Genomic DNA, 72089 nt, shown 5'->3' on the forward strand with positions numbered 1-72089 from the left:
CTGGCTACGCCACTGGTACCAATGAGCAAATACTAGCTTCAATATTCAGCTTTGTTCGCTCCCGAAATGCGGCATCTTATTAGCTTTTGGCCGGCTCTCAGGTCTTTCCCTGCGTACTATGTTTTGCCGACGCTAAATGTCGCATGCTCACTATACACAGGCCTTCAGTCTTCAAAAAAAAATATGTCGAAGTCAAACCGTCGAGCACTAGACAAACGAGTATGGTGTGTTCGGATGAGACACCGACTCATTCGCACCAGTCAGCAGACGTGCTGCACAGCCAAGATGGAAGCATTACCGTTGCCTCCCCAATAGGTAGACAAGAGACGTCACGGGGGCTGATGGATAGAGCCAGCGCATCAGCTTTGCTTCCAGAAGCTTCGACGCCTTTTCTGAAGAGAAAGCGAGACAACGACACTAGGGAAGTAAGAAGTTGTTTATACAAACAAGGACACTGCCGATACTGCCACATCGAAATGAATTGACGACAAACGAAGGTACTAACGAACAGAAACAAAACCAAATTTCGAGCAGCATGAAGTGAAAAAGAATACTGACGCGTCCACAAGCATCGCGAGCATCGTGGGCTGAAGAGCTGACGCCCAGCGGCTGCTGTTGCTGGCGCGGCAGTATGAACAAGCGTGTACAGTTAAGCCGTGATACGGTCCCATTGCGCTAGGCCGGCAGCGATGACACGTTCATCTTGCAGAGGTTCAGGAGGCAACGAAGACGTCGAAATGCAGGTTGGTCGCTAGCCTAGCGCGATGAGTGCGGCCGGGATGGTGGATCCCAGCTCGGCCAGCTTCTCGGCGAACAGGGTTCGAACGCTCTCTTCGACAGCGCGTCGGACCTCCTCCTCAAAGACGGTGGTGAGCAGCACGGAGAGCGCGTTGGCCACGCCGCCCAGCGTGCCCAGGCCCTCCACTGTCACGCGCACGCCCTCCAGCTTCTGCACCGAGAACCGCTGCAGCTCAGGCTTGCCGCCGGGCTTCCTGCGAACGAGGCAGGCAACGCACGGTTTAGGTCCACTCGCGGCTGTTGTAAGGAACGCGCTTTAGAGACATCCGCTAAAAATGTGATTTTTATTTCTCAACTGATATGGCAAAAGAAGCATAATTATGGAGTAATCAACAAATGAATGATCTCACCACCATACGCTGAGTCACCTTCACTGGACAGCTAGCAATTTACTGGCAATTAAAGGGCCACTGTCCACCCTCCAGTCGAAAATATTTTTTCCCCGGTGTCTGTGAGGCTTCGCCTCCAGAACGCAAGGGCGCAAAATGTTTTTGAAAACAGTAAATAACGCAGTTACAGTAATCAATCGATTCTGTAGTGTTTCTCTCCTCGCGTTTCCTCGCAAAGGTTTTTCACTCTCCTGCCCGGTCGTCTAGCCTCCGCAAGCCACATTCCCCTTCTTCCTTCGCGGTTGGCGGGGTAGTCCGATACGTCAGCCTTGCGGCTCGACGGGCCAGCGTAGAGAACAGGGAAGCTGGTTTCCCGCAGGGGAGGATGAGAAGCTTTGATCTGCATTTTTGCTGCTTTGTGGCGCGTGTATCGCTGTAGCATTTTGCACAGACTATCTCCATATCCTGGACAGTGGCTCTTTAAAGTACCTGCAGATCTGAGTATCTACAACCATTTCGTTTTCTTCTTTTTCAGGTTTTATAACATATTCGAGTATCCGATATCTGAATAGGTAGATTTAGCTATCTCAAATTAAGTGTTGCCGTCTTCCCTGTCAATATCTTGCATGCTCGAGGGGACATAATGGTGACATGTTGGGGTGGCACTTTTTGTATTACGTTTTATTGCCTGTTCTCGTATGTATGTTTCGTTATTCCCACACTGGAATGTCATTTAGTGGATCAAACGTAAGGGGCATTACAATGAGAAATCGGATAAAATAAAACTGTAGTTTGAAGTTGCTATTAGCCATGTCAGTTTCAGCGAAATAAAATAATGCATTTCCGGTTGTCCTTGAACAGTGAACTCTGGATCAAAGGGTTCCATGGAAACTGCTTGTCTGTTGACCACACTCAACCAAACCAACCAGCAAATGTCACTCCGCGGCGTACGAGCCAGGCGGCCCCCGTGCCACCGGCGCCTCTCCTCCCTGCTTCGGAACTCAATCCCAGGCGTGAGAGGCACTCACTGAAATCTGAACTGCTATCGTGGCTATGACAGCTGGCTAAAAATTACTAGTTTCAACTGGACGGTTAACTGCAGTAGGTAGAAAGCTAACAACCAGAATTCACCTATTTTTGTTGACATGGTCCACTTGATTGTTTGCTAGTGTCTGCAACTTTTGTACTACGTCGCAAAAATTACCTCTATATCCTAAAGAAAGGTATTTTTAAATATTACGGAAACGGGTGGGGGGATGCATCCTGACTGCCGTAGCAGAAACGCCATCACTGCGGGATCAGGCATCATTTGCACAGTAAAGTAAAATGGAAGCGTGCAGCGAAACTCGTGCTTCCCTCCTAGAGAGATATACTTTATTCATCCGCGAAAAGAAAATAGTTACCTACTTGCTGAAGCATTTCTCGCTATGTAAACAAAACGCTAACCAAAACACGAATTTTTAAGCGCTCACTCAACACAGGAAAACATTAAAATACTAATTTTGCTTTACTGTGATGCCTCGTTAGAAGACTAATGCAGCACCCCGCGAGGCGCGGGTTCTTGGTACCAGTCGCTGTTTTTATTTAAAGTTGTAGCCTATACCACTGTCAGATGGAAGCCCTACCAAGACTACGAACAACGGTCCACGGACGGTCATATGGACCAGCTCTGCTGCGTACCTGCAGTCATGCAGTTGAGACGTGATTGAGTTTCTAGGGGCAGAGGACGAGCGACGCGAATAACGACGCCACTTGTTCTGTCTTGTTGCACATTAGTGCTTTCTCAACAACGGAAACAGCGTACTTTGACTGCGTAAGCGATGTTCCGGGCTGCATACTTACTGTGACGTAGCAATCTTTCTGCTGGCTGATTAATTCCGAGGTTAGTGTGTGCAAGAATGCATAGAAGATAAAGTTAAGTTTTGTACCAGATTAAACTGGACCTCTGTGCTAGGTGGAGCACCGGTTCTACACGCTTCAACGTTTTGTACGGTAGCGCTCGCAATAAAATTTTCGTCAGGCGCGATATCGAACATAAATTGCAATAATCAAGTGCAGCTCTCCGCAGCGTTTACCGGCGCTGCGGATAGCGGCGGGATCATTTCATTAAGATATACGTGTAGTAGCTGACGGCAATAGCCTCCTGACCCTCAGCAATGTGATCACATCACTATAGTATTGTTTCATTGCTCCATTCTAGTCAGCGAACAAAAACATCAGAATTGCGTCTCTCATAGTATGAATCGCTTTGAGACGTTAAACCGCACACACACAAAAAAAGCAAGTATCAATTTGTAATTTTACCCGTGATTACGTTCATTTTCAGGAAACAAGGAAATATTTTTTTAAGCATCACAGAGGAACAGTGGGAGGCATAGTTAATCCGCCCTAACCGACCTCGATCATGCAGGGCGCAAAACCCGTGAGAACTGGATGAAGACATAACAAACGAAGAGCTCACTGGACGGCCTCGACGATGATTTGCATGTTGTTGACGACGCACACTATGGTGACGTCACGGCTGAATGCCATGAGCTTCACCTCGCCCCGGTAGGTGGCTGTCACGGGGCCGGCTCCCAGGTCCACGCGCATCTGCACCCCGTCGGAGCCAACGGTGACGTGGCAGTCGCCCGTCCTGCGTTATGAGAGGGGGAGTTCGGGCTTCTTCAGCATGCAGTATGCAGTCAATATCAGATGAATTTCCTTATAATCATGAGCAACCTGCAAATGTACCTCACGTCACATGCATTTTGGTCACACACAACTGTCGTCTGAAGAGTGTACCATGACCTTCGTAGGAAGGCTGCATTCCATGCCGTCCGCCCTTCGGCGATTTCCACTGGTCATGCCGGAGCAAGTTTTCTTGCCCCGGGAAGGCGATTTATAATTCCGTTGGTCGACCTATAGGTAGGTTAAGCGTATTCCGCGGGTCGATTGGAGCAGCTCCTTTTCCTGCGGGGCAGTCTAGCTCGATCGTCCAATCAGAGTGACTAGACTCGGATCCCACCGGAAGTCGATGATGTCACTTCTGGAGGTTGCGGGTGAGGAATGTCAGTAGAGGACTATGAGCATCACCGTTTCTTTATCGTAAGTTAGCAGCGCAAGCACGTAACGAGAACACAAGACAATAGGACGACTTCGTTGTGTCGTCCGCTAGCCTCGAGTTCTCGTTACAGTGTTTCCGCTTTGACTTTGGATAAGCAGCAAGCCCAATATGCTCTTGTGACCGTTTCCTCGCGCACGCGTATCCAAGTCCAAGCGCGTCTATCGAACAACGTTTATAGCGTTAGCAGTGTCGAATGCAAGTTGCACAATGCCGCACCTTGGCTATTTATCAATCATAACACATTTCGTCCTATGATATGTGTCCTTCCTAAATCGGTACAGCATTACTTTCGCTGTGCGTTCTGCATGTTCTGCTGGTCGACTAAGGCTGATTTGATCTGTAGCGGTTAAGGTCGCTCTGTTTCGATTCAGGCGTCCAGCTGCAATCCGGCCAGCGACAGAAAACATGCGTTTTGGGTCAAGGTTTGGATTTTGCTGAGAGAGAGAGAGAGAAGGGGCTGGTAATGAAACTTAGGCGCTGTTGGCTTAGACGTCCGACCAGTGAAGGAGATATAAGGGTGGGAAGGAGTAAACGTTTAAGAAAAGGTGAGAGCGACAAAGGAGGGGAATGAGGAGGTATAACCTTTGTCAAAAGTGCCCAGGGGGTCTGCTTGTGAGCCGTGTAGTGGCGCTGATTTAGCATTAGTAGAGGCTCGTCCTACTGCAAATGTAGAACGTACAAAAAATCTTAATATTATTAAGTGATTCGCAACACTGGAAATGCATTACAAGCCGCACGAAGTGGCTCAAAAGCAGATATTCTGGACTCTACACTTTTGACAAGGACTGTACATAGCAGCATTGCCGTGTTCACACCCTTCTGCCCCATTTATTATAATGAGGGAGATGGGCAGTGAGACTGAAGGAGTAGTGGTGAGCACATTGTTTTTTTATTTCGCAAACTTGCCATAAGACATATCATAAGAAATTGTGTAAATCATTGTCTTGCAGAAACTGAAGAAGGCTCCTGCTTTTATTGTCGTCTTCACTGTCCTTGTGTGTTGCGCTTCTGTTCCCTCGACCATCGAGGGGACGGCGGAGTAGGGAGAGATTTGGGCGTTTCTCATAGCCTGAGTTGTTTTGAGACGCCAAGCCTCATTAACCATACCAAGCCAAGCCATCATTGCGATGGGAAGATGAAGCTCGCGAGGTAAACTCTTGTGCCCTTTCGACTGCTGGCCCGCCCGGCGTTAAGGACAATCTGACTTCCGTTGAGGTCGGGAATGACAGGGCCTTGTTATAGCAACAAAGAAGGGTTTTTACTGAAAAGGACACAGCAAGCTTTGATTGGATCTTTCTTTTGGACATGGCGGGGGTCTCAATGACGGTGACGGGGATGCATGCATTGCTGAACTTATAATGCTTTATGTTAATTGAGAAAACATCACAAACTTCAGAAAAAGAAAGTGTGCGGTCTCACGGGCTCGTCATAATAATGCGAATGAATGCTCGTTAGGCGTAAATGTTGGTTTCGCTAGTCACAAGCTTCGGCAGCGAGTAATGAGGTCTGTACTCCAAACATTATGACGACGATTCCCTGTTGTTTGTGGCTGACCCCCGATTTCTTGGTGTCGTAGGGGCTATGTATTAGGTTTGGCCGACGCCCTCCTAGTCGCAAAAAGAAGACTACCGAACATTCTCAAAATATGAGAAAATATACTGCAGTTCTGTCATCGTGACAACGTTTTCTGTAAGTACCTCTGCACTACTTTTCTGTTCCAGTACACAGAATTTTTATGATCCTAAATAAATTTCTGTTTTAGAACAGGTTCACTGTGAACTGAAATGGGCAGAAATTGTTGTGACAGAGAAAAATATCTGCAGATTCTTCTTGCACGGCATGAAACATTAAAAACATAAACCAAACTGTTATTTATACGCATTCATGGAAAGTAGTCGTCATTCTATAGTGATAGATTAAAGTCATGCTTGATTACTTTCTTTGTTAGGAATCAACAAATCGAATATGTGCGCGCAAAGGTAGTGTCGCCTCTAGTGCGTACCTGTGCATGGAGGACAAACCAGTGAGGCGACCGTTATAAAGTCCCGCCTCGGCGTCAACGTTGACGATGAATTTGGTCTGAAAGTGACGCGTAGTGTTGGGCACCGAGAGCGGATCTATGGCACTTGACGCGGTGATAGCCTTGAGAACCTGGTCAAAAAGGTAGTTGACCACGGCGCCGTACAGGCCAGGCGACGGGGTAGCCTCAGTCACACCTCCCACCGACGGGTAGAGGGCTGCGAGCACCGCCCTCCTTTATAAATACTATCGCGCACAGTGAACTCTATTATGCATATTAAATTCAACATCCACACTAAGTATAATCTGCTCTTCTATACGCAAGGTGGTGCTGTCAGTGTACTGGATATAGTTAGCCTTACAGTGACCTGTTGGTAATTGGTCAACCTCACATTTATTCAAGTGGATATCTTTGCCACTGTTCCAACCATCGCAGTGTTCTCTAAAAACTTCAGGCGCGCTTTTTATTCTGATCGCGAATCACTTCGGGAGCCCCGAGGCTATACAATGAGAGAAACATCATTCAATGAAACTTTCATCCTCCTCGGGTTACCCTGAACAATCTCACGCTCGTCAAAAAAAAAAAAAAATTTAGTTTGCTTACATGCAGAAATGCGAAACAACTGCGCGTTCCGTGTCTTGTTACGTTGCGCGTTCTGTCTTCCGTTGCTTAGTTGACATTTCTATTCGTAAAATTCTGAAAAAGTCAAATTCTGCAGGCAAACTACCAATTATGAATGTTCTCCACCTGAACTTAGAAGTTGTCACTAAGTTGGCCATACCCGTTAGGTTAGACACCATTTTCAATCACCTCCGGGCGAAGTCGAATTTCGGTGTTCCAGGAATGTAATATTTCGGGGCTGGTTCAAGAAAGTTTGAAGGTCAGTACTAAATTGGTCATACTCGAATTAGGTTAGAAGCGCTAGGGTTAGAGTTATGCAAAGATGCAGGATCGAATCCCGGCCGCGACTACTGCTTTTTGATGTAGGCAAAAACCAAGGCGCCCGTATGTTTTGCAATGTCAGTGAACATTAAAAAAAACTCAGGTGGTCGAATTTTCCGCAGCCATCCACTACGACGGTTCTTAAAGCCTTAGTCGCTTTGGGAAGGTACATCTCATAAACCATAGCAAAATTTGGTAAGATTATCTGTTTATCGTGTGGACACGCTCTGATAAGAGTACCTTGTGGGCTTCCGTTCACGGATTCGCTCTTTAAATTAATAAAAAAAAACAATAGTTTAAACGTTTCACTAAAATAATTATTCCAAATATGCATGTGTGTCCTTCATTAGCTTTTATTAATTACTCATGCAATTTATGACCAACAGTTCGCGCGGACACGTTTCATGACAGGCGCTGTCCACTCCACTCATGAGCCAAGAAATGCTTTCGCCTGAAACGCGAGTACGCTAAAAGCAAACATTTTACATATCCCCCCCCCCCCCCCCGCTCAACAGCGGAAGTGACGCACGTAGGTGAAGTGGAGCGGTGGATCTTGTGCATCCAACATCAGATCAGGCGCTGTTCGTGCACAGAATATAAACAAAAGTAGCTCTGTCGCGTCACAATAATCGAGTAACGCAAAGGCTTTGCACAAGTGGCCGACGAAGTGCAGGAAAGCGCGCACGGCTAGGCCGCCTTGCGAACTTCTCGTCCTTTGGGACAGTCACTAAACATGAAAAATCTGCCGCCATGTTGCCAACGGCTCCAGCGTCAGATTGTAGACACTGGAAGCAGCCTGTAAATCTACGAACTGTTGCTTCCTGAGCCAGCTACGGACCGAAGGCAAAATTGATCACCGGGAGCGCCTCGTTGCAGGCGCTCTACCTAGTGCTGGCTTGGAATAAGACTGAATGGCGACACTGTTGTTCCCAGAAGGACAGATACTTAAACGACCATGCAATGCCGGCTCAGTGTGCATGGAAGCAGTCTGCGCGGCGGACGTGATTCTTGTAAGCTAAATACGTATTCGCGGCGGCCTTGAAAGTAGTGATAAGTCTTTGCGTGGGGCATTCTATCTGTACTACTGAGCTCAAAGCACAGAGCTGCAGAACATTTCGGTTTAAATAACATATGTGCTACGGGAACAATGCATAATTGAGCGGAAAGCAACGGATATCACATCTAGTTACTTACTGCAGCCCGCAGGCATTTTCATTCGTATATAATATAGTTCTACCTGTCAAATAAGGGTTATTAGGCAACAGACTAATGACGGTTATCTGAACTGAGCGGCGTCATTGTTGCCGATTAGCGGCCGGTAAATACTACAGCTGTTAATGTTGTCAGTGATAGCAGTGCTGGAGTGTAATTTTTACTGAGAAGCTTAAGCAAAAACTCGTGTCCACAGGCTCGCCCCCTGTTGCGAATATGAGGCACCAAACTTTTTTTACAAAGGGATGACTCTGTGGCGCCATGCCATTTGTTCTAATAAGCTAGCGCATATTTGTATTGCTGTCATTAAGAGAGCTTGTTTTTTTTTAAAGCTCCAGGGACTCACTCTGGGCAGTTGCAACAACGCAGACACAGCAGAGGACGACGACCACCAAGTACCGCATCTTGACTCCCTGCGATCATGAAATGAAATGAGGTATCAGGTTTATTTTTATACATACTGTGATGCACGTGAGTTTTTGTTACCTCATGGAATTCCAAGAAACACTACGTTTCTCCCTGTCACTTCTTTGGGCTTTCACCCAACAATTCATGAGGGCAAGGAAGTATCGAATCTTGGACTCTCAGAGCAGCGGACAACCGAGGTCCATATCATGGATCTCCATCACATGTTGCGGACTCTCATATTCTCGTGGGTGTGCACAGCCTATCGCGGGGACTGCTGTGCTAACAGAACATAATTTTCAAAACCGCACTTGACCCTTAGCGGCGGTGAACAATAGTCATGGTTCTGGTGCCATCGCCATCGCCAATCACAGCACAAGTGATAGGTAATACGAGACAGCCTACTGCATTCTTGCATGTCACCTACCATAGTAACACTTATTTATTTTTCATTTTCATTTATACAAGTTTTCCTCCGTGATATAATGGCTGGTACAGGAGTGGCTGTTCAAGCATGGCAAAAAAACACAAAATATTAAAAGCAATAAAATCAACACTAAATTTTGAACAGTGTGCGCGCTGCTTGTACAAAATAAATAGCCTGGCATAGAAATTAGATTGAACATAAAATATTCGCAACTTATCTAGTCATCGCTTCATAAATTTAAGTGGCACTGGTGTTCGGTCGCGCATTTCATCCTATAATGGGTTTCGGGAAAGAAACATAAAATGTTTCTACCCCTTACGCTCTCCCCGTGAGTGGAGCAGAAAGCCAGGGACTTTTGAAGTGAAATCTTCACTACGTTACGTAAAACTGGTATTCGCCTTAGCTACAATTTGACTTTCATTTTACCTTCAAGAAGAAGAACTAACTCTTGCTATGCGGTTCAGGCGTCCACAGAAAAATGTGGCAGGTACTGTGTCTTTTCTTCCTATAAGCCAACACACAATGCCGGCTTGGGCCAGCCATTGACTTTAAAGGAGTCAAAGGACAAAGTGTGGCTATAAATATAATGTGCCTTTGTTTCCCCAAAACATCCGACCGCTTGAAGAGGAACCTTGTGGACCATCTTATTGTCGCACCATAAGGTTATGACCTTGATTCTTTGACCTTTGAGTTACCTCTCATTTTTCATACTTGGAGCTGAGGAGAGAGCGGAAGGGGTGGAGCACATGATTAATGACCTGGGTGACGTGACGTCGCTCCACCACGGGATGGAAACAGCCATGACGTCAATCGATGTGTGTAAGAACGAGGAGAAACGGCGCCTCGAACAGAGCCAGCCGTGGACGCCCGTAGCGATGATGCTGCGCTTAGCGCGTCGTAGCGATGCCGGTTAAATCGAGCTGCGAAAGAGTTATACCAAGCGTAACCATGATGTGAAGCTTTCGCTGAACACCATGCTCAACTATGCTAAACCTCTGCTAATTTTTACTCTGACCAACCTATCCGCACATTCCCTCAAAAAAGGGTTTTCTTGTCCTCATTATCTCTATCTTCAGAGTTATTGCACGGCCATGATGCCTCTCACGTGCGTCGCGATATGAGCTGCTATGGTAAGGCGACCGCTCTCTGCGTATTCCTGATTGCGCCTTACCTATAATCCCCTTGAGCGTCCACAGCCTCGGCTCGGGCACCTCAATCGCATAACGATGCTTAGCACAGCAACCTCAAAAGAACAAGTTTTCGACTGCTACTCCGAGTTTCCAAGTGCTGCACTTGGCACTGTCAATAACAGGGCTACGCGGCTGTTTTCTGTTACGACATGAGGTGGTAGCGCCCGGAGCAAGTATAGCAAAATAAAGCTCTCGTGGGGCTCAGTTTTTGCCGGCCCTCCAGCTTCTGACTTAATGGGCCTTGTAATGTATACACGTAGATCATTAGAGTAAAACACCACGTGTCTAAGAGAGTCTGAAACTTAACTGCTAATTCAAGACAGTCTGACACGTACTGACACATCCTAATTGCTGCATATATTGTCGTCGAAGAACAACCCAGCTCTATACGTCCGCTACAACCGTTCAGTTCCGTCTGCGACTCTTTGTAGCTACTTTAATTGGTCGATTGTGGCACTACGCCGAGGTCGACCGCTATTTCATTGTCTCTGTGAGAAAAATAGCGATAACAGTTTGACTGCGCAATGCCAATGTCGAGTAGTAGTTTTCTACTGATCACGAAACATTGGTGTGAAGCAACATGGGAGGGTTCCTCAAGCTCCATGCTGTTACCAATAACATTGGGGTGCCGCGTCTATCACAGCTCACTGATTTCTCTTTGTGCATAGTGTTGGGCACCACTAAGAGGAGCCACGTGGAAGACGCACTTGTATCATTGGACCTAACGGAGAAAGTGGAAAATAATGCGGTAAATTGGCCAAAGATTTCTCTATTAGTTCGTAATCATCTGCTCTTAATCTTTCTTGCGACAAAAATATATAGTCAAATACCAGCAGCATGTCCGAAAACTACGTTCTCTTTTAACCGGTGGTCATTAAGAATTGGCTGCGATTAGCCATTATTTTGTACCTGGCGCATAGCGGATATCGGCTGCAGGTGTTTAAAAGCAGAACTTTCGTAGTTCTCTCACGGGGAGGAGAGATCTAAGCTTCCGCTTGTATAAATTGCGACTTTTCTGACCAAAAGCAAAGACATACGAAGTGATAAACAAGGCAGACAGGAGAACAAACAATATGTTTTTTAGGTAAATGTTGTTTGCTTTTGCTCCTTATCTTAGTTAATAAGCACACCCACCAGTTGTATCGGGCCCTACACTTTTCCTTTTCTTGATGCTACCACGTTTGGTTTCTTCTGTTTTAGTTTCGTAAGATGGGTATTTATTCCGTGTTTTTCAATAAAAGGTTAAGTTGCGAAAAGGTGCTCGTGCTGTGTCCTTCTACTCCTTTGCCCTCGTTTTCTGCGCTACCTTCAACATGAATATGGTGAACGTTCTGGGCTTTTACTTATTCTCCGATTGATTCCGCATATTCCTTTCTCATTGCCCAACGAACTGCAGAAGAATGGTTCTGGTTTCTCCGCACGAGTACCCAAACCTTGCTGTTTGTAGTAAAATGCTCACTTGTGTGGATGAACGTAATAGACATTGAAAGTTGTTTTTGCAAAACACATTTTCGTTAAATACGGAAGCTGCCGCTTAACTTCTATTTTCATGAGTACTGGCTTCTATATAGAAATGTAATGGCTTAACTGCACAAAACCATTGAACTAGGCTTTCCGAAGGTGTTGAAAAACAAAACAGTACAGTTTCCCCTTTTAATGCCCCGCGTGTGTCTCTCGCAATTACTCAATAACTATACTAGCTAGCTTTCAACCGAAACATAGTCGCAAAAACGACAGACGATGTTTCATATATGTGGGCTAGGTACATGTGATTCGAAAATAGCGAAAACAGTTTCGCGGCAGCCAAGAGGCGGTCGGTTCAATATCAAGCGGTGCGCATAGCAGTGCACAAACCGGTACCATGAGTTCACCATTGGTATGTGTCCTGAACCATTTTCAACAGGTTTTGTAGAATACCACTCGTGTCACCTCGGCTAGTCAATTTCTTGCCGCTCACAGGTCATTGCCGCTTGGTTGTTCAGTGCACGGATGTCTATAGTCGCATACTATCAAGCCTCCAGTAACCGCCACACATTATTCCTTCGTAGACCGCTGTTGAGGCTTTTCTTGTGACCTAAACAATAAGCTTATGATAAGAACCAAATTATAAGCTCAAGAATTTAGATGCATCTGGCTTGTTTCAAGTGGTTAAACGTGAAAAGCTGATTACGTTTACTTTTCAGAGGAGTATTGCACACGCAGCGTGTCACGTCCCATACTTAGCAACAGGTTTTTTTTTTATGCGATGCATATTGCTAGAGGTAAACCACAGCCCTTCGTGACGGTTACACGCCCTGCAAAGAATGTGGAATGCTACGTCACACCACGTGATACGCTTGCGTCACGACAGAGGAGAGACGGGGGTCCAGCTCGCGCCGTCGGTTGCGGTTGCACGCCGTGCGGACCACGTGGTATGATGACATCACACCACGTGATACGTTGACGTCACGACAGAGGAGAGACGGGGGTCCAGCTCGCGCCGTCGGCTACGGTTGCACGCCGTGCGGACCACGTGGTGTGGTGACGTCACACCACGTGATACGCTGACGTCACGACAGAGGAGAGACGGGGACCGGCTCGCGCCGTCCGCTGCGGTTGCACGCCGTGCGGACCACGTGATATGGTGACGTCACACCACGTGATACGCTTACGTCACGACAAAGGAGAGTGAGGCGTCACTCTACCACTTCGGGATTTGCAGCATGCAAGCACTGCTGAGCCATGCAAGTACTCTTGCGTGTACGCCATGCTCGTACTTATCATCACACAAGCGTTTTTCATGGCTCTCTAAGGCTACCCTTACATGTGTTACACACCACACCACTGGCCAAATACTCTTCGTTCCACTCTGGGAAGGCCAGCTCGTACGTATTCGTTAACGTTCGTTAACGTATTCCACATATTCATGACAATCCGGATGAATCCGGATGATGATGCCAACACATAGTACGAAGTGTAACCATGGAAAGCCGAGTTTAGCAATCAATATGCTTCGCATCTGACCAGGCTTAACCAAGCTAAGTCTCAGCCATTTTTATTGTATCCTACTATATGGTCCTTCTATTCGGCAATATAGACAGTTCGCAAGCGTCAAGGAGACGGCCCTAAAAGAAGGGTTATTCCCAACCAGTACCAGCTGTGAACTTCTAGAGGCCAAAAGCGAGGACGATCATGTGGACCACGTGGGGTGAGATATGCAAAACCCGCATCCCTGTGGCTGTGGCGGTGCGAAGACAACACAGGTTGTTTGCTGAATTCCCGCTAAGTGACCGGCTCAGTAACAGCGCAGCCTACGGCGTTTGCTGGCACTCTGCGAGTACCAGGGCGCAATGCGTCAGCCTGCTCCATGGTGGGGTAGCAGAAATCTGTACGATGCACAGCGTTCCATGAGTTTGAAGTTTTTTTTTTTTTTCGCAACCACCCTTGGAGACAAGCGCGCATCAAAATTCGCCATGCTGCACGAAGGCGAGGTGAGCGCATATATGTATAGAGGGGCGTCTGTTTACTTGGTATCATTCAAAAGAACAGAGAATTTTCTCATCATATCTTCCGCTCAAGGACATGGACGAGCTAATGCAGGCCACCGCTCTGAGCCTTCTCGTTTTGAGTGCTCAGGAAGTGCTCTACTTGAGGAATCACTTAATTGTCGTCCCTTGGGTGGCTCCTGAGTAAAGTGCTTTTGGTGCGAGGGGAGAGAAACAATTCACTTGCTGCCAGTCTGTATGATTGTAGTGGATAGGGCAAAGTTTCATAGCCTATGAGGAGGACGCATGGGCCATCATCACTTGACTGAGCAGGTGCATTTTGCCAAGAAGCCGACAACTCATTTCATGGGTGCGCCCGAACCTTAGTTATGCGCAGATTTTATGAAATATGTTTTACACTAAGCCTGCACTCACTTTTCGCTTTTCCCGTATTTCATCAGCACTAACCGCTGGCAGTGAGCACTACAGCCTCTACTGGCGCAGAATTTTAATCGTCGTTCAGGCTATGAGTGCAGCAACGAAATTGTCTGCGCCTCTTGACATTGTCACGAGCAAAACCACTGCCACGTACCGTGCACCGCCACAAGCTTGACAAGAATCTACTTGGCATCGAATTCCTTATAATACAGGCATTCGAAGCACTACGCGGGCTTCAGTTTCCGGAAAAAATGCTGCCATTTTTGTTTCGATGCCATGCCCCACGGCACTATAAAGAATAAAAGTTTTATATTCCACTAAAACTGGAGAGGTGTTCACATATTTTGGTGCATACTGTGGGCGCATGTACTAAATTTATTGTATTCATAATACGAGCTTTACAAATGCCCCGTACTGCATTTCAGTGACATCAGCGTGCAGAGGATGGAAGATCAGCACGTGCAGGTAATTTCATTACTTATGGTTTATTTGTGCGCATTGGTCGAATTCTCCTCAGGTCCAACTTTGTTGTTGCACGGCGCTTTACAGCGCTTTTATCAACGTCTGTGCTTGTATTAGGCGGTCTGTGTTATTGTGTCCCACTGTGAGCTCATGCACATTTAATGCACACCTACATTTTGCAATCTCTAAAAAAAAGAACGCTTCAGTGCTGCAGCCTTAATTCGACTCCAGACTGCACACTTCATTCTGCCAACTGGTCCCGTTGCAGAAATTTCAGCGGCAAAAGTGGCTTTGAATACCCGCATAAACAAGACTTTTTGTTTTCTCTGGGAGGTCAAAGACTGCCATGTTCGCATGCGCTTTGGGTAGTACTTGATATTTCGCCTGTTTGCCAGCATGTTCTGTTCCATATTTAGGAAAGCACAGAACCTTACAGTGCAGTGACTGAAGTAAGCACATCTGGATGGAGGAATGGAATAAACTTAATAGCGAGACTGTAACTCAGAGTTCTTTACTAATGTTTGAAAAGTGCCTGCAAATTTTATGAATTTGAGTGCGTTTATATGCTTGTATTTCTTTTTGTTTCCCCCCCCCCCCCTGCTATGATCTGCACCAGATCGCAGTGCCTATAAATAAATAAATAAAAATAAATAAATAAATAAAATCAAGAAAGAGCTGCTGGACCGAAAAGGAATGCTTTGCCTACGTTCAATAAAACTCTCAAGCTTGAGAAACATTCCAATGGGCACTTCCGTGAGCAGAGTGTTGACAGAAAGGCACTGGAAACAGTCTTGCATCAGCAAAAATAATAACTCTGCTCAGTAATCACCGACACATTTGTGCGGGACGTGCCGCTGCACTTGCCGCTCCGCGCTCGAAGTGCTGCGTTGCAAGCGAAGATGCCGCAGTGTATCAATAGGCGGCGCTATGCATGCTGTTTCGATCACACACTATGGTAGATCAATCTGTATTATAGTTTCCACCCCGAGATCAGTATGCTGATGGGGAAGTTCCCAATGATCCGTAATGATCCCTTTACGAGTTAGGCTTGTTTCACATGATGCGAATAGGGTAAACGTATTCGGCGCTGTCGCTGAATTTGCAGCGCGATTTTCCGCCAATGCTTTCACATGCAAAGCATCTATTGAAATCGGTGACAGGAAAACGAAGAGTTGCTTGACATTTCCGGATAGTCAGCGCATAACTAAACACGACAGTAACGGAGCGCCCGTGGCGCAGCCAGAAATATTTTCCAAGGTGCGTTATACGCTTACTGTAAAAAAAAAAAAAAAAAAAAAAAAAAGAAAAAGAACTTGTGCTCAATCAATATTTTAGTAATTTTTCTGCGTTTTTAAGTCGAAAGGTTAGTTGTTTTATTCACTGTAATATCTGCATAAAATTGCGCGCTCATAGAAGACTCGAGGGCTCTATTTCCAAAGAACGTTTACCTTCTTAGAAAAAAAAAAAACCTCGTACGAAAAATTGCGGTTATTTACAATGTTTTCACATAATATACAAAGTTACAAAATTTTCTTCATTTTAGAAAAAAATAACTCACGTGAAAGGAGAAAAAATACATGCATACTTTTTGTAATACGCAAAAGAGAACGAAACTGTGCCAGCAAATCCGTTAATAGTTATCGGAACGCAAAAATAAAGACCACATTTGAAATTCAGCGCAGAACTGCCGAGCGAAAAAGAAGAGAATGTTAATTATTGAAGTATGGTGCAGCCAATACATGCACCTTCCGTAAGTTCCTCCCCAAGCTGAACATTACCTAAAATCGTCCTTTCACCTGCACATCCTCATGCACAAAAAGTAGGAAAGGAATCTCTCTTATACACTAAACCGAAGCCGCCTGCCGTCGAAAATTTCGGCGGGTGTTCTGTCACCGATCTTCACCTTCCCCCACTCCCTGTCTACAGCCTTGCGCAGCACGTTATGTGTGGGTCTTATAACCGTGCTTACCTTTCATAATAATAATAATTGGTTCACAGGAAGGGAAAGGCGCAGTATCTGTCACACTTGCTCTATGGACACCTGAACTGCGCCGTAGGGAAGGGGTGAAGGTGGGAGTGAAAGTGGAAAGAGAGAAAAGGGAGCCGTAGTGGAGGGCTACGGAGGAATTTCGACCACCTGGGGATCTTTAACGTGCGCTGACATTGCACAGCACACGGACGCCACTTCGTTTCGCCTCCACTGAAGCGAAGCCGCCGAGGTCGGGATCGAACCCGGGTACTCCGGCACAGTAGTTGGGCGTCATACCACTGCACCACCCCGGTGGGGCACTTACCTTTAAATGAAAGACAATATTTCGCATGTTTTGAACAGAACGAGCAGTTTTGTTCCTCCAAGGAAACCCTTCCACGTGAACACACGTAACACGACGCTAAGGTGCCCTCCATTGCTCAATGGCATAGCGAACACACCAACGCTGCGATTCAATTCCAATCTCACGGAAAACTGTTGCAGACTGTGTGCGGCTAGACCGATGCTCTCTTCTGTATCAGACCGATGCACATGGCAGCGTTGGGAGGCGAAATTTGCAGCATGCATGAAGCGCGCATTACGTTTTGCACGGTGCGAGGACGCGTGCTCATGAAGGGAACGATGCTTAGGGCGAATGACTTCTGAACACTGTGCAAATAGAAGACGAGGACGCTGCTGTCTTCGGACATCAACCTCTCCAATGTCAGGTGAGGACACACGCAAGAAATCACCCTGCCCCCTGGCAGCGAGAGGAGTGATGCACATATTAAGCAAAAAGAATAGGAAACGAATGTCAGCGTCTGTCGCTGTTCATAAGAGGGAGCATGCCCCATCGCAAAAAACAAAAACAAAAAAAAAAACAAAACAGTGAAGTATAAAATGCTGACATTGGGCTTGTAGCTTTATACACAGAAATGGCACTAGGGTATCCATGCATAGCGGTGATGACAAGAAAGGGCACGGAGGTGGGGTTGGCGCTGAGTAACACCTTGGACTGCACATGATGCATTCGTAATTAAAAAAAAACGATGAAAGGACAGAGCCCATAATTTTAAAGAATTACCAATATGTGTAAGATATTTGTTGTCGAATATTTTTGCCTACTTTGCGAGCGCTGATTTTATTATATCACCTCACCAGATTCTGAAGAAAGTGTCCGGCATACTTATTCATCCCCTTCCTTTCGTTGCCGTTGCTTAGAGGTGCTACATGGACGTTCTGTGCAGCCACCAAGGATCCGTTACTGTCTTCTGTCCTCGACTGCAAGATGACCTCAGGCGACCTTTTTTACTCGAACCACAGTGCACAGAAGTGCACTTATTTACATTTCACTGAGCCCAACCCTTAGCGTTAATAAATTTTCCATGGCGCAGTGATTTCCCTCATTAAAATAAAGCAAGATGTTATACTCTAAAGCGTCATTGTTCCCGCTGGTAGTTTAAAGTCAGTAGCAGAAAAAAGGCTGCTATCCTGAGTTGCCCGTAAGCAAATGACGGCGAGCATAGAAACCATCTGCTGCCTCGTCCTTCCTGTCATTCACGCTTATGCTAGGCATCTAAAGAGCATGTTGAGAGGGTTCCTGAAGGCCCAGGGATAGAATGTTCAAAGTGAAAGGATGGACGTTTCGTGACTTTGGAGCCGACCAAATGCGGTTATGCAAAACCACCTAAATTTGTTTTTCAAAATAAAGGAGACAGTGGTGAAACAGGTTATGCGGCATTACCAGCATAGAAAATAACCCTGAGATGACATCCCGCCTGTTTTCTGACTCGTTGAAAGTCTTCCTTTATGAACACGTGCACCTAGCTCCAACAGACCACTCATGCAGTATATAAAGAGCGCCTTCTACGTTACAGCATAGCTCAATCAGGCCGTGTGTTTCCCACCTCAAACGAAGGCCGCTCCTCCCGCCACCACGACCAGGTACTAACGGTGACCTTCGAGGGTGTCGCAGCTTCTACTTGGGTATCCTCGATAAAAGCGAAGCAGCGATCCGTGCACCCACTCTTTCAGGCGCAGGAAGCTTACCTCTGCGTCAGATCTTGTCCACGAGACCGGCCGCAAAAAAATAGGGGATCCACTCGCGTGTACCTACGTGTCCAAGACCGGTTCTAGGCGCTCGCGATTTGTACACCGCATGAGGATTTTGCGGAACGCGCAAGCGCCTGGTCAGAGACAAAGGGCTCGTGCATATAGGACAGACTCGACGTCAGTGGTAGCATGTGCCACGCGTAAACAAAAGGTGTATGTCGCAACACGCTCCTTCGCGGCATCATCTTTGCACGAGCTCACGAGAGGTCGAAAAAGTAAAAAGCAAAACAAAGCCCTACTGTGATACGAAACCAGTGAAGCGCGAAGACGACGCTTTCATGCTGCACACACGCATTCCATCCCGTGCCTCTTCCTGTCGCCAGCCTTGGGGACTAATTAGCCCGCAGAGCTCTTAGCATTTTACTTCTTTTTTTATTGCAGCTGTGGCTTGTTCGCATTTGGTGCACGTAATTAAACTGCACAATGGAATTGCATTTTTCTCGCTAGCGTCGGCTGTCTCGAGGGATCCCTTAGCTCCACTTCGCTGTTCTTTTCCAGCCAGAGATACTATGTAGAACTCGATTCGTTTCTCTTTTATTCACTGGTGTTTGTTGGTCACCGTTTAATAAATCTCGATATACAAATACTTTCAGTGCTCTGCGTTGTTAAAATTTGCCTTGCTCAATAACGGCAGCTTCCATGCACTAGATTTATTTCTATCTCTGCAGTTTCGTTGAAGACTAGCCATGAGATGGTGAAGCGGTGCGCAACGCTGCCCATGTCGCACATCTAAACGTTCAAAGCCACTCGTTGTTGTTCTAGAACCACTCATGGGAGAAAGAAGGCTTGGGCTACCGTATCACAAAAGCGTCTGAATTTGTGTAGGCCAGAATGTATTCCTATAGCGACAGAACCAGCTCAGTGGGGCGCCATAGGAAAAGACGCGTTCGCCAGGTCAGCACATAGAAACGTTTCTGAAGGCGGCAACTTCATTCACTGGAGAAGTGTGCGGCACACTCGACATGTCACAGGAGAGCAGGCACGAAGCCATCCAGGTCCGCGGTAATTGATTTTATGCCTGAGCTGTAACTGGAAAATATTCGACGGAAAAGACGCTTAACATATATCAAGGACGTCAGTTCCGTTACAACAGTCACTCATTCGTAGGCACATGCAGAGACAGAGGGTGAGATTGTTATCTGGAAAACTTTGTCAGATATACTGACGGCTCAATAACACACGCGTCATTATTTCGTAACATTCCAATGAAAGCTTCAAACAGCTCTGATGTGAGATTGCGCACCTTTATACAAACACTTTTACCTGGAAGAATGCGCAGTTGGTCGCCAGGCAGGTTGTCGCAGCTTACGCTGCCTTTGCCTTTAGATAAGACTGTGGCTTTTTGTTTGTCGGAGGCCTGGCTGCGGGATATTTTGTCTCGTATGCGATGTTTGCAGATGTTTGCAAAAGATATTTCTAGGTAAACGTTCACAAGTGTTGCTGGCATATGAACTTTCGGAATCATCGACGCCGCGTTTGACGCTTATCACTAGAGGCATGTTAATGGTTGTGACCTTTAGGTTTACAGTTTTCGTTTCTTAAATTTCAATAACGAGGCTTACAGACGGTTACAGGAAAGAAGATACATAAGAAAGCTCACAATCGTAATAGTTTTATGCTGAGTGACAAGAACCAACAGTGGGAATGGAGGCGCTAACTGCCAGCTTGAAGAAGGGAGGGTGAATATCGCTACCTGTGGCACGGACTGCATTGCAGTAGCTTGGGGAGGCACTATACTCGATAAAAAACAATTATCTAACGTGATATGTGATACGGCACAAAATTGCACATTGCAATATATTTTCACTGAGTTTTTTTTTTTAATTTTCCTAAACTGGGTGCATTGCGTGCATATTTTTGGTGCGTGCAGCAGCATACAAATGTAAAGCAAATGAGGACTTCGTTGTGAGATACGTACTTGCAAAGGGAGCCAACAGTCGCTGTCACGTCACGAATTCATAATCCAGCGAATGCAACACTGAACCACCTCGAAGATCGTTGCCCAAAGGAATGCCTTGATGCCGTACCTATTGCCTACAACAACCCCTTCACATTAAGCTGTGTAATCGAACAGAAAAACAACCACAAGCCGGCAGAGGGATTCGAACCCACGGCCTCCGAATTTCATCTCTGGTGCTAACTGAGCTACAGCAACGGCCGGAGAGTCTTCCAATCTCGTAGGTATCTATGTTAAGTGTAACCTGTACTTGAGCGTGTTCGCCAGCGCCGCCCTCCATCATAGCGGCGAACGTGGAACGTCCTGCGATACCACGACATGTGACCACGTAAACGTTATTTTTACAGAACAGATTGTGTTCCTGACCCTGTTCCTTTTTCTAGCAGCGGCAACGCCATACTTCTGTTTTATTTTTCGTGATTCTTCTCGCTAACATGAAGAAACAGGTATCCCGTTCCGGTAAAGACTGCCAATATATCTTTATCGCACATACGGCAATAAAAGAGAAACGAAAGGCCACAATGGCGCTGGCGAATCACACACCATGTTAACGTAATACTAATTTTATGCCTCTCGCCATTGTCAATTTTTTGCCGAACCTCGGCCTTAAAAATATTAACGCTGAGTATCAAATCACTGATTACCGTGTACTTGTAGAGTCTATAACATTTAAATAAGAACTCTAACTTTATCGAGCTCGACCGTTTGGACGTCAATACCTCCTTCAAAGGCCAACAGGCAGCCAATTGATTACTTGTCAACTGTCACTTGAATATGACTCGAGATGAATTCGATGTGCTAAGTTGATTGGGGCAGCAATTTTCGTGTGCCTTAAGTTTTCATAGAACGCTAAATAAAAGAGTGGCTGCGGTAGTGTTATAAGCTGAAAGCATCAGCTGAACTATTTATGAAACATCGATTTGAAACATTAGGAGGGAAAAAAAGGTTGTAGACAACTAGAAGTGTACATCGAACATCCATTTCAAGAATTGAATTGTACTGAGCCGAAACTCTTAGTTTGTGCCATCTACAAATTACATCAAGTGCACTGAAAACATTACCAAAAACAGCTGTTAATAATACATGGTACACGCTTCACAGGGAGTATACAAGCACGTAGGTTTGGCATAGGTGGGTGCTGGAGTGTTCTACCTCTGTGATGTGTTGGAATGCCGCCTCCATGAACTTTACTTCCACCTTCCTTAGTTCTGGCAGAAGGTATGTTGTAAAATATTTGCCGTTTCCGCTTATAAAAATAGTCTAATGTGAGAGTTGGAATACTGGGGCTTCGTGGAAGCTTAAAAGCATATCATCGTTGTATATATGCGTGATATTTCTGAACGGTTACAAAATTTATTTATTTGGACATACTGCAGCCTCGATGAGGCTACCGTAATGAGGCTATGGCAGGAGTGGGCAAAGAAAAGTTTTTTAAGAAAATACAAACAAAGGCGAAACGATGTGGCGTCCGTGTGCTGTGCGATGTCAGCGCACGTTAAAGATCCCCAGGTGGTCGAAATTACTCCGCAGTCCTCCACTACGGCTCCCCTTTCTCTGTTTCTACTTTCACTCCCACCTTCATCCCTTCCCTTACGGCGCGGTTCAGGTGTCTACAGAGCAAGTGTGACAATTATTACGCCTTTCCCTTCCTGTGAACCAATTATTATTATTATAAAATCAAAGAAAATAAAAAATGCAACTTCGAAGCAATGGCCGTCAAAAAATCTTCAATGGGTAGACAGTAGCAGGCCCGTGCATTTTCTTTTCCTTGTTCCTACAGCCACAACAACAACAACAATGGGTAGCGAGCGGATGTTTCCAGGCAGCGAATTCCAGAGTTCAATGGTCAGAGGAAAGAAGCTTTGTTTGAATGTCCCAGTGCGGGAAATAAAAGGGGTGAGATTCAGGATATGGAAACTTCTAGTTATGGAAGGCTAGCTAATGTTCAAATGATTATTTTGTGATGGATGGCGCTGAGAGTGAACCAGTATGTGTAAAAACTTCAGACATTCTATTTGTCGGCGAGATGATAGAGCTGTGAGACCTAAATCTGTATAATGGGAAGAAGGGGAAAAATCTCGGCCATAGTTGTGAAAGATGAAGCGTACTGATTTCTTTTGAACTGATTCTAATTTTGTGATATCAGGTTTCGTATAAGGGTTCCATACGATACAGCCGTAATCAAGAATGGGGCGGATAAGTGTTTTATATGTGAGCAGTTTGCTATCCTTTGGGGCTTTATGCTGTGTATGATGGAGGTATCCGAGGCGTTTAAAACCTTAGTTACATATGCTGTCAATGTGTTTGGACCAAGACATGTCATGAGAGAAATGAAGGCCGAGGTATTTATATTCCGTGACTCGTTCTAAATCCTGACGGTGATAACTGTACATGAAATGTGAAGGAGATGGGCGTCCAGAAAAAGACATGAAAGCGGTTTTAGAGAAATTTATATTCATTTGCCATTTTTTGCACCATATCTACAAAAAATAGCAAATAAGTCAAGTATTTCACGGTGAAGTGATGTGTTAACGACGTGATATAAGACGCAATCATCAGCGTAAAGACGAATTTTTGCAGGTACACAACATGGCAGGTCGTTAATATATAATAAGAAAAGAAGCAGGCCTAAAACGGAACCTTGCGGAACGCCGGATGAAACACTCACAGAAGTGGAAATTGATGAATTAAAATGTACAGACTGCAAACGCTGATTTAAGAAACTGGATATCCAACCAACCAGGGAAAGGTTTTTTAGAACAGAGTTAAGTTTGTGTAGGAGGTTAGGATGTGGGACAGTGTCGAAAGCTTTAGATAAATCAACAAAAATGCTATCTACCTGTCTACCTAGATCTAATGACTGATAAATGTCGTGCGCAAATTCAATTATGTGAGTAGTGGTGCTCAGGCCTTGACGGAAACCATGCTGGTAAACGTTTATGATGTTGTGTGTTTCAAGAAATTCAATGATATGTATGAAAAGGGCGAAAAGGCTATTTTTACTTAAATAAATGTTTTTATGATCTTCTGGCAGACGTCAAAACAAAGCGCCGGCAGGTGTCACTCAAAATGAAAACTACATAAACTGTACAAACATTCAATTTCTGCTCACGTTAGATTTGCATTCAATAGATATGTCGAACGAGCTCAGCTGAGCCTTAACTGCTGCTCTGTATTGTTTTTCAGTAAGAACGCGGTGGGCAATACGTTATGGTAATTCAATAGAAATGCCCTATAGCGAGTCAGTTTATTATCACAAGATTCTATTGAGCAGATTGAAATTAACGTCACTTTAAACTCAAAGTATTTCTGTAAGGCCGCAAACTTTGTAAGACTAGTCATTCGCCCCGCCTTGATGGCTCACGTGGTATGAGTCAATCTGGCACCTTCAACTACGGCGTCCCTCATCGCTCGTATGATTTTCGGGACGGCGAGACATACTTTTTCATCCCTTCGCTTTAGTGCCTGTTCCATGCATGACAAAGCGGCACTCTCAAGAATCATCGCCACAAATTATGCACATCACTTCTAAGACAGCTTCTTGTGTTCTTTGCTCGCTTTCTCCTGAAGTAGATAGACGAATGCTTTCTTTGGCTGATTGCATCACGAGAAATTCTTCAGCGAGCATATAATGTTTTTCTGCGTTTTCATACAGATAGACCGGAAATTTCGTGCTTCATCTCAGCGCGAAGTGGCAAATTTTCCTAAAATAATTTGTGCCACGCTTTAGGTGCCCTTACGTAGAATGATTCACAGTGAGGTATTGCCAATGCAGCACTTGAACTTGGTGTTACCGCGTCAAACAAGAATGAACAAACCATGGGCACTATGAACAAATAGGTGGGCAGCGGAAGGGGGAGGAGGAAGAGATAGGCATTCGCAGCAAGTGGCTCATGATGTTGCGATAATGACACGCCGAAGTTTCATGAGTTGTAGATACGATGAGGGCTGTAGCCTAGTGTTGTGATATGATGTGAAGTCACTCTCTTGGGGAAATCCTGGGTCTAGCGCAAACTCTTGCTCGAGTGCGTTATCTCATGATTGATGCCAAAGATACTAAAATGCTAAGGTTCCGTTCCGCGCACCGACGATGACACATTCCGTGATCTGAACCTCCGCCCATTTATCACGCAAGGAGCTGAGGTCGGTGCTTACATCATGTGCGTTCTCTGGGTACCTCGGTGAAGCTGGGTTTCCGGAGTGAAATAGCTGAATGCGATACGGGCGCATTATCCCAATGTGTCGGAGCGCTATAACGACATAAATCATTTCCCAAGGAAACCCGGGACCACTCCAATGTTTCTGCCCCGGCGTACGGATTCAAGTTTGCCTAGCCTGAATAACGCGATGCTCTGGAGACAGCGAAGGAACCCTTCAACTCAAACTGGCTGCTCCGCATTACTACCAATGACAATTACAGCTGACAGAGCCATGGCGGTATTATTCGAGCTTGAGAGCTCTTCCATCATGCATCGCTGCGGTCTGGGCGTCGCAGAACGCACCGAATTTGAGAAAATCAAGCGGCCATGCTGCATCAAAACCTATTGGATGGAGATCCTCCGAAGTCGAGAAAATAACCCGTTTTTTCACATTGATCAGCGAGAATTAGTGCCCCCTTGAAGCACCGTGGTGTACTCCTGTCTCTTTGTACTCGTGCGCGAAACATATTATTATTTAGCTTTCGGAGCAAGCAAGCGCACCGGGGAACACTCCCGATAAAATGCTGTGAACGTACTGTGCCTCTGATTCCGATCAGGTGAAGCCAACAGTATACGTATATAAAAGTTAGGCAGTTGTTAATGTCGCAGAGAAAAAGGTCTTGGAAGCAATAATCTACAAATAATGACGAAGCGAGAACGGGAACGCGTGAAGGAGCAACGCCTAAACAATGTGGCGACGCCCGCGTAAAGAGGGACATTAGGACAGTGTCGTGTCGCTGTGAACTGGTGCAGCTTGAGGCTTGAACAACGAAGGGTTACTTGGAAAGGGCAGCAGCATTAAAGGGCCAATGAAAAAAAAAATACAAGAGTTCAACGCTGCTGAACCAAATATCGAGCGAAAACATTAGCTGCGGGTGACTGAGCGTTCTTCTTCGTCGTTTTTTCTTCTTCTTCAGCCCACATATAAAGCCCCGCTTAAACCAAGCCGTATGAACGTGCCTTAGGGTAACGTGAATTCCAGGGTCCTAACAGGCTGATTCTGACATAACCGTTCCCATGTGAAACGAGAGACTCAAGTTGGCAGTAGCTGCCGACCGCTTGAATTAGTAGCCCAGCTTTCACCCTAGTGTCACGTGGGGTGTGACATCACAGCGTCACGTGGGTAAGACGTGGCTACCGGCTGCGCTACACTGAAGGCTCGAAACATAGAGTAGTATTGCTTTCGCAATGAAACCAAGTATTAAACTTATAATATGCACACGAGCAAAAGGTAACCGACCAATGATCTTCGCAACGCAAAAACGTTTAAGCCAGCTTCATTACCACCGAAGATATGAGTGATCGAAAATGATGCTTCTCTTTTTTCCACTAACCGCTGCCCACCCCGGCGCGCAAGAATGAATGAAGAAACCAAGCACGACGGTGTCTCACGGTGACGCCCTGTCCCGCCCGCTTAAACTTGGGGGCGTCCAGTAAGTCGGCGTACCCAGCAGTCCCACTGACATCACCGAGGAGGTTTGCACGCAGGGATGTGCTGCCAAAATCGGTTGCTAGCCGTCACCAGGAGCATTTTAAGGCTAAAAAGTTTCTAGACTCATGAAACGAAATCCCATGCGCGAGAGTTGTGCACGGAATATGTGCGTCGGATATGTACAAGGAATATGCACGCTGATGCGTCACTTGTTAACAGATGTATACGGAGGGAAATTAGGAATTAAAACGATTGATGGCTATTGGTAATGAATAAAAGTCATACGATAGATCTCAATGCACTTAATGAATAATGACAATGACTAATACATTAACCATAAAAAGACTAAAAGGACTATGGAACAACCAATATGTCAAACGAATACTTGGAATGGCCGCAACTGACTGGAAATGAGCAAACATGGTAATGACTCCAATGACTAGGTATGGCTCAGCATGACTACGGAACGACCAATATGTCAAAGGATGATACAACAATCTCAAACTAGGCAAGCCAGCACCAGATCAGCGGAAAAATCGAGCCTATTCAAAAACCAGCGGTTACTCGGCAGCTCTCTAGATCGAACCTGGCACCTCCAACATTAACTTGAAGAAAGTCTTTTAGTCATTCAGAACAAGTGCTTCCACTTAACAGCTTAGCTTTGCCTGCGTGGTCTCTCTATGGTCTTAAAAGAAAAAAAAATTAACGTGGCCGGGACCAAAATTTGGTCTCATAATGACGTGAACAGGTTAGCTACCATGGCCACTGCAGAGTACTAATGGTGTCTTTGGCTGACGGCACTCGTGGAGTTTTCTGCGCACTCGTGCGCTGCAACATGTTTGGCTGGTCGTCACTCGTGGAGTACCGTACGTTCGGCTGAAGCGAGCACGACACAAGTTTGCGGCACCGTGCCACCGTGGGGACCGACGGTGGAAGAGTAGTGCAATCCCATCGTGTAGCGCGCGCTAGCAGACGCTGAACGCAGACGAAGCAGTCATCGTATCCGTATTCGCTCTACTGCGGCCGATAGCGAGCTTCGACGAAGAGAAAAAGAGAGGAAGCATATTTGGTGGGCGTATAGTAAGTAAATGATGAAAATGTTAGCAACTGCAATGTACGCTACCGTTAAGCAGCCACCGGCCAACGACCCGTGCATAGCTGAAGATCTACAATGTGCGCATTGTGCAACGTACAGATTGAAACCGGTAAGAGTAGTACTGTTGTAGTGCCTGACAAACCAAAACCGCCACAATCGCAACATTTCACAGCATGCGCCGGCGTCTATAATAGCACTAGCTCTACACAGCATTTGATGGAACGTAACATGGCCTCCGAGACAGTCAAGAGTCTCGAAGGCTATGCAGAATTGACGGCAGAAACAACGACGGCACTCTCCGTGTGCTTGACACGTTCGGCAGGAGCACACAGGGACGGTCTACTCGTGCTGTGTTTGACGTTAGTTCCTGCACACAGGCGCGAGGGCAGTGCGCCTCAGCCGCAGACACCATAAGACATCTTCTTTTTCATTGTTTTTACTAAGTTTTCGCCATAATCGAGAACTCAGCATGTTTAACAGCTACTGCTTTGTACTGTGAAGTCTTAGCCAATCAGAGAGCGGCGTGCAACACAGACATAGCCATTCAGAGAGTGGCCTGTGGCACACATGTGCTCATCAGAAGTGCGCGCTTTCGTAGTTGGTGCAAAAACAGACGGAACGCCGTCTTTGAGCCGGTGCTGGTGGATGTATAAACATTGGTTTGGTTTGGTTTGAAGCTGTGACAGACGCCGTAGTGGAGGAATGTCGACCACCTGGGGTTCTTTAACGTGCACTGACATTGCATAGCACACGGGCGCCTTGCTTTTCGCCCCCATCGAAAAGCGGCAGCTGAGGCCGGAATTCGATTCCGCATCCTTGGGAACAGTAGTCGAGCGCCGGAACCACTGAGACACCCCAGCGGGGTGGTATAAACTTTATTGGCCACTAAAAAGAATTAGGGGAACAGTTAAGCTCCGCAGATAAGGGACGTCGCGATAGTGTTTCAAAAACACGGACGAAGTGTTCTCGTTTTTTTTTTTTTGTAGCGAAAGCTACACTACTCTAGGTTTTCAAGCCGTCGGCGTGGCACCGTGGCAGGAGCTGCCACTTGGGTCTCTCGTTTCACATGGGACGGTTATGTCAGACTCAGCCTCTCAGGACCCTGCCAATCACGTTACGCCATAGGCCACTAAGGCACCTTTATACGGCTTGGTTAAAGCGGGGCTTTATATTGCCGCAGTGTTACCGCACTGGCGCCGCCATGTGGCGAGCTCGGGAGGCTGGCACGCGCTCGTCTTCTTCGCTCTCGGTGCTCGCCCGCCAGTCGGTTCCGTGCCTGATCTTGCCGGTGCTTTTACTTAGTCCTAGTAAACCTGCTGAACCAGTTTCACTGGCTTCTGTGACATTTTTGGTGGAGGTGCGGGGTAGATCCCATGTACGAAGAGCCTCTGGCTGCCCCCTACGCCCATCTACACACCGTGGACACGACACCTGTGCACAAGGCGAGCCGTCGCTTGAGAGGCTTAGCACCCGAGTGTGGTCCTCTTGTTTCCCCACCGCCATCCACGATGACTACAGCGGCAATTCAAACCACCACTCAGCTTCCCGTGAGTGCCCGGCAGCTGATCTGCCATACTCCACGTATGCCCACGCCGTTTCATGGCGACAAGTTCGAAGACGTTGAGGACTGGCTGACCAGCTACGACCGGGTCGCTGTGTTTAATGCGTGGGACGAGGCGCGAAAATTGCAGAATGTTTATTTCGCTCTAGAAGAGGCCGCCAAGATGTGGTTCGAAAACCATGAGGCTACCATTTCCACCTGGCAGGATTTCCGGCGGCAGCTGCTCGCAACATTCGGCAACGATACAAGAAAAGAGATGGCCGAACTCGCTCTACAGTCCCGAGCACAGCGGCCTAATGAAAGCGTCGCCATGTTTGTGGAAGAAATGACTCGCCTTTTCAACCGGGCGGATCCGTCCATGTCGGAGGTAAAGAAGGTGCGCTACCTTATGCAAGGTAGCGCAATCATCGACGCAATCATCGACCTCCGTGACTTCATGGTGACTTTCTCCACTCACCGCGCAATTTCCGACGAGTACACACAGCACAGCGACGACTACACAGTAGTAAGGTTGAAAGTTGGGCGAGTTGAATCTGGTTCATTTTGAAGGTAGCGCGAAAAACGAGGACCATGGACGACTACACAGACAGGCCAACTTTTAGAGTGTGCGACGACCATGTCACTCTACCTCCACGCACCAGCTTGTTTGTTACAGTGCAGTGCGACAACCCCCCCGCCTTGCAAGGCCTCGCGGAAACGAACGTGAATTTATTGTTGAGCCTACAAGTCTGAGTCGCTCGGGGGATGTTTGCCTTGAGAAATAAGCGAACTGAGCTACTTTTAACGAACTTTAGTGCCGAATACCGCCATTTACCACAAGGTACAGCTATCGCTTATTTTGACGAAGTCAGTGCGCCATCCGCCCATTGCGCCCTTTCGCTGGCCAACGAGAACCCTCCCGAGAGCACTGGACATACTGTTCAAACTGACGGGAACCCAGTTTTGTCTCTTACCCAGAAACACCGCCTTCAAGCAATTCTGGACACTTACCGTGACTGCTTTGCCGTCACTTCCAAAGTGAAACAGACGTCAGTAACCAAACATCGAATTATAGTTGATCCCACCGAGCGCCCTATCCGCCAACACCCCTACCGAGTATCGCCGAAAGAACGAGACGCTATTCGGGCGCAAGTTGATGAAATGCTCCGCGATGATGTGATCCAGCCTTACACAAGTCCATGGGCCTCGCCAGTTGTGCTGGTCGCTAAAAAGGACGGAGCACTCAGATTCTGCATCGACTATAGGAGGCTTAACAAAATTACGAAAAAGGACGTCTGATCCATTGCCTCGAATCGATGACTCGTTCGACCGACTTCGCCACGCCCGATACTTTTCATCGCTCGATCTACGCAGTGGGTACTGGCAGATCGAAGTCGATGAACGTGATCGAGAGAAAACCGCATTCATTACTCCTGACGGACTGTACGAATTTAAGGTGCTTCCCTTCGGTTTGTGTTCCGCTCCCGCAACCTTTCAAAGAATGATGGACACTGTCCTAGCCGGCCTGAAATGGCAGACGTGCCTCGTCTACCTTGACGACGTTGTCATTTTCTCTGCGACCTACGAAGAGCACCTCAAACGATTGACGGCCGTGCTAAATGCCATCCGCGGGGCCGGACTCTCACTAAAACCAGAAAAATGCCACTTTGCATTCCAACAGCTCAAGTTCCTGGGTCACGTCGTGAGTGCTGAGGGAATTAGCCCTGATCCAGAGAAGACGGCTGCCGTAGCTGCTTTCCCAACCCCCACTGATAAAAGTTCCGTGCGTCGGTTTTTGGGCCTCTGTGCATATTACAGGAGATTTGTGCACGACTTCTCCCGAATAGCGGAACCATTGACTCGTCTAACAAAGGACGACCAGCCTTTCATCTGGGCCGACGAGCAGCAAAGGGCCTTCGAGGAGCTTCGCAAGCGCCTTCAAACAACGCCCGTACTTGGCCACTTCGACGAGGAGGCCGACACAGAATTGCATACCGACGCCAGTAACGTTGGCCTCGGTGCAGTTCTCGTTCAGTGGCAAGAAGGCGTTGAGCGGGTGATTGCTTACGCCAGCCGCACCCTGTCTCGTTCCGAAGCGAATTATTCTACGACCGAAAAGGAGTGCCTTGCAGTTGTGTGGGCGGTAACAAAATTTCGGCCGTATTTGTATGGTCGGCCGTTTAGAGTGGTCAGCGACCACCACTCACTCTGTTGGTTAGCGAACCTTAAAGATCCTTCAGGCAGGTTAGCCCGCTGGTGTCTCCGCTTACAGGAGTTCGACGTCACTATTGTGTACAAGCCCGGCAAGAAACACAGTGACGCTGACTGTCTATCCCGAGACCCTATCCCGTGTTCTTCAAGTGAAACAGATGACTCCGTCTTCCTGGGCGCTCTCTCGACTCCAGATCTCGCTCAACAGCAGCGAGACGACACCGAACTGCGGCCCCTCATCGATTACCTCAAAGGAACCGCCTCATCGCCGCCTCGCCTTTTCACGCGTGGCCTGTCGTCATTCTGCTTGCGTGACGGCGTCCTCTACAAGAAAAACTACGCTTCCACACACATTCAGTATCTTCTGGTTGTCCCAACGCCGCTCCGTACCGACGTTTTGCAGGCATGCCACGACGAGCTTTCTGCCGGACATCTCGGTTTTTCGCGCACCTTGGCACGAGTACGACAAAAGTACTACTGGCCCAAGCTTGCCGCTATGGTTCAGCGCTATGTTAGGACGTGCCGTGATTGCCAACGTCGGAAGATACCACCTGTCAAGCCGGCCGGCCTGCTGCAGCCTATTGTTCCTCCGCGAGTACCTTTTCACCATGTCGGTATGGACTTGCTCGGGCCATTTCCTATGTCATCATTGGGCAACAGGTACATTATAGTCGCCACAGATTATTTAACCCGCTATTGTGAGACGAAAGCTCTTCCCAGCGGCACGTCTACTGATATTGCGAACTTTTTCATCTTTAATCTGGTCCTTCGTCACGGTGCCCCTGCGATCGTTTTAACTGACAGAGGCACGGCTGGTAGCCCACGCTATAGCGTTATGCCCTTAAAGGCAGAGCTTAAGTATCCCCATATTTAGATGCAATAAACGCCTTTACCACAACCACCTAAAACGCCGGTGAACTTTGATGCGTTCAACGGAACACTGGTTGTGTTCGAGAGAGAGAGAGAGAGACAACTTTATTTGCCCCAGATGTTGTGAATTAGGGCAGATGGGTCCTGTGTGGCCCCCAGGTGGGGGCGGCATCCTGGGCCCACGAAATGAGTGAAAGTTGTGTGTTCCTGTCTGGCTTGGTAAGGAGTTGGTGCAAGCTTTCCGCAGAGGGAGCTGGCAGGAGGGCCCTTGGGGACGGGTTATTTACGCATCCCCAGAGGATGTGCGCCTGAGTGGCGGGTTCTCCGTTGTTACAATTTGGACATGCGGGGTCGTATTCCCCGTTAGTAATTAGTGATAGCCTGGAGTGACTAAGAAATGAGTGTGTCTGTAATCTGCGCAGCCGGGTGGCTTGTGCTCGGTCGAGGTCGGGGTGGGGAGGCGGGAAAAGGCGTCGCATCTCTTTGTATAAATTGGTAATTTCGGCGAAAGTCTGGGGGGCTTCAGCGAGTGCGTCTAGATGCGTGAGACCGACCGCCCGGATTGTTAATCCTCGGGCAAGTTGGTCGGCCCCATCGCTTCCAGAGTTGCTCGCGTGGGCGGGTACCCAGGCTAGGTTAATTTTGTGGTCGGGAGTGCAGCCGCGCAGGATGCGTGCAGCAGGAAGGCAGATGTAGCCTGCTGAGAAATTTAGAATTGCTCTTTTTGAGTCATTAAGGACTGTACGCGTGCGCGGGTCAGCGATGGCCAGCGCTATAGCTGTTTCTTCCGCTGCGGTGGGGGAGGAGGCACGCACCGTGGCGAGGGAAATCAGTGTAGATTGCGGCGTGGTAGCACAGGCCACATATGTTGTTGCATCTTGCCTTGCCGCGTCCACGTATGTTGCGTGTTCATCGGTATGGTAGGTTTCATCGAGGGCCCTGGCTTTGTGTTGACGGCGCGCGTCGTGCCGGCCAGGGAGCATGTTTTTGGTAGTGGTTTGACAACGAGGCGGCTGTGTACACATGTCGAGAGGGGGGCTGTGGAATGGGGATCGCCTATTGGGTTGACGTTTAACCGGTCAATGATGAGACAGCCGTGATTTGTCCTGGAGAGGCGATGAATTTGGGCTGTCTTGTGTGCCTCTATAAGTTCGGAAAGTGTTGTAAATCCCCAGTTGGAGGAGGCGTCGTGTGCTAGCATATTGTGGCAACCCTAGGGCAGCTTTGTACACCGAGCGGATGATGCTGTTAACTGCCTCCTCATCTTTTCGGCGAAGGTGATAGTAGGGATAGGAGTATACCATCCTGCTAACGAGGAATGCCTGTGTTAGCTGGCAGAGGTCATCCTCCATCATGCCTCTACGACGTGTGGAGATGCGGCGAAGGCCGATTATTTGGTGAGCTGTGGTGCGGAGGCGTTGTATTGCTTCGGAGTTCTGTGTATTGTTCTGTATTAGCATGCCCAGGACACGAATGGTATGGACGGAAGGTATAGGGTGTGTGTCGATGTGGAGCGTGATGAGCTCAAGCGCTGCGGGAGCCGGTCTGCGCACTCTCCTGTCGCGGATGACAAGCAGCTCCGATTTTGTTGGGGAGCATGTGAGGCCGTTCGCCTGTACATAGGTGTGGACAGTGTCAATGGCTGTCTGGAGGGAACTCTGGATGTCCCCGTCTGAGCCAGAGTTGGTCCAGAGGGTGATATCGTCGGCGTATAGGGAGTGTTTTACGTGAGGTATGGCGTTTAAAATTGGGGGAAGGCCCCTCATGGTGACATTAAAGAGGAAAGGGGAGAGGACTGCACCTTGTGGGGTTCCTCTGGTGCCCAGGGTAATCTTGTCACTGATGAGTTCGCCAATGTGGAGTTCTGCGGTGCGGTTGTGTAGGAAGTTCGCGATGTAATTGTAGGTACGGCTGCCTACATTCATCTGAGCGAGATTTGTCAAAATGGAGGCGTGTGATACGTTTTCAAACGCCTTGCTAATATCGAGGCCGAGAATCGTCCATGTTGCCCGAATGGGACCTGGATGGAGTATGTCATGTTGTATTTGCCACATGATGTCTTGAGTGGAGAGTCCGGCTCTGAACCCAATCATAGTGGGCGGAAGGAGATCTTCTTTGTCTGCGTGGTTTTTAAGCCTGTTAAGGATAACGTGTTCCATCACCTTACCGAGACAAGATGTAAGGGAAATAGGTAGGAGATTGCCCAGTTCAAGTTTTTTGCCTGGTTTAGGTATAAAGATCACTTTGGCATGCTTCCAGGTATCCGGAAGGCGACCATCATGCCAATGGGTGTTGAAAAGTTCCGTGAGTGCTTCGATGGACTGGTCATCGAGGTTACGGAGCATTTTGTTAGTTATATGATCGTTAACTGCGGCGGCGGTGGTCTTGATGTGATTGAGGGCTGCATGAACTTCGGCTGTTGTGATGTCCCTGTCCATGTCGGTGTTTGGAAGTCCCGTGTATGCCGCGGGGATGGGGATTTCGGTTGACGTGTTACTGTACTTGTCTGTCAGAGTGTCGAGCAGTTCCTCATTTGTGCCCTGAAAAGCGTGTATTACTCGGGCGAGGTTCTTGTGGGATGTGGCCTTAGTGTGGGTGGGATCAAGGAGATGTTTAAGCAGATACCATGAGTTTTTACAGCCTAGCTGTCCGTTTAGACGGTCACATGTTTGATGCCATTGTTCCCGGCTAAGCTTGGTGGCGTAAGTTTCGATTTCTCGCTCAAGGCGTGCGAGGCGAAGTTTGAGAGGACGGTTATGTTTGCGTCGGAGACAGCGAGCGTGAAGGCTACGCTGTGCTTTCCCCATGTGGATGAGTTTGGCATCAGGGTTGGGGCCATCCTCCTCTTGTGTAGTCGTGGAGGTGGCATTTTCGGCATCCTGGAGTAGTGAGGCTGTCCAGGTGTTTAGGTCCTCGATGGGGATCGGTGCACGTTTAGTATGTACGTATCTGAACGCGTCCCAGTTGGTGTGCTTGACTGTGCGGCGAGGGGCTTTGCTGTGTGTGGCTGTGAATGTCGTGCTGAGAACATAATGGTCGCTGCCTATGTTCATGCCGAGATTTTCCCATCGCGCATCTGTGATGTTTCGAGCAAAAGTGAGGTCAGGACAGCTGTCCCGTGTGATGCTGTTACCTATGCGGGTGGGTCTGTCGGGGTCGGTGAGTAGTGTAAGTCCCATAGTCTGGGCGGTTTCCCATATTTTAGCTCCTTTACGGCCGCATGTTGTGTGGGGATAGCCCCACTGCTCGTGCGGTGCGTTAAAGTCACCAAGTATGAGGAGCATTCCTGTGCTTGCGACCATGCAGGCTTTGCGGATAAGGGTGGCTACTCGTGTGTTCTTGTCGCTGGGGGGGGGGGGGGGGGCTGTAGACATTTAGAATATGGATAGGGGCTTGTGATCGGGTATTCGGGAGGCCCTGTATGAAGGTCTGCGGGACTTCAGCGTATTTCAAATCCAGTTGATTAGCGGTTAGATTTCTATGGACCAGTATCGCGGTGTTGGGTCTTTGGCTGTGGGTTTTTTGCTGGTTGTATGTGGCGTAACTGACAAGTTTAGTGTCTGTGTATGTTTCTTGGAGTGCTATTATGTGAGGGGTACGCGGCTGGGCCTGCAGGGAGTGCTCCAAGGCCCGCCGCTTTGCCTTGAAGCCCCTGAAATTCCATTGCCAGACTATGATGGGGGAATTAGCCATCGCGTTTGGCGTATGGTTCGGGGCGCTGCGAGAGCGCCATAGGTGATTTTAAAATACCTCCTGCACGGGTGCGCGAGGCTGCACTTTCCGACGTGGCGACAATAACGGATGGTGGATAGGTAGCGGGATCTGGAGGGGTTGCAGATTTCGGAGGGGTGGTGGGCTGTAGTGGGCTGGTGATGGCGTCGAGGCGGGCCGTAAGGGATTGAATATTTGCTGCCATTGTAGCGTAGCTCTCTGCGAGCCGGTCGATCATGGGAGTGAGTTGCAGTAGGGTGATACAACACTCGGTCGCCCACATGCCAAAGCTTTCGCTCCACACTCGGTTCAACAGCGTTGAACCCGCGTAACTTTTTTACATATTTTTTCCCTGGTGGGAGATGATGTCACCGGTACGTAAGCACAGACAAAGCGTCTTGAAATTTAAGTTTCTAATTTACTCCGTAGCCCTCCACTATGGCACCTCTTTCTCTCTTTCCGTTTTCACTTCCAACTTCCTTCCTTCCTTTACGTCGCGGTTCAGGTGTCCAAAAAACAGGTGTGTCAGATACTGCGCCTTTTCTTTCCTGTGAACCAATCGCAGTGCGCAATTAGAGCAACACGCTATTTGCGTTCCATGCAACGCCCGAGGACTCCACCGTTGGTTGGTTGGTTGTACAACTTTTAATTCCATCGGAAACGGCGAGTCGTACGCCCGTGGATTAGAGGCTGGCAGGTAGCCCTTGGCTTATTGCGGCCTCTTCCGCCAGATGGACGGTGCGGTGCTGGATCGCAGGGTCCGCGCTTCGCAGCAGGGTATCCCAGGCTTCTCTACTTGTAATATTTTGCCCTATCCCTGGAGATTGTGGGCACTCCCAAATTATGTGGTCGAGGGTCCCTCTCGCCCCACAGTGTTTGCAGAGATCATTGTCCCTAAAGTCTGGTAGCGCGTGAAACGCCCAGACCGGGTTCATGAACGTGTTAGTTTGTAGCCGCCTCCACGCGACAGCTTCTCTGTTATTTAGTCTAACATCTGGCGGGGGTACCAGTCTACGTCCCAATTTATAATGGTCGATGATTTCCCCGTAATTTTGCAGACGCTCGTCGTATGCCTAGTGTTCGGGGGGCTCGACGGCTACCCGGAAGTAGAGAACTCCACCGAAGGGTATGACGCAAAAGCGTTTCATATGCACGGACTGATGGTTTTCACTTTTAATGTTTTACATTTTGCGTTTTTGTAACACACCGATATTTAGCATTACAAAATATTGGCTTTCCATTCTGAGCAATTTGACAACTTTGATCTCGATTTTTCCAATTCTCAATTTTAAATATCTAATAATATAATTTAATAAAGAACGCTCTAAATTTCTTAATTAGCATCAGAAACCATTGCGTTTTCATTCTGAGCGCTTTTACACCTTTGATGCTAACTTTTTGGAATTCTTCGGTTTTTCTTATTCCTCCCACCCTTCTCCTTTCCCTTACGGCCTTCCTGTGAACCAATTATTATTATGATTTCTTATTCCAATTTTTCTTATTGCATCAGCAAACACTGGCTGCTTGTTCTGCGCATTTTGACACCCTTTTACCGTTCTTTTTCAATGTTTCATTTTTCAATTGAATCAATTATTTGATCAATGACAGTCAAATTTTTAATTAGTATCCTCAAGCACTAGAGTTTCATTCTGGGCATTTTGACGCATTTGAGCTGCCTTTTTTTCTATTCTTTCATTTTCATTTCTTTAATATATTCATTAAGCAATCAATTACAATTATTTTATAAACTCGCCATCCTCTATCGGATATCACTCAGTCAGCAATCACTAAAACCGCAAAAAAACACCATGCAATTTTTCTACGCAGCCCCCGATTATTTAAGACCCCGGATGGCTTTTTGACCAAACAAGCGGCATCTTAAATAATAATAAAAATCAATGAATAAATAAATAAATCTTTAATGTGCGCAGGAACAATCATGTGCTCTTCGTGCTGCAGCACAAATAAAAAAAATGATAAAAAATGAAAAAAAAAAATTTGGAGGACGCTTAAGCTTCGCCTTCAAGAGTGGAACGCGATAGCGTTATTGCACCTCGTCGAGAAAACTTATTAAACGCAAGGGTATTGGGGCATCCTCGCATCGGTACCCGCGCGTCCCGAAGGGGAGAAGCGGGTGAGCGAAGATAGTGATCTAAAGAAAGGAAAGACGCTTGATTCTACAACCCGTGAGGGTGCACGGCGAAACGTCAGGGGCGAGTGGCGTGCCACGTGTCGGGGCAGCGCCGCACATTGCGAGGAGGGGTTCTTCTGTGTTTGCCGCAAGATGGCTCTGCATGTGCGCAGAGCGCAGAAGAAATGTAGCGGAAACGTACTTAGCTACTCATGTAACTGCGACTTCTGTAAGTAACATGCTCATAATTACCGATATACACCGCAGTATAACGTTCTACGGCACGTTTCTAAGGCAACACCGCATTCACTAGAAGCGCTTTTGTACCGCTTTCAAGCATCGAACTCGTGGCTGAGTGTTATTTTGCAAAGGAGACAGTCTGTTGTCCAGGGAACGAAAAAGCCTCTTTCATGTAACCAGGTTTTAACAGGTAATGTGTTGGAATGTAGCTTAAAGAAGAACGTTTTAACTGAAGGCCTAACTGGCATCTTTTTCACACGCTTTAAGACATCCTGTCCGCGGCCTCCACGGTGTGGTGCACAGTAAATCGGCAACGGTATCGTCACATCCAGAAGATCTTTGTACAGCTTCTTCTTACAGATAATCGAGCACGTCTTTCTGGATGGCTGGGACCCAGTCTTTCACTGGGATGTTCTCCAGAGAACACTAAAGAAATACCTTCCGTTAGATCCGTATGGCATACGGTTCCTTCCAGTCGAGAGTGAGGGTATTTCTTTGGATTTAGTCATGGTCTTGGGCCTCCACAGCCTGTGGAAAACAAGGATGCAAGCGCAACATGCAGATGTCAACACGCGTTCTGTACGCGAGAACTTTATCGAGAGTGTGCTGCTCCTTAGAGAAACGTACCGGGTGCTTTCTGATCCACCTGACTGGATCACTGTGCTCGTTGAACTGGCTGTCCTCAAGAAATTTTAAACCTTTCGTGACAGCCGAAGTCTGGTTGTTGTGAGTTTTACCATCATTGTGGATCTTTTTTGAATTGATGTGAACTTAAACAGGCAATAAAGAAAAAAAAACTCGTGGCTGAGTGGTAGCGTCTCCGTATCACACTCCGGAGACCCTGGTTCGATTCCCACCCAGCCCTACTTGGAAGTTGCTTTTTATTTATGAAGTGCATGCCGGGATTTATCGCTCACGGCCAACGACGCCGACGACACCGGCTTTTCTGCGACACGAGCTCCTTAACGCTACCGCGTTAAAATGATAATGCACACAATAGTTTTACACACACAGCCGGGCACAGGCTGTCCCCACGTCGGAGTTCTCCCGGGAGCGCATAATAATATTTGGTTCACAGGAAAGGAAAGGCGCAGTATCTGTCACACTTGCTATGTGGACACCTGAACCACGCCGTAAGGGAAGAGATGAAGGTGAGTGAAAGTAGAAAGAGAGAAAGGGGAGCCGTAGAGGAGGGCTACGGAGTAATTTTGACCACCTTGCAATATTTAACGTGCGCTGACATCGCACAGCACACGGACGCCACTTCGCCCCGCCGTGGTGGTGCAGTGGTTAGACGCCCGACTACTGTCCGGAGTTCCCTGGTTCGAACCCGACCTCGGCGGCTGCGTTTCGATGGAGGCGCAACGAAGTGGCGTCCGTGTGCTGTGCGATGTCAGCGCACGTTAAAGATCCCTAGGTGGTCGAAAATACTCCGTAGCCCTCCACTACGGCTCCCCTTTCTCCCGGGAGCGCATGCACACGTTTAAAGAGATGACTCAGGCCTACCGAGTCGAGAGACAGATCTACCCCCATCTCACTCCTCCCGCAGCAATCATCACCGCACACTATGGCGCCGCCTCCAGACGCGAACCCTTCCATCCCCTTACATTAGGTCCCGTTACCACCTCACTCTCACAGATCCCTTCTGCACCCTTTGCAACCACCCCACTGCCACCCTCGCCCACATTCTATTCCAATGCCCGGCGGATCCTCCACCGCGGGGTCTGGAGCACTTCACCAGCTGGGAGGAATGGGAGACCCTGCTACGCTCTGAGGACCCGGTCCGGTAAAAGACCGCCACAGACCGAGCTGCCGACGTCATGAACCGTAGGAACATGAAAGTTTGAGTATAGTGGGGCCGTGCGGGACCCAGGGGCCTGCGCGCCTCGAACTCCTCTGTTAAAATAAATGTTTTAACGCGGTAGCGATGAGGAGCTCGTGTCGCAGAAAAGCCGGTGTCGTCGGCGTCGTTGGCCGTGAGCGATAAATCCCGCTCCCGCTAAATCCCGATAAATCCCGCTTCATAAATAAAAAGCAACTTCCAAGATGGGCTGGGTGGGAATCGAACCAGGGTCTCCGGAGTGCGAGACGGAGACGCTACCACTCAGACACGAGTTTTTTTTTCTTTATTGCCTGTTTTGAGTTCACATCAATTCAAAAAAGATCCACGATAATGGTAAAACTCGCAACAACCAGACTTCGGCTGTCACGAAAGGTTTAAAATTTTTTGAGGACAGCCAGTTCATCGAGCACACTGATCCAGTCAGGTGGATCAGAAAGCACCCGATACGTTTCTCTAAGGAGCAGCACACTCTCGATAAAGTTCTCGCGTACAGAACGCGTGTTGACATCTGCATGTTGCACTTGCATCCTTGTTTTCCACAGGCTGTGGAGGCTCAGGACCATGACTAAATCCAAAGGAATACCCTCACTCTCGACTGGAAGGAACCGTATGCCATACGGATCTAACGGAAGGTCTTTCCCAGTGAAAGACTGGGTCCCAGCAATCCAGAAAGACGTGCTCGATTGTCTCTGGTTTTTTGCAAAGGAGACAGTCTGTTGTTCAGGGAACGAATAAGCCTCTTTCATGTAACCAGGTTTTAACAGGTAATGTGTTGGAATGTAGCTTAAAGAAGAACGTTTTAACTGAAGGCCTAACTGGCATCTTTTTCACACGCTTTAAGACATCCTGTCCGGGGCCTCCACGGTGTGGTGCACGGTAAATCGGCAACGGTATCATCACATCCAGAAGATCTTTGTACAGCTTCTTCTTACACACTTTGCTCAAGTATTCCATTGAAAAAAGCGCATGCAACATTCTGAAAGACAAGACAACTTCGCGCATGTACCCTTTTAAAGCACCACTCATATTCTCACCAGAACAGACAACGTATTCTGGAAGCATTTTACACAGTCGTACTTGCATGACCGTCCTCAAGAATTTGTCGTTTTGATCACGAAGGAAAAAAAACGCGAGACAACCTGTCGCAAAAAGAGATGCACAAGGCCCAAGCCCCCCGCCTTAACAGGCAGAAAGAGGTTGGTTCTGCTGCACTTTTCCCATGTTGATGCCCACATGAAAACGGCAAAGACACGATGAATTTTTTGAATGATATGGTACGTAATGAATGTGCTTTCGGCCACTCAGACACGAGTTCGATGCTTGAAAGCGGTACAAAAGCGCTTCTAGTGAATGCGGTGTTGCCTTAGAAACGTGCCGTAGAACGTTATACTGCAGTGTATATCGGTAATTATGAGCATGTTACAGAAGTCGCAGTTACACGAGTAGCGAAGTACGTTTCCGCTACATTTCTTCTGCGCTCTGCGCACATGCAGAGCCATCTTGCGGCAAACACAGAAGAACCCCTCCTCGCAATGTGCGGCGCTGCCCCGACACGTGGCGCGCCACTCGCCCCTGACGTTTCGCCGTGCATCCTCACGGGTTGTAGAATCAAGCGTCTTTCCTTTCTTTAGATCACTATCTTCGCTCACCCGCTTCTCTCCTTCGGGACTCAAGAGCATACCGAGCGAATGAGTTGGCGGTGCGAACGAGGTGCAATAACGCTATCGCGTTCCACTCTTGAAGGCGAAGCTTAAGCGTCCTCCAAATTCTTTTTTACTACTACTACTACTACACACACAGATAGAACACAGATGTAATAACACAGATGAAACTGAGACGAAAAGTGTCACGGAAAGAAATCAATGAGTAGCATATTTAATATACACAGTGAGAGAATTGTTGAGCACATCACGAAAGAAAAAAAAAACGACAGATAGAGAGAAAAACCAACAAATAACTGACATTGATTATAGTGATATAGAAATATTACCAGTAGCCGACGGGTAATTCGGACTCCAATAATTCGGACTTGTAGGATATTTCGGACTTCAGTGAGGCACCGTCAGTCACCCCATAGAAGCGCATACATATTCGCGACGGATATTTCGGACTTTAAAAGTCCGAAAGTTCGATTTTTCGGACTAATTTCAGTCCCCTGCAGGCCAAAATCTGCCATCTTATCGGCTTTTCTGGCACTATAGCTTTTCGCCGGCGCAACAAGCGCCATCTTGGATTGAGGTGGATTGGCTCTGCAGTTGGATTGGCTTGACATGGTTTCGGTGCCCCATTTTTGCCAGGAGAGGCCCCTGCAATCTCTGCCACTTCGAGGTGGCAGTCGGATTGTCATCGCCGTCAACCTGCTTTTGTCGCCAACGCTGACGCGGGCAGCTATCTCTTTGTGCTTTGTCTCATACGTCCGCCGTGTTGTCACACGAGTTTCTCCGACCGCGTCAACCGAGTGGCGCGCCGTCAATCCTTTGGCCGTTTTGTGATTGCGTCCGGCGGTTCCACCGCTCTGAACGAAGACCTCATCGTTGACCTTCGCGGGAACGGAATGGACATTCCAACGGGCTCCACGTTCCGCGAGTTTGTTGAGGAGGAGGAGGAAAAACTTTATTTAGTCCTATATTATTTGGCGGTTTTTGGACGTCTTCAGAGATGTCTGCTTGTTGTATCCACAAGAGTCTTCTCCGTCGACTTCGTCCACTTTTTACAATGGTCGGTTGCCCTCAGTCCAGGGCTCCGCTGGCTGCTGCCGCCCGTTGGGCTCGCTGTACCAGACCTTTCTGGTCTTCGCAGCGGTCGCTGGACAGCAGAGTCTCCCATTGCTCCGCACTCGGGTTTCGAATTTTGGGGACCACATCTATGTTTTGACATGCCCATGTGATGTGATACAGTGTTGGTTTTTCATAGCACCACGGACATCTGTCAGCGTATAAGGTAGGGTGCATTTTGTTTAGTATGTGTAGGTTTCGGTATGAACCCGTCTGTAATTGTCTCCATATGACAGTTTCCTCTGTGGTGAGAGAACTGTGCGGTGGGGGATATCGCATTCTTCTTCCTCTATAGTTTTCTAGTATGGCCGAGTATGCCTTGGGTGCTGGCAAAAGTTCCGCGGACCCGTCGGATGCTCGGAAAGTAGTGTATGCTCGAGCTATCCTGTCAGCCTCTTGGTTCCCTGCCACCCCCATGTGCCCCGGTACCCATATAATTTTGTGTCTGGTCTTGTTTTCTTCGTGGTTTTTAAATCTGTCGCTCGCTTCGAGGAGTATACGAAGCGCGTGACGACCAATCCTACCATTCATGAAATTTCGACAGGCTGTTTGAGAGTCCGTGAGTATCGTTAGCGACCGCCCAGCTCTATAGCCCTCCGCCACCGCTAGAGAAATGGCTACTTCCTCGGCCTCTGCTGCTGTGCAGTGTCGGATAGAGGCGCTGGTCACTTCGCGTAGAGACGAATTGACCACCGTGGCCACTGCAATTTTGTTCTGTCCTCCTCTCGAGGACGCGTCTGCATACACAGTCGTGTCTTCAGGAGCGTATGTTTTTTGAATAAAATTGGCCCTTGCTTCTCTTCTACCTTGGTGGAGGTTAGGGTCCATGTTTCTCGGGATTGGAGCTACCTTGAGGGACTTGCGAAGTTCGTCGGGGATCGTTACCGTCCTCGCTATTTCTCGCATCTGCTCACAGTATCCGAGTCTCTGTAAAAGCGCTCTTCCAGTCGTTGTCTGCAGCAGCCTGAGTTTTTGCGACTCAAGCTGCGCCTCGCGTAGTTCTTCGAATGTGTGTGGACGACGGCCTCGATATATGTGCGGACCTCACGGACGACGAACTTGTACGCCAGGTTCTTCAACCTGAAGACGAGTCGTACTCCGACGACGACTCGGGCGGCCTACCACAGCCATCGCTTGCACAAATTACGAACGCTGTGAACTTGCTGTCTAGCGTGTACAGCGAAACGACAACTTTGGCGCAAATACAAGCGCAAATCGTCGCCAGCAAAAGAAATTTGCCGCAAGGTAAAATCGGCGACTTTTTAAAGCCGATTTCCTCTGAATAAAGTGATTTTTTGTGCTTCACGGATTTTTCGGACTGTTCGATTATTCGGACCATTTTTCGGGTCCCTTCAAGTCCGAAAAAACGGTCGGCGACTGTACAATAGCAATAATAATGATAACAATAATTATAATAAAAATAATAATAAAAATAATAATAAAAATAATGATAATTGGTTCACAGGCAGGGAAGGCGCCGTATCTGTCACACTTGTTTCTGTGGGATGATAATGATGAGGATAACAACTTTATTTTTCCACCAGTTAAGGAGGCCCCCAATTCCCGCCCCCGGCACGCAGGCCTAAGGGACGGGAGCAGAGACCTCCGTGATAAGAAGCAGGCAAAGAGGTCTTGGCTCTTCGCGGCTTCTTCCGCCAGGCGGGCGGCTTGTAGCTGTGGAGCAGGGACCTCGCTCCGCAGCAGCGCTTCCCAGGCTTCTACACAATTTATATTTGTTTTAGCCACTGGGGAGCGAGTACATTCCCAGATTATATGGTCGAGGGTCCCTCTCTCCGCACAGTGCTTGCATTTATCGTTTCTCCTATCGTCCATTTTGACATAATATGCCCAGACCGGGTTTACAAAGTTCCCAGCTTGCAGGCGCCGCCATGCGACTGCCTCCCTATTGTTTAGACTTTTATCCGGTGGTGGCACCAGTCTCCTGCTTAACCTGTAATTTTGAAGAATCTCCGTATAATTTTGCAGACGCTCGTCCACAGTTACCCGGGAGTAGAGAGCTCGGGCTAACTCATGGGCCGCTTCGTTGCCAGGAACGGACGTGTGTGCAGGGGTCCAAACTAGGCGAATTTTCCTGTTTAGTCGTCTAAAGGCGGAATCCTTGCCGCTTCCGGCGAGACCCTACCCTTTCCAAAATTCCAAACAGCCGTTTTGCTGTCACTGATTATGAAATTGGCTTGCATTCCGACGCAAGCGCGCGCTATTGCAACTTCTTCAGCCGTTTCGGCGTTGCGGCTTCTAATGGTGGCGGCTGATACCGGGGCACCTCGGCTGTCGACCACCGAGGCGACCGCCGCCCCCGTTTTGCCACTTGCCGCATCCACGTACGCAACCGACTTGCTGTCCATCGAATCGAAGCGTCTGATTAGTGCTTCTGCTCTCTTCTCCCTCCTCTTTGTGTTGAATATGGGATGCATGTTACGAGGGAGGGGGGAATGATTAGATTTTCTCGGCAGTCCTGTGGGATACTTGATTTTTCTCGTAGTCTCCTATCTGTTTGCAGGCCTACCATTTTGAGGATAGTTTTGCTCGTGGTCGTTCGACTTAATCCTTCCAGCTGTGAAACTCTGACAGCCTCCGCTATTTCGTCCCAGCTATTGTGCACTCCCACAGAAAGGAGCTTCTCTGTGGATGTGGTAATTGGTAAGCCCAGTGCCCTCTTTATGCACCGTCGATTGAGAGTCTAACTCCTCCGACCTGATATTTAAGAACGGCGTGGCATAGCTCACGCGACTTATTACGTAAGCTTGGATTAGTTTAAGCAAGCTTCTTTCCTTCAGGCCTCGTCCTTTCAACGCGATTCTTCTAAATATTCCAATGGCTTGTGTGGCGAATCCCTCTAGCTTTCTGATTGTTCCATCATTATATCGATTTTCCTGAATGAATAGTCCTAAGGTTCTGATTTGATCTACCTTTGGAACTGGTTTTCCTTCTACTTCAATGTCAAATTCCCAGCTGTGCTTGCATCGGAGTGACTTTGGGTTATAGACGAATAATTCTGATTTTTGCGGCGAGCATGACAGACCCCTACTGGCAGAGTAGTCTACGACAGTGTCCGCCGCCGCCTGCAGGCGCTCCTTAATGTTCGCATCATTGCCCTGGTTAACCCAGATATTGATGTCATCCGCATAAATACTGAAAAAACAAAACAACCCTTTATGCTCCTCAGAGCATCTGGGAGGCCCCTCATCGCCACGTTGAAAAGGAACGGGGAGAGAACCGAGCTCTGCGGCGTCCCCCTGCTCCCTAACTTCGCTGTGGGGGACTGAATGTCTTGAAACTTTATGCAGGCAGTTCTGTTTCGCAAGAAGTCCTTGATGTACTCATATGTTCGTTCACCTACTCCAATTTCTTGGAGACCGTGGAGGATCGCTTCGTGTTTAACTTTGTCAAAAGCCTTTGTCAAGTCCAGGCCGAGAATCACTTTGGCGTCTCTAGAACGCGAGTCGATTATGTCGTATTTGAGTCGGAGCATCACGTCCTGCGTGCTCAAACCCGGTCGAAAGCCGACCATCTCGTGCGGCTACAGGTCGTGTTTCTCTATAAAGCGCGTCAGTCGTGTCTGGACTACATGCTCAATCAATTTTCCCATGCATGAGGTTAGAGAAATAGGTCTTAGATTTTCTAGTTTGGGGGTTTGCCCGGTTTTGGGATTAGAATTACGTTTGCCGACTTCCACTGCCGAGGCAGGTGCCCTTTAGTCCACATTTTTTGCATATACTTAGTAAGAGCGCTGATGGAGTCATCATCCAGGCTTCTTAAAATTGTGTTAGTTATCCCGTCAGGGCCCGGGGCCGATTTTGTTTTTAGTCCCAATATTTCTGCCCTGACATCCGCCTCCGTGATGGGTGCGTCCAGCTCCTCGTTGGGAGCTCCGTCATACTCCGGGAGGGGGATACTATGAGTATCGCCAATGTACATGTTGAGTAGTGCATCCATAAATTCCGCCTCTGTACCCTTAAACGCGTGCCTGGCTTTTGATAATCTAATTCCTGACTGCGATTTTGAGTTGGTCGGATCTAATAGGCGTCTCAGCAGACCCCACGTTCTCGAAAGGCTCATGCCCCCTTCCATCTCGTCGCATCTGCTGCACCAATTCTGTTCGCATAATTTAACCAAATAATTTTCAATTTCTTTATTATGTCTAGCTATCCTCCTTCTAAGATTACGGTTCCACGTTTGCTTCTTTAGTCTGCGCTCCATACCATGTTTTGCCTCCCACATGTGAAGCAGTTTGCTATCAGCTATCTCCGGGGCATCGTCCCCTTCAAGATTCTTTGTTGCCTCTCCAAAGTGACGCATGAGGGTCTTCGTCGATTTTTCTGTTTGTAATCTTCCTTTCGGCAGCCTTCTCTCTCTCTTTTCCCTAAATAGTTCCCATTGCGTAACCCTCGGTTGACACACACGGCGCGTCTTTACTCCTTTTTTAAGGATCGAGGCCAGAATAAAATGGTCGCTGCCAAAGTTTTGCTCCGAATTTTGCCCGTTCAGATCTTTCACATTTTTGGAGATGGTCAAGTCAGGGGAAGTGTCTACGCAGACGCTGTTACCCACACTGGATGGAAAACTAGGGTCCGTATGCAAGGTGAGTCCCAGCTCGTGCGCGTCTTCCCATAACTGTCTGCCTTTAGGATCTTGTTTAGCGTAACCCCATTCTGGGTCATCTGTACCGTGACGTAAGGGAAGGAGGAAGGTGGGAGTGTAAGCGGAAAGAGAGAAAGGGGTGCCTAGTGGAGGGCTCCAGAGTAATGCCGACCACCTGGAGATCATTCAAGTGCACTGACATCGCACAACACACGGAGGCTACTTCGTTTCGTCTCCATCGAAACGCAGCCGCCGGCATAATAATAACAATTGGTTCACAGGAAGGGGAAGGCGCAGTAGCAGTCGCACTTGTGTCTGTGGACACCTGAACCGCGCCGTAAGAGAAGGGAGGAAGGTGGGAGTTAAAGTGGAGAGAGAAAAAAATGAGCCGTAGTGGAGGGCTACGGAGTAATTTTGACCACCTGGGGGTCTTTAACGTGCGCTGACATCGCACAGCACACGGACGCCTCTTCGTTTCGCCTCCATCGAAACGCAGCCGCCGAGGTCGGGTTCGAACTCGGGTGTTCCGAACAGTAGTCGGGCGTCTTACCACTGCGCCACCCCGGCGGGGCCTGCTTGTATGTTAAATTACAGACAACGTCTTTACTGCGATAGCAATACTGCGCCAGGTTTCGAGCCGTCGCGTGCTCTCGGCGGAGGCCACGCTTGACCTTGAACAGCCGAGGAGCACGAGGAGGAGCAGAAGAAGACTGGTAACCTACCCTCTCCCGTCATACTCTTAATGGATGAACTTAAGCGTCCAATGTAGCACCTTACACTGATACGGCGTGATAGGGGTAACAATGTAGCAGGCAAAAGAAGCTTCCGCTGTTGCTATCGCAATTAAACTAGGGTTAACCAGAGTTCAACCACAACTAGATTTTTCGTAATTTTTCAAATATATTACTTCGAAAAACACTCAACAGACAGTTCTTGACTGTCATGAAAAAACTGATTGATTTATAGCAAGGGAAAGGCGCGGTAACTGTCTCACTTGGTCTCTGTGGACACCTCAACCATGCCGTAAAGGAAGAGAGGAAGGTGGGAGAGAAAGTGGAAAGAGAGAAATAAGAGCCGTAGTGGAGGGCCACGGAGTCATTTCGACCACCTGGAGATCTTTAATGTGCGCGGACATTGCACAGCACACGACTGTCATGAAGGAAGCTTCGTGGTCGTCCGAAACCTTCCACTACGGCACCTCTTTCTTTTAACGCGGTAGCGTTAAGGAGCTCGTGTCGCAGAAAAGCCGGTGTCGTCGGTGGCGTTGGTTGTGAGCGATAAATCCCGGCATTCACTTCATAAATAAAAAGCAACTTCCAAGTAGGGCTGGGTGGGAATCGAACCAGGGTCTCCGGAGTGTGAGACGGAGACGCTACCACTCAGCCACGAGTTTTTTTTTTTTTTTTCTATTGCCTGTTTTGAGTTCACATCAATTCAAAAAGGATCCACAATAATGGTAAAACTCGCAACAACCAGACTTCGGCTGTCACGAAAGGTTTAAAATTTTTTGAGGACAGCCAGTTCATCGAGAACACTGATCCAGTCAGGTGGATTAGAAAGCACCCGATACGTTTCTCTAAGGAGCAGCACACTCTCGATAAAGTTCTCGCGTACAGAACGCGTGTTGACATCTGCATGTTGCACTTGCATCCTTGTTTTCCACAGGCTGTGGAGGCCCAAGACCATGACTAAATCCAAAGGAATACCCTCACTCTCGACTGGAAGGAACCGTATGCCGTACGGATCTAACAGAAGGTCTTTCTTTAGTGTTCTCTGGAGAACATCCCAGTGAAAGACTGGGTCCCAGCAATCCAGAAAGACGTGCTCGATTGTCTCTGGTTTTTTTGCAAAGGAGACAGTCTGTTGTCCAGGGAACGAATAAGCCTCTTTCATGTAACCAGGTTTTAACAGGTAATGTGTTGGAATGTAGTTTAAAGAAGAACGTTTTAACTGAAGGCCTAACTGGCATCTTTTTCACACGCTTTAAGACATCCTGTCCGGGGCCTCCACGGTGCGGTGCACGGTAAATCGGCAACGGTATCGTCACATCCAGAAGATCTTAGTACAGCTTCCGATGCTTGAAAGCGGTACAAAAGCGCTTCTAGTGAATGTGGTGTTGCCTTAGAAACGTGCCGTAGAACGTTATACTGCGGTGTATATCGGTAATTATGAGCATGTTACTTACAGAAGTCGCAGTTACACGAGTAGCGAAGTACGTTTCCGCTACATTTCTTCTGCGCTCTGCGCACATGCAGAGCCATCTTGCGGCAAACACAGAAGAACCCCTCCTCGCAATGTGCGGCGCTGCCCCAACACGTGGCGCGGCGCTCGCCCCTGACGTTTCGCCTTGCACCCTCACGGGTTGTAGAATCAAGCGTCTTTCCTTTCTTTAGATCACTATCTTCGCTTTCTCCCCTTCGGGCCGCGCGTTTACCGGTGCGAGAATGCCCCAATACCCTTGCGTTTAATAAGTTTTCTCGCTCTCTCCCCTTCCAACATCCAGCGTGCGTCACTCGAACAGTGGTGTTTAGGCGACGCGGCTCCTCTTTCCGCTCACAGCGCGATTGCTAGGTGCAGCGTCTGATGCCGGACGCCTCTGACGTGATCGCTGCGCCGTAGCGCTTCTGCTGGGAAAGCGTCCCCTGCGATGTGTGACTGACCGACATACTCAGTGCGTGTGAACGCTAAAGAAACACGGGAGCAAGAAACGTTGTAGTGTGCACAACACAGTGCGATAATGTAGATTGTGAGAAGCACTTGTTTGAACAAATAATTAGAAAAAAGTTGTGCAGTGCACTTAGAAGTGTTGAGTATGAAAACTATGTCTTTGTGTGACTCAAGAGCATACCGAGCGAATGAGTGGGCGGTGCGAACGAGGTGCAATAACGCTATCGCGTTCCACTCTTGAAGGCGAAGCTTAAGCGTCCTCCAAATTTTTTCACTGCGACCTTTCTCCTTTTCTTTACAGCTTGGTTAAGATGTCTGCGCAAAATTGTGACAGAATCTCCTGGTGACTTCATGACCGGATGTGACGTCATTACCACTCCCGGTTATTAGACATGGCCGGATGTGTGTCATTACTCATGACTATTTAGTCATGACTAATAACCAATTAGAATTAGTTAATGAGTAGTTATTAGTTAGTACTGGTTAGTTTCTGGTTACCCATCATTACTGGCTAGTGCCACGGAGGATGAGGGGGGCTGAGAGGGAGGCGCAGCCGGACGATTAGAAACACAGAAACGGGTGCCAAAAAGCTGCGCTCTAAAAGTTATTTCGTGGTAGTCCTTTGTAGCTAATTTGACGAAAGAGACGAACGCACGCTATCGCGATGCTCGGCGCCCTCATAGTTTTTAGTTTTTCCTGCAGCTGTAAGGGCTGCGTATCGGCTGGTTGAAGTGCTCGCTCGCTTTTCGTATCGATGACAAAACGGCCCCAGCTTCCTTTTAGTCGCAGTAGTGTTACATCTTCCAGCCACTGTATATTCCAGCCACTGTAGTATTGTCAAGAATGAGCCTATGAGGCAAGTGCCACTGTTGCCGATGTCACATGCTGAAAACAAACGTGCACACCTACCGGATGACAAAAATACTACGCAGCTTGACCTGAGCCTCAGTGGACATGGGCATGAGAGAACACACGCTTTCTGGAATGTCGCATACGCAGTCACCTGAGCGAGGTGCGCACAAATGTTCACCCATATATGTGGGGAGGAGGAGAGGAGGGAGTTTGGGAGGTAGGTGCTCCCGTTGTCATTTCTTTGTACCTGAACAAGGGAAAAAGTGGCTGTGCTTCCTTAGGACCCCTGTGTTTGCTATGGCGGAGATGTCTGCCGTAAGTTCGGCGGCCAGATAGATGGAGATTATCTGCATTTATGTCATTAAATTGTTCTCCAAGATACACCACCGGCCTGCGTCATAAGTTTCTATCACAAACATCGATCGTTTTGGCAAAGCACTATCGCATAGATTACAACGCAACTTTATCTCTACATAAAAACAGTTTTTTCTGCAGTTTTTTCCTTTCATTTACTTCTTTTTCTTTCGCGTACTGTAATTTTGTCGATTTAGTTCTTTTACTATTGTACTCATTTGTCTTCAATTTTTCGATGCAATTATGTTATTTATCCTGTTTATTTTCGTATAGATTCCTGTATGAAAGCTCCTATAATACTTCCTATAAGACTTATAATACTTCCGGTAAACAAATAAATAAATAAGGTGACCGAAAAAAAGAAGCACAGCCTTAAAAAAAGCATCTTTTAAAAGATTTTATAAAGTTTCAATTGACTAAACAACTTTCTTCAGCATTAATTTCGCTCCCTTTTTGTTTAGGTGACAAGCAATGCTGCCGCAGCGAATTCGGCGTTTTGCAAAGGAACAGCGGGCGGTGGCATTGCATGGGGATAAATGTTGAAATCTTCAGCACGGGTTCTCTCCAACAATAGTGCTCTCTGGAGGGGGAGTTATTTTTAATTAAGCCACGAGGATCACAACAGTTCGCGGAGGCATTGGCAATGCGAGACACTATGCACCTAAGAACTACTGGAGTGGACTATGTTATACTGTGGGTGAATGTGTGTATAGATGGTGGCAGCTGGAATGCAATGTGTTTTACTGTGAATGTTTGCATAGGTGATGACTGCTGAAGTGGAATATGTACTGTTATTAGTGACTGTGCGCATAGTGGGGCAAATTTCGCAGATATTATGACTTTTATTTAACACAAGTGATGCTACGGTGCAGCAATTGCCTGCAGAATAAGCAAGGTTAACCCCACCTGTAGCATAAAACAACTCAACCCAATTGAACTCTAAGAAAGATCCGAAGGGAGCGGGCTTGTGTGCCATGGTCTTGAAGAAATTTCTAGAGCACTTTTTCCCCTGCGTGAACTGTCGCCACGGTGCGTGCATGCGCGAGAAGCGGAAAAGTGGGTCCACACTCACGTTGTCTTTGCGTTCCAACACCGTGGCTCCTGATTTTCTTCGTGCGCCGTCGTCCGTCCCGCGGCTTCCACAGGCACGAGCTCTTCTACGCCGCCCTTCACCGTCGCGTCGATGCACGCGGGGTTCCCGACTGCGACAGCAGCGTGCGTACGCCTTTTGATGTGCGACTACGACGCTGTCCTGAGAGTTGCGTACAGCGCTGACGATGCGAGGCAACGAGGAAGCCCGTTGCGCTTCGGCGCTCGTTAAACTATCCCAAGCAATGAGAATACTATTGCGGAAATGATACTTTCTACATGCTTGCAAACTAAGTGAAAGCAGCCAGAGTTTGGAAATGTTTGCTGAAGGTAAAATAAAAAAAAATGACAATCTATTCGATTAGAAACGTCGTCTTTTATTAGGCACGACTCCTCCACAGCTGCATTGCTACTTATTGCACGGGCAGACACCAAGCTAGAGGCTGAAAAGGAAAAAAATCGACGTCAGCGCTAGCACATGATCCGGAAGACTACCTGGTAGGAGAGAGACAGCGCGTTCAATTATTTCAAGGGAGGAATTAATTGACTGGTAACACACAAGCTAATCTTCGTAGCAGACACTGGCGGGAGGTTCACAGATGGCTCCGAACCTGATCTGAGTCTTGATCAAGCTCGTTTCGGTCCGTCAGAGGCAAATGCATAAATAAAAGAGGACCTTTCAAGTCAGTTCGATCTACCTTCGCCGTCTCTCGGGGCTACAGCAGCCATTCATGCGAGGCTTACAGCCATGCACGCAACTTTTCCATCGTAACGAGCTGCGACCGTCTTTCTCTCCAGTGATTGGCCTCCCCGGCGTAGATGCGTCGCCGGGCGTAGATACGTGCCGTTGCAACCCGAGACCCGGCTTGTCCCACGGCCACTCGGCCGATAGCGGACTCCGAGAGGGGATCCTCTTCGCGCAAACGGATATTGCGTGCAGATTCAGCGCATTTGTCATTCGTAGCTGACACGTGTGCGCGTCGAACTTAGAGGCAATCAAACAGACAAAAATTATTACAGACAAAAAGACTACAGGAAAGTTACTTTCTATACATCCTTTGTATAACCCAAGGCACATAACCAGTCGCTGCTCTATGGGACACTGAAGAAGGCAGGGGCGCTTGCTTACGTAAATATGTGCCTGTTGATTTTGATTTAAAAGCGCTTGAACGGAGCCAATAGGGGAGATAACATAAAAACCAAAGTAAAATACTAAACGCAGCTGAAATGTGGGCCCGCCTCTTCATCCTCCCAGATCTGATATTCTAACGGGTGAAGGCAGTTAAGCAGATATCGTGATGTTTTTCTTTCTTTCACGGGCTGTGCGATTATTTATGTTCTCCAGTTTGCTCGGCTTCTCGGAGTTCTTTCGAGGCATTGGGCAGCTCGCACCCCGACGCCGCAAACATGTATGTTTTCTTTAGTTCCGTTTAGTGCCTTTTACTTGCCGTCCCGCCGCGGCAGCTCTGAAGCAAAGCTGCCAGTGGTAGAGGGCTGCGGGGCGTCGCGGAACCGGCAGCGAGAAGCCCCGCATGTGGATCCCGCAAGTGGATCCCGCACAGTGCTCGCTCCTCACGCTCGGCGTGCTCTTCGAGCACGACACCGAGCAGCTTTTAAGAAAGCTTACTGGGCCTCTGGTTGAAGTTAGCGTAGAAGGTGCATTCCGGCTGAGGACACGTGCAAACAGTCGCTTTTCTCTAAAGCGGCTAATGAACATGCTTACAGTGGTGTTACCATTCTTTCCTCTGCCTAGCGGATCTCGGACGCCAGTCGGTATCTGTCCTTGGAACCAGAGACGGTCGAAATGGTGCTTGTTTTGTTGCTGTGTCGGAGGGCCCTACGCGCTATATGTTCTCTCAATTTTAACTAAACTATACGATTGCCTCTAGCATAACGCCTTTTCTGATTAGCTCCCAAGAGTGTCATCACAATGCTGGGAAAGGACATAAGAGAGTGACGACCGTGCGCATTTAGGTGTGGTGACTCTTTTGCGATTTTGTATTAGATCTCTTGCTCAGTTTGAATTATGGTTCTGCCTTATCTGTAATAATTCAAGTTAAACTTGTGTTACTCATCAACACCCACTGATCCCTTTTATCAGAGCGGTGGAGTGCATCCCCACAGCGTACGCACTGCCCTTCGTTACAAGTGGTGGAGGCGCGGGGTGCGGCGTACGACCCAGTCTTAGAACAGGACCAAAGCCAGACTTCGGCCGGCTTTGTTACAATGATGAGCCCCGCCTTTATTCAAAGCAACCCTGGTAGATTCTGGAACTGGATGACTTACATGTTGTAAACATGTGGCATCGCTGAATTGCTTGGGCTGTGACATCAAAATAAAATTTGTCCACCTTGCTCTCGACGGCGATGCCAAGAAATTACATGCAACGCGACAGCTCACTGGTGATCCAGATCCATTGAAAAACTGGGAGGCGCAGCTAAAAACTTGCTGCAGCAGGTGCCACGCTGCTGAAGTCGCATGTCTCCGGCTACAGAATTGCATGCGGCTGCCCTCGGAAGTGCCTGAGCAGCATTTTACGACAGGCTGCAGCTGTGTGCTCGGATCAACTCCAAGATGCCAGAACAAGACCGGTTACGTTATTTGCTGCGATGCCTCCAATCGAAGATGAAGAAGAAAATGATCATTTCCAACTAGACTACGGGCACACTGTTCTTTCAGAATTTGCAGCGCCTCATTTAAGCAGTACTGATGGCCTTGCTGCTTACACAGGCCAGCACTGCCTACCTATCGACCCAACACAACGCTAGGAGCACGTCCGTCTCTGCATCGGCCAGCGGCGCTGCCATCGAGGCTGGGCAGCCCCACGTACTCCAACCTGCACGACTGTAGCGCAAAGTCAACAACAAGGGTTTGCAGATGAGAAACAACTAAAGCCGATCGTCGCGTCTTTGCAGTAGTTTGTCAAGAGTTTCAAGAAAGTTGAAGATGAACTGTTCGTTACCCGGCAGCCGTGGCGCTTGGGAGCATAACGTGTCAATGACGGACGATCTGCAACGACGGAGTTAGAGTAATCGAAACGGCTACATATCGCGCAACTGTCAGCAGTAATGAAGAGACGAGGCAAAAAAACACAGCACGGAGAAGGGAAGCACACAAGACGAGACTGGTCTTGTGTACTTTTCTTCTCCGTGTTGGGTCCTTTGGCTGATTTTAAAGGGACACTAAAGAGAGAAATGAAGTGGGTTTGCATCGATAGAATGCCAGTTCCTGATTACAAAAAGACCACTCTTACTGGAAACAGAGCTGTTATAAGGTAGTAAAGAAGAATAACAGAAATACAGGTATCGCCACCACAGCCAAACGGCCGAGGCTCGCAACTACAAATCATGTGACGCGCTAGGGATCCCGGAGGCTGACAAATGCGAATTACGTTGAATGTTTGAATGCGGTAGTACGTTTTTTCTCAAACATGATAACACGCTTTTATCATACGTAAACGACGGCGAAAAAACAACGTAAACGTTGCAAGGCAAATACAAAAATATACTTGGAGGCGCGGTTATGTTTCGGCTCAGGCATTTCGTGCGCACTCGGATAGTTTTTTTTTGAACCTGCAGCGCCTGAATTACGAGCTTGTAGCAGCAGATGCGCCTTGATGGTTCCCATTTGAGCATTCGGAGGCACGAGCGAGCGAAACCCGCTACCGCCGACACACTCCTTCGTTCACACTTCTGCGCCAACATATCGCCGCCGTTGCCGCTTCGACTGCGACCTGACCGCTTGACTGCAGCTACGTACGCCACGAAAAGCATACATATGCTAAGTACCGAAGGAAAAACGCATTATCATTCAATTGTTCACTAAATCATGGCACATCTGACTAACATATACTGCGTCAACAAGACCTTCAACGTGCTATTTGCAGGCGTCGTAAACAAAAGGGGCATACTTGCCGCTCATACCAAGGAGAGCGTCGATATATTGCGCTCGTCGCCCGGCAAAAAAAAGGGCCTCGGGTAAAAAGTAAAAACTAAAAATAACGAAGCACCAGAAATACATTACAAAAGGTTAAAAAAAATCGATTTGTAAGAAAAAAAAAGGAAAAAACGCCTGAACCGGTGAGACTCGAACTCGCTACTGCTGGCTCCGTAACGTTCGGCGCTAAACGCTCGGCTACGCCGTGCCGCGAGAACCCTGGAAATATTTCTAGTTTTTATGTCATGACCCCATTTACAATAAAGTTTTCTGCTGCCGGTCTAAAAATTACAACTTCTTGATCATCGGCGCATGCTGCCTGCTCTCACGTCTTGCAACTAATGTTCTGGATGCCTATGGCGCACTATATTGTGCACTGGATCCATTTTAACATGTGGAATTTCACAGCGCTGGCAAATGTAGTGGCGCCGGCACTTCGGTCATGTTCTGCTACCGTGGACGTAATTTTCGCTGAACACGGAGCTGTAGCACAAACCTTGAAGGAAAAAAGTGTGACGAAGCTTCAAAACTGACAAGCGCAGCAGCGAGGACACTATTTTGCTGGTAACTAAATCTTATTTGTATGTAAACATGTCAGGAAGCGTTGCGATGACCGAGGGCTCGGTTTGTTTATACGCAGTGCAAGAAGGAGCGCAAAAGCTTGAGAAACATGTAAAGTATTGTGCATTACAAGCCCTCTATGTTTTTTTTTTCTTCATTTATGGGCCCATCGCTCGGTAAATTACTCTCTTCATCGTTTTATTTATTTCGGCTGAGGCCGTCATTGCGAGTACGCTGTTGCCAAGTTGGCCCTTGAGGGATGCGACGCCGCGGGCCGCGCCGGCTCGCTAGCTATCACGGAGTCTCCGCTTACGTCATAGTGTGCGTCACTCAACTCCAACTACGTAGTTGGAGGCCACAGTTTGAATTCGACTGGCGGGAACAAGAAAAAACCTCAACTTCTTATCGCAATATCTCAGCAATTATTCGATTTTTTGCTGCCGGATATGCGGCGACAGTGTCACAAAATGTAGTTTATTAGATTTTCATACCATCTTTGGCTGTTTTTAGTGTCCCTTTAAGATTAATCAGCACCAGCTCGCCCTGTCGTCGACCTTGCGGACAGACGAAGACCGCGAGCAAAACGATATGCGCGGCGTGCTAACTCCCGACTCGGGAAACGGGGACGGAAGGGCATAAGTGGCTAGCCTAGTTTACCCAGGTAAGTGCTGAACGACAACCAGCTCATTACAGTCCCAGTGGCAACAAATAACTTCAAGACTACCATTTACGAAGCTGACTTGCGTCTAAGAATGAAAAAGTATTTGACCAGATAGTGAGAAAATAGCCGCGATTGAAAAAGTTCCAGTTCCAAAGAGAAGTTCAAAAATTGCTGCGCATCTGTAATTATTATTGGCGCCTCATCAATGACTTCTTTCTAATTTTGCGACATTTTACTAACCTAACAAGAAAGGAGATCTATAGATTAGACCGAATAGAAGAGGATTGTTATAAGAAAGCGAACCGAATAAGGTTGAGTGGGAGCCTCAGTTCACAAACCAACGTTTCGACAAGCGGACTTGTCTTCGTCTGTCGAAAAATGCAAGAAGACTAAGACAAGTCTTTTTTTTAAACGTTGATTAGCAAACTGGGGCTCCCTCTCAACAACTGTCTGCTTTTTCATAATATGAAAGAAGTTTTCTTTTTTTTTTTTTTTTTTTGAGTAGGACACAGCATGCGAGGCGGCTGTGAAAGCGCTCAAAGAAAAACTCATTACAGCCTAGATCTGAGTTAGTTCGAGCCAGGCAAGACCATTGAAATCCATGCGGATGCCTTCCTATGCCATTGATGTGGTGTTGCTGCAAAAACACAACGATCAAGAGCATGCCATCGCGTACGCCAGTAGTCGTCTTAAAAAGGCTAAGGAATAAGTAATGCACAAAAGAAAAGGAACGTTTGGCAGCTGCGTACGCCTTCAAGATGTTCCGACATTATATTTTCGAAAGCAATTTACCATGTCAAGTCAAGCTCTAATGCCTGAGGAAGAATCTCCATAGACGCCTTATAAGGTGGCCCTTTTCCGACAGGAGTTTGACCTGACCCTAAAACCCTGGCTCAGTGTGTAAAATGGTTATGCCGATACACTTTCGCTTTTTCACATGCCACACGAGTAGGCACCAGTTAATGAAGAAAACTTTGCACCGCTGCTTTTGTTTGGTCACGTGGATGTATAAAAAAAAGCGGTTTCACACTGCGGTTCTTGCGAATATGAACAAATGAGCGCTTTACCATCTTTCCGCTTTCAATCGGGTTTTTTGGACCAGCTCTCTCCAGTATGGCTTATTAGTAAAACGTTTTAGAGGCACACCCAAATATTGTTCAGGCGTTCTAACTCGCGACACGTTAGCAAAAGCGTCGGAAATTTAAAACCATTCTTCGCGTCAAAATCTCAGGCACTTATTCGAATACACTTTACTTCCTGTAACTTCACTGAACCGCTTCGTCTTGACACTCGGCCATGCTACTTTCAGTCCTTGATTCTTTCTTAACTGCGACATGGAGCGCAGAAAAACTCCCAATGAAAATAACACAAAAATGGAAGTGCCAAACGAAACTGAGCCTGCATTGTGTTGCGTGAATACTCAGGTAACATGACCACCTTGGGAAGTTAATACATTCTGATGCAGTCGAATAACCAGAAGAAAAAAGATTATGCAGCAGATCAGTTTAATAGCCAGAGAGAGAGAGAGAGAATAACTTCCGGCTGCTATAAGATGCGAACCTACGCATCTGAGGAGACTTGCCTCGGACTATCGCCGTAGACCACTCGTCCACGCTACTTTGTTTTTTTTTTCCTTTAGGGCATACTTTATCACAAATTCTGTACAGCCAGTAAAAGAATATACAGGGACGTCGCAAATATCCATTTATACACTGCACTAACACTTCTTCAATAGGGCTGATCGTCAAAGAGGCGGAGACATTCGGGTGGCTGGAGCTCAGCTCTGAGAATGTCCCGCCCAGAAGACACACTGACAATGAAATTTTCACGCGTAGAGCTAACAATTTCATTGATATCATTGACTGTCACTAGCTATCTACCGGCTAAAAATAAGGGTGAAATGCCATGCGACATGATATTTGTTCTGAGCCTCCCCAACCTTTGGAGGACAAGAATGCAGCTCTCCCACGGTATACCTTCAGTTCTTTATTTTTTACTCTGTGTCAAAGACATGCAGCTCTGAACAACTCCCAGCAACAGTAACGTAACAAAAAAGACGTCAAATGAAACTGAGACTGCGTTGTGTTTCATAGGATTTCACTTCCGGCTTTCGAGCGAATCGTTCGTGGCTGGCTCCCACGGAGCGGTTTTGGTGGCCTAAGTGGGCCGCAGTAACAGATTTATTGCTTCTGACACCGAGGATTATAAGGTTATTCTGCCGAATCTGCCTACGGGGGCATCCTCGCCAATACCTTTTTCATGCATGGCGTCCCAAGAGTTCGTCCGTAACGTGTGGAAAACCACCAGGACACTTTGGCCGATCTCGGTGCTCTCCCAGACGTTTTGGTGTTAGGGGTGTGCCAGATGAACCGTGTGTGGTCTGTGACGCAGTCAAGAGTTGATGCAGCTCAGAAGCTGCTTCTGCCGTCGATGTGAAGGTAAAATATCGCCCTCGTTTGCTCGCTGGCCCTGTAAGGACAGGGACGTTCGCTTAAAACTACACTGTATATTGCACAGAGTAGATGGAGATGTTCGCGTAGTACTGTCGCCCTTCAGAAGGTTTTGACTATGGAGAAGGGGCGGGCCCTGGGCGTCACGAAAAAAGGATCGACAACTCGCACAGTGTCCTTCAAATCGCATGCAGGAGTCAAAATTGACATTCCCCGTCGGAGAGCTGACCGTTGCTATGGTGCCTGAACGGGCTCCGCTGTGCCTGCGCTGCAAGAGCACCGGACATATACGTCAGGAATGTTGCAATTGCGGTCGCCACTTCCGTCACGATGACGCCCAGCGTTCAAAGATGTACGCTAGTACCGCGGGACCGATTGATGTAACAGATTTATCACACCGCCTCAAGGATGAAGAAAACTCAGAGGCAGCAGGAGCAAGGGTGAGCCCCAATGCGGCGACGCTGCAGGTAAACCCGAAGCTGAACTCCGACATGAAAACGCAGGTGAGTGGAATGTGATAACAGCGGCAAGCAGAGCGGACAGTACCCTTTGCAGCTAATCCGAGGAGAGCAAAATTAAGCCAATGACTGAGACTCATGATGGGAGTTCAACTGGAAAGCGAGCCCATTACGCGCACGGCAATTTGACGGGACCTAATGCTGTCGCAACAGATGGACCGCCAGCCAAAACGACTCCTGTGCGGAGCCCTTCCTTTCGACCTCGTCCAAATACTGCGCTGAAGTGGAAGACGGAGGAGACACCACGTTCACCGCTGTGAAGACTCCTTCGTACCAAGGCACTCAAGAGCACAGCGCAGTTGCGAGGCAAGCGACATGCCCCTGCAGCTTTACTCCGTCCTAAAGGGAACAAAATTATATTGGATAAGTAAATTCGTGTAGCGATTTTAAATTCGACGGCTTGCCTAAAGGAGGAAGCAGAGTCGAGAGCCATGCTGTATAGGTACTTGCTGCGGCTGTGCGCTGTTATTTCGATAGAGCCTTGACACTAAAATCGAAGCTGTGACAACACACTCGCCAGGGCGGCTTATGGTATGATATATTTCTTCACAGTCTTCAGTGTGGCGTGTCATTTTGGTTCTACGCGCCGCTGTTGCCAAACAAAGACGCGAGGTTTTCGAACAGTAGAAACAATATATCTTGTGTGACCGGTTCCTTATTATTACTAATTATTTAAAATGTGTTCTTTAAGTCATAATAAAACTAATGCCGGGCCATGAAAAAGATATAAGCACCATTCTCCTAAACGAAGTATTAAGAGACTCTAATTTAGAGGACGTGGCCGAGTGTCTTGGCGGCGGGGGAACTGCACAGTATGCCAACTTTCAAGCATCCAGTCACGCTCGCTATAGATAGAGCATAAGTAAGCCTTTATGTAATACCGCTTTGCAAGGAGCACAAATTAAGTGAATGCTGCTTCGTTTAGTGCTCACTGCTTAGTCAGTTTTGTAGTAGAAAGCGCAAAAAAAAAAAGAAAAAGGTCTTTTTAGTGGCAGCTGTGGAAACTGAATTCCAAGATGCTCAACGATGAACAGTTTATGGCCGATGTATAATCAATTTCACGAAATGAATGCTGTGAATAACAAGACACAGAAAAAATGAAAAAAAAATCAAGCAGGCAGTCAGCATTAAAGCATAAGAGCGGTCGAGTGTTATATGCAGATAGACAACTGATGCCCAAGAGCTTGGAAAAATCGATAAATGGAGAGTGCGGAATGCCCCTCATAATCATGGACGATATTTGATCCCTAAAGCGTAAACTAGAGCAGTTCGATGTCGAAAGATGCCATGGTTCTCTGGTCCGAGCGACAACTGATAGGCTGATAACGGGAGAAGCACCTTTAAAAAATGGGCTCAGAAAAGTGGCATACGTGGCGCAACCAGATAAAGGAAATTGAGCATAATGGAAAAGTCAATGAAGCACACTCTCCTGCAGCACTGCAGGGCTTTATTTGCCCATTTTCAGCTGGCATTTGTTTCAGGAGCGACTTCCTGTCATTGATGCTAAGGTTAGAGGACGCTAGAAAAGAAATATCTGAGGCACCTATTTCAGCCGAAGTGCGAAGCGCTATCGAAAGCATGCATCCGTTGAAATCACAGAGACGTGATAGTCTGACTTAAGCCTTTTAAGATGTATAAAAGGGGGGGGGGGGGCACTTTTGCCTGTGTCGGCTGACCTATACAATTATGCATTCGATATTAATGTACTAGCTCCATCATTTCCGTCTTCTCACACGGTTCCCATAAAGAAATCAGAAGACCACCGCCGTATTGCTCTTAGTGACGAATTTTGACTCCCCAATTGTGACTGTTCGCGTTCTGTCCACGTTTGCGAAAGAGAAAATCTGCCATTTTATTTTTAATTAGTAAAGTTTGGTACATCCTCCAGGTCTTGCATTGCTCAAAATTCATTGTTTATTCGCTGTATTAATTTTGGCATCATCTTGGGAAAGAACAAGCCGCACTGATTTATTTCTACGAGTCCGGAATGGGGGCCATGGTTTGACGCGTTGTTGTTGTTGTTCTCCTCTAATTTGATGGCACATACCCACACAGGGGGATCGGCCAAGAATTGGGGTGCAGAGATATTAGATTTTGAGATGTATAACTACATCGCAAAAATAAATAGAAATAAATGGTAGGGAATAGAGAAGGAAATGTAAATATGAAAAACCAAAATAAAAAAGAGTAAATACTAACGCATGCAGTAGGAAATACTAAGATTTATATGTACAGATTAAAAATTCAAAGTATATTAGCAAGGTATAGACGTTTTGTTCCTATTCAGAAGTTTCGAATGGCGTTAAAAATAGGCCTGTGGCAGTACCCAAGCATGGTGGCACCGAACGATAATAAAATTTGGCTGCTCAAATTAAGACCCAGCTGTTGTTTTTTATACAAGTAGCCACTGTTCTTTTTTTTTTCTTCACGAGTGTGAACCATCCGTTCTTGCGCATAGTTTGTCAATTCCGCGTGGGGTAGCTGTGTCGTTTCTATATAGTTGTGTCGTTTCTGAGCGAAGTTGGGATTTCGTGCAGGCTGTCAATTGAATATTCTAGCCAGGTCAACGGGAAAAACCTCTACAAGGGTATCGGCAATATAGTTCTGCCCGTACCGTGTTTCGGTCTCTTTACAGTGCAGGTGGTTGGAACAACGTTTTAAAGCTATAGTCCAAGCTGGTGCAAAGACTTCCTTTTTCAAGCTCTACATGGGAACCCTCACTGTAAAACGTGGGCGGTTGAAAATGCTTCTTTTGTTTCTTGGGGCACACATTGTGTAATCTGTAGGAAAAAAGAGACAGTTGGGCGTGCATTCCTGCAATGTTTGGATGCTATGTTCCTCAAGAATGTGTTTTAGCAAACTATCACACAAAAGTCGAACTTGACACACATTCATTTAGATCTTGTAATCAACGTTCATCAGAGCAATGGACCTGTATGATGACACCTGCCTTAGCTTGTCAGGCTGAGTTTTCGGGATAAGCATAGTGCGAGACCATCTAAACGATGCAGACAGTGGCTTCAATTCATACGCCTCATTAAATAAGGCACACAACAACGGCGATAGCCTTCCTTGAATGCTTTATAAAAATCCAGACTCAGGCCGTCATGCTCGGGTGATTTTCCCGAGTTTAAATTGTCTATTGTCTCCTGCACCTCTTGGCTGCTTAAGCCTTGATTTTTTTCGTCATCAATTTTTGACATCGTCGCAAAAAAGGATTCTTTAAAAAGGTCCAAGTCAATCTTTTGCAAAGAAAACAGCCTGATGATACTTCAATAAAGTTTTCGCGATTCCTTCGTTATCTGTTTCTGTAGTATCAGCCCATTCCATATATGCCACGTGATTTCGCCTCGCGTTCGCGTTTTCAATTCCTATCTTTTTGTCGGCGTGTCATCCATGGCAAATTGCTCTCGTGCACACAAGTGCTCTGCGATCATAGCCTTTGTCATTCAGTTGAACTCTTTGTTTTAATTTTCTAACATTGTCCATTTTTAAAACGGGAGGATTACACACACGGGTCCCGATTCTCGACACGCATGGCTGCTGTTCGGCGCCATATTGTTTTCCTGATTGCTTATAAGAATATTCATGCGTTTCAAATAAACTGTTTTTCTCTCTCTTCTCTCAAATTTGTCGCGCGAAATTCTGATTTGTCGAAATGGCTTTTTGCAGTGGCGTCAAAATTACGTGGCCTTGCGAACCGATATTTAGCAGAACTATCTATGCTGCCTGGATGGCAAATATAAGTAATTGAGGGGGGGGGGGGGTAAATCTGGTAGAGAGGAAAGCACTTGTGCTTGTATTACGATGGGGTGAAATGTACTGCTTGCTGTCAAGGGGCGCTTCCTGAAATCTGATAGGCTGACGTTGTGCAGCGGGAAATACGTCATACGTGCATTTTATACGGGGATGTCAAAATGACGTTTCATGACGTAAAGGGTGTGCTGCCATTGCAGTAAAGGGTGGAAGTTGGGAGCCACGTTTGGGACCACGTTGAGGCGAACGCAAAAAACGTGGCGAATTCGACGTGCAGTATAGGCTGCTGTTAGCTCACCGCTGTTTGGTAGACAGTTTGGTGGGTGGTGAAGTAAGCTGAGACATCTTATTGTAAAGGCAAATAGCACTGAAACGACATCATAAGGATGCTTTTCAGCTGCACAAACTATTAGAGGATTTATAATGAATACGCAAATTTACAGCCGCACGAGGGCCCTAGCTGCCCTTCCGTTGCAAACGCTTTGCGTTCGTAGAGAAACATGCATCGATCCGCGGTGTTGTTGCCAAGCGCAGCAATGGCAGTCTGCTAACTCAAGCGGTTGATCTGCGTGACACGAGGAATTTCGGAGAGCACTGCGATGATTTTCGAATTATCTGTCTGGGTGGTTCGTGAGTGCGACAATCTGAGTAGGCATCTGGTGTTGCGGCTGTGCAAGGAATTTCGAGGCGACAGGCAGCGAGGGATCACCAAGGACTGCCTGAAATGTCGGCCCTAAACATTGCCTTGTTTTGTCTGTCACTATGCATTCACTCCAATGATAATGAAATTAACCTTCCCGCGATAAAAAAAAAGGAATCAAGATTACTGACAGCTTCTTTTTTGATAAAGGAATGTATGATCATGCAAATGCAGATGTTTTCTTGGCACATGTGATGCGTTTCATGTAAAGTTTTGCTCCGGTATGCACGCCTGAAGCTAGCGCTCTTCCATTTTTCTGAATTTTCTATCGCTGTGATCTCGTCATCCTTCGGGATGGCGGGCGCACGACCTCTGCGCCCACCCACCACCATCGAACATGCTGCGGCGTACTCGACGCGTCACCTCAACGTCGCGGACGTGGAGCTTCCAGACTCGGCAGATGACTCCACAGTGACTGAGATGGAATCTGACAGCAGCTACACGCCTGTACAGTCGCGCAGCCTGAAAAGGAAGCTGCGCCGAACATCAATAATGAGTGAGACACCAAAGAAGAATGCTGAAAAGCAAGGGATCTTTTCTGTGGCCTTCGTACCAACAACGGCAACGGCGAATCTGAATGTTACAAACAGACAGCACCTGACCCAGTTTTTTGACCACCTGGTTCCCGGTGAAGTTGAGGAAGTCAGAATTAATCCCTGGAAGAATGTCCTGTCCGTGGATTTCAAATCCCAGGCTACAGTGGACAAGCTGAAAGGAATTGGAGCGCTTGGCAACATGCCGGTCCGTTCCTTTCTAGCACATGGTAAAAAGACTACTGCGGGTGCAATCACCGACGTTGACCCCGAGATAAGTGAAAGCGATTTCTGCACGCTGATCAAATCTACGGCGCGCATTGGGGATGTTCATCGTTTCGGCCGCTCACAGTGCGTTGAATTAGTACTTGAAACTGAATCCCTCCCGTCCCACGTTAAAGTGGGCTATGTGAGACACCCAGTACGGATGTACGTTCCAAGACCTGTTCAGTGCCACAAATGCCACAAGATCGGACATGTGAGTGCCGTTTGTCGAAACGAGGTATCCTGCCGTCGATGCGGCGGTACGTATCCTCATGACACATGCCAGACGGAGACTATCAAGTGTTCGAACTGCTCTGGTGCCCATGAAGCAACGGCTAAGGACCGTCCTAAAATTAGGAACGAAAGACGTGTACTAAAGAAGATGGTGCGAGACAACTCGACTCATCAAGAAGCGGCTGCATCTATTCGTCGTAGCAAGCACCGTTCCCGACGCCGACACAAGGAATCAGAAGGCAAGACTAGCCTGGATAAGTCAACTTCAGAGTTAACGTCAGCTCAGGTGCCACAACAGATTGAGTCTAATCCCGTTAAGAATACTCTTGCTGTAATGTCACAGGCAATGTCACAGGCCAAGGATCAGACAGAAGCTGTTGTATTACCTGCCGCCTCTGATGTTGAGTGGCCTGCTCTACCATCACAGGCCATCGCCAGGCCTCATCCCAGTTTGGTTGCCACACGTGCTGAAAATTCCGAAACCTTGACAGCCAGCAAGTGAAGAAATGCTGAAACAGCTGGCTCGTTCAATGCGGGTGCTACTCTCCAGCATCAACACACAAACAGCAAAGTTTGCTGTTCAGTTTTTGGACGCATTTGAGCCACTCTTGGCGGCATTGCAATAATTCACAATGGCGCAACAAACTAACGCCACCTCTGCGACGATGCACTTGCGCCGCAGTGTAGTGATGCAATAGAATGCCCGAGGCCTGCGTGGTCGGCTGAGTGACTTCCGACAGCGGGTACAGAACTACCGCTTTCCCGTCATTGTGATCTGTGAGCCCAACATGCCGGCTGCTTTCCGCCTTTCTGGATATGTTCTGCTGTGGTCTCGAGAAGCAGACGAAACAAGCGAAGTGCTGGTGTGTGTACGCCAAGACATTGCGCACGTCCGCCATGCTCCTCAGCCCCACAGCACGAACCACTACATTTGTTTGACATTAACCTTGAAAGGACGAGTATGTTCTGTAATTGGCGCCTATATTCCATCGAGAGATGGCTTGGACAAGTCATATCTATTTTCAACAATCCAGTAATGTACAGCTCCTCGTATTATTGTGGGGGACTTTAATGCTCACCACCCTCAGTGGGGTAGTGCCATAATGAGCAATCGAGGAAGAGACCTGGCAGACTTTACGCATACGCAAGATTTCGTCAACATAAACGACGGCTCACCGACGTTTCTACGCGGAAAACCCTACGGCAGCTGCTTGGATGTGGCGTTTGTTTCCAGAAGCCTCCATCCCTCTGTTTCTTGGTGTAGTGATGTGGAAACACATGGGAGTGATCACATACCAACGTACATATGCATCAAGTGGTTTGCACCTGCCACTTCGCCTCGTGTGCAATACACAGACTGGCCCACCTTTAGGGCATCGGTGGAGATTTCCAGCGTGGACCTCCGGTCACCATCTCAAATAGAGGGCCTCATTACTTCCTCTCTAAGTGAGAACACTCGCTATCTTTGTGTGCCGATGTCAGTGTCCAGCATCGACGTGGAATTCGAGCGACTTCGCGCAATCCGTCGGCGAGCTGAAAGGAAGTACAGAAGAACAAAATCCACGCAAGATCTCGCACTTTCTCGCAAAGCTAAACGACACGTTCTACGCCACCTGGGGAGGTTAGGACGACAACGTTGGAGGCAGTTCTGCTCATCACTGGATCCCCGTAAGCCCCTGTCGCGTATTTGGCATGTTGCAAGAAGCTTGCGCACACCACCGCGAGAAAGGGACCCTTTTCGTGCCCTGGCCCTTTATCATAGCCGCAATGAAGTTGACGTAGCTGAAGATTTTTGTAAAATGGTTGTGGACACAAACCAGGCACAGTTACCAATTTCAGAGGTTTTCGCGCTACCTTCGCCGAATGATGAATACGACGTGCCCTTTACAATAGCTGAATTAGACGCCGCTCTTGCTTCTTGTCGGCATTCATCTGCACCTGGTCCTGTCGGGATTACTTATGCAACCTTATCAAACATAGGCAAGGATGGCAGAACTGCACTAATTAATTATTTCAATGATATATGGGCTTCTAGTACTGTTCCTGAACACTGGAAGATTAGCCGCCTGGTTGCTCTTTTGAAGCCGGGAAAGCCTCCCCTAGAACTTACCTCATACCGGCCAGTTGTCCTAGCAAGCTATGTTGGAAAAGTTATGGAGCGAATGGTGCTGACAAGACTGGAGTGGTGACTAGAGAGTAATGATCTTTATCCGAATATGATGACTGGATTTCGCCGCGGACGCTCTTTCATTGATAGTGTCATCGACCATGTGGCGACAGTAGAACACGAAAAGCGTCACCGTCGACTAGTAGCTGCTGTCTTTTTAGATATAAAGGGAGCTTACGACAACATCCTACATGATGCTATTCTTGATGCACTTGACGACGTGGGAGTTGGTGGCCGGCTGTACTTGTGGATTGTAAGCTATCTCAGTGGCCGCATGTTTACATGACTACGCCTGAAGGAGATACTGCCCACTTTCAGGTCGGTCATGGAGTTCCACAGGGAGGAGTCCTCAGCCCACCTTTATTTAACGTTGCGATAATTGGCCTGGTGAGTGAACTGCCAGCTAACATCCACATAAGTGCATATGCTGACTACATCTGCATCTGGGCCTCTGGTTCGACGCGCCCACAACTACGTGCGAGATTGCAACGAGCTGTGTCATCGACATCGATGTACTTACGGCGTCAAGGTTTATACTTAGCGACAGAAAAGTGTACAGTGATTTCGTTTACGGGGAAATGTGTCAGCCGCTACCATACGTCTCCAGGCACAGATTCTTGGGAGTAATTATTGACCACCGACTATCTTGGTCGAAACATGTTACTATGATGAAGAAACGGCTAATTAATTTTTGCCATGTACTTCGTTACATAGCTGGCATCAAATGGGGTCCAACTGAGCGCTCCTTAATACGGCTTTACGAGACCCTGTTTGTTGGATAGATCCGGTACAGTCTTCCTGTACTCTCTAGTATGAGCATTTCATGTTTGCGGACTTTAGAGAGCATACAATCGCAGGCACTGAAAATATGCCTTGGACTGCCTAGATGCACCTCTAACAAAGGTACAATTGAAGAGGCACATGCTCGCCCAATATCCATATACTTGTCACACGAACCACTTCGTGTATATTGTGAGCTTTCTGTGGACGTTCTTTAATTTGTACAGGCCATCATCTTCCTTTCATTTGTACATACCATCATCATCGTCCCGCGGCGCCGGCTCCGGCACGCGCCTGGGCTTTGTCATCGGAGTAAAACGCCAGACACGGCATCCCTTGCCTTGCCGTCTCGACCTTGCCTTCTTCCACACGTGGTGGAGGTGAGACTTGACCCTCTTGCTGTTTTGTGCCCTGCCTCTCGCTGGAGCTACGTTCCGGTCGCTGTTTACCGCCTTCCACCATCGTTATGTCTACCGAGAGTACCCACGAATCGGCAGCACCCTCTACCTCGGCTGCACCACCCCCTCCGACTGTGCCCACACGACAACGCGACCCGCCGCTGTTCGCTGGTCGTCGCGATGAAGACGTCGATGACTGGCTGGACACCTATGAACGCTTCAGTAACTATAACCGGTGGGACGATGCTCTAAAATTTCTGAATGTTTCTTTCTACCTCATTGAGGTCGCCAGAACCTGGTTTATTAACTGCGAACCCCACACCACTAACTGGACCGCGTTCAAGCAGCAGTTCCGCCAATATTTTGCGGACCCAGCAGTTCGGACTGAAGTCGCGAAAAATAAGCTCGCCTCTCGCCTCCAAGGTCCCGATGAGTCGTACGCGTCTTACATGGAGGCCATACTTGCACTTTGCCGTTTTATTAGTCCCACCATGCCGGAACCTGGACGCGTACACCACATCTTGAAAGGAATTAATTCAGTGGCATATAACACCCTGATTGCCCAGAATCCTTCTACTGTTGACACCATTATTGCGACCTGCCAACGTATCGACCAGCTGCAGTCCTCACGATTGCAGCCCAGCATTGCTACTGGCCCGACCTCTGCTGACCTGGATCTGCGGGCACTGATTCGAGCCATCATCCTGGAGGAGCTCCAAGCCCTCAAGCCTGTCTGTCGACATGGGTGCGATCATTCTTCGGTACCTTCTAATGACGCCGGTCTCCGCAACATCATTAAAGATGAGCTGGCAACAATCACCCGACCTATGGCGTCCGACCCTCCTGCACCCCGCCCAGCATCGACTTACGCACACGTCGCAGCATCACCCCCTTCTTTTGTTCCGCCGCCCCAACTGGCACCGCCCTACAACCACATCAACGCCGTGACGACGGCTCAGCCTACGCCAGCCTATTACGCACCTTGGCGCCCCTCTCGCCCAGTGTGCTACTACTGTGGAATCCGAGGGCATATATCCCGCTTCTGTCGTCGACGCATTCAAAACGAGCGGCGTGGTTACGACGCCTTCGAAAGTGACGTACCCTCATATTATCAGCGAAGACCTATTCCCAGCCCACCTCGTCGATCCTCTCTACCGCCGGTATCCTCGTCTGAACCAAGTGGCGCCCATGTATCTCGACGCCGGTCCATTTCCCCATACCGCTGCTCAGTTTCCCCTCTCCGCCCCGCAACCGCTCTCCCTGTACGCCATCCGGAAAACTAAGTGTTGCAGTTTCCGGAGGTCAAACTGCACTCTGCGAACTTACTAAAAGTCCTCCTGATCGCCCGCATAACGTGATTGCTGTTATCGCTGAAGGTTTACCGGTCGAAGCTTTGATTGATACAGGGGCTGCAATTTCTGTCATTCACGCTGATTTGTGCTACCGTTTGCGAAAAGTGACAACCCCATATGATGGGCCTGAACTCCGTGGAGCCAATGACGTCCCTTTGCGCCCTTCAGCGAAGTGCACCGTAAGAGTTGTTATCGACGGCATCCGCCATCATGTGCAGTTTGCTGTGCTCTCACCTTGTGCGCATGTGATGATTTTTGGATGGGATTTTTTGTCAACCGCTTCAGCATTAATTTCTTGTGGTGACCGTGTTATTCATATGACAGACAGCGATTTTTCATCTGACTTTTCTGAACGACATCATCCCCTCGTTGCCGCCACTGATACTGTTTTGCCTCCTCAGTGCGAAAAACTGCTTACTGTTGTTTCTGACCACATAACTGACGGGGACGTACTCATAGCCCCATCATATAGTCATCTTGCACGCGGCATCGCCTTCCCGTCAAGTCTTGTCCGGTTCCACAACGGCTCAGCGGCAGTAGTGACCACTACACTTCACGTGAATCCCTCGTGCTCCCAAAAGGAACTTCTCTGCATTGCATAGTGGATGTTCAACCCTTTTCCCTGATGGTGCTCACCGCCCCTCCGCCTCAGCAACGTGTTTCGTCAGACGTCTCTCTTTCTGTTCTCGCAAAGACTATTAATCCTAAACTCACGCCGAACCAACGCCAAGAGCTGCTGACATTGCTTCGGCACCACCAAGCCATTTTTGATGCCACTTCCACACCACTGGGACAGACTAGTGTTGCGCACCATCGCATCATTACTGAAGGTAACTCTATCGTACGCCGACGGCCTTATCGGGTTTCCCTCTCTGAACGGAAAGTAATTGAAGAAAATGTGAATGACATGCTCCATCGCAATATAATTCGTCCCTCAACAAGCTCATGGTCCTCCCCAGTAGTGCTAGTTAAAAAAAAGGACGGCCGGTACGCTTTTGTGTTGATTACCGCGCACTCAACAAAATTACCCGCAAATATGTATATCCGATGCCGCGAATTGATGACGCCCTTGACTCTCTCCAAGGCTCCGAATATGTCTCTACCTTGGACCTCCGCTCAGGTTATTGGCAAATACCTATGCACGAGGACGACAAAGAAAAAACCGCTTTCGCAACACCCGATGGCCTTTACGAATTTAATGTTATGCCTTTCGGACTTTGTAACGCACCAGCGACATTTAAAAGAATGATCGATACTGTGCTTCGTGGCTTAAAATGGAAAACCTGTTTGTGTTACTTGGACGACATTGTTATCTTTTCGGCAACCTTTAATGACCA

The 72089-nt window shown here is 47.8% G+C and overlaps 1 protein-coding gene across 1 annotated transcript; it reads right to left on the bottom strand.

Moving 5' to 3' along the window:
- Window positions 1-421: 421 nt before the first annotated feature.
- Window positions 422-52550, bottom strand: LOC146200559 (mite allergen Lep d 7-like). The gene is made up of 5 exons (XM_084592960.1): window positions 52426-52550; window positions 8754-8820; window positions 6236-6470; window positions 3589-3762; window positions 422-992 (listed from the first exon to the last, which is right to left on the bottom strand). The coding sequence occupies exons 2-5, from the start codon at window positions 8809-8811 to the stop codon at window positions 752-754; spliced, it is 708 nt and encodes a 235-aa protein (XP_084449086.1). The 5' UTR covers window positions 8812-8820; window positions 52426-52550; the 3' UTR covers window positions 422-751.
- Window positions 52551-72089: the final 19539 nt, after the last annotated feature.

The sequence above is a fragment of the Amblyomma maculatum genome, chromosome 2 (assembly GCF_055883805.1).
Source record: "Amblyomma maculatum isolate TAMU_Amacu chromosome 2, ASM5588380v1, whole genome shotgun sequence".
In the NCBI taxonomy this organism is placed as follows: domain Eukaryota; kingdom Metazoa; phylum Arthropoda; class Arachnida; order Ixodida; family Ixodidae; genus Amblyomma; species Amblyomma maculatum.

What these genes read in the sequence shown, in the direction of transcription:
- LOC146200559 (XM_084592960.1), bottom strand. Translation starts at nt 8,811, where the DNA reads ATGCGGTACTTGGTGGTCGTCGTCCTCTGCTGTGTCTGCGTTGTTGCA. An exon ending in CGTTGTTGCAACTGCCCAGA is followed by an intron (nt 6,471 to 8,753) that starts GTGAGTCCCTGG and finishes CGGTGCTCGCAG; the next exon opens with CCCTCTACCCGTCGGTGGGA. An exon ending in ATCATCGTCGAGGCCGTCCA is followed by an intron (nt 993 to 3,588) that starts GTGAGCTCTTCG and finishes CCTCGTTCGCAG; the next exon opens with GAAGCCCGGCGGCAAGCCTG.